Consider the following 66,558-nt stretch of genomic DNA (forward strand, 5'->3'; position numbering starts at 1 on the left):
CTTTTAGTGTGGATATACTTTTGTACCTGTTTCCTCCAGCATCTTCACAAGGTCCTTTGCTGTTGTTCTGGGATTGATTTGCACTTTTCACACCAAAGTACGTTCATCTCTAGGAGACAGAACGAGTCTCCTTCCTGAGTGGTATGACGCCTGTGTGGTCCAATGGTGTTAATACTTGCATACTATTGCTTGTACAGATGAACGTTGTGCCTTCAGGCGCTTGGGAATTGCTCCCAAGGATGAACCAGACTTGTGAAGGTCTACAATTGTTTTTCTGAGGTCTTGGCCAATTTCTTTGAATTTTCCCATGATGTCAAGCAAAGAGACACTGAGTTTGAAAGGTACGCCTTGAAATACATCCACAGGTACACCTCCATTTGACTTAAATTATGTCAATTAGCCTAACAGAAGCTTCTAAAGCCATGACATAATTTTCTGGAATTTTCCAAGCTGTTTTTAAAGGCACAGTCAACTTAGTGTATATACACTTCTGACCCACTGGAATTGTGATACAGTGAATTATAAGTGAAATAATCTGTCTGTAAACAATTGTTGGAAAAATGACTTGTGTCATGCACAAAGTAGATATCCTAACCAACTTGCCAAAACTATAGTTTGATAACAAGACATTTGTGGAGTGGTTGAAAAACTAGTTTTAATGACTCCAACCTAAGTGTATGTAAACTTACGACTTCAACTGTATTTGCATGTGATGCAGTTCGCAGGTTTGAAGTTTATTGAGATGAATCTTGTCACGGAGGCCGAGCTGAGCGCTTTCCGCTAGATGGGCCAGCCGCAAAGTCAAATTGGCTATATCGTAAAATGTTTTATAAAAACAAATTTAAGGTTATGGTTAGGCATACGGTTAGCAGTGTGGTTAATATTAGGGAGGCTTAAAGTCAGATTTTATAACTTTGTGTGGCTAAGGCAGCTAGTGACCACTCTGCAGAACTGCCTCCAGGACAACATTCATCCCATTCCCAATAAATGCCAAACTGCACGTGGTTTTCAAAAAACTGTGTCTAAACTTCCTCAAGCATTTCATTGTGGGTCACTGTCATCTTGCCCCTTCTCGAGTGGCAGATATATTAAGCCCAGTAAACTTGCCCTTGGCCCTGAATATGTGGGCCACAAGCCTCTCAACAATGATTGAAGTCGTCTCATTCAATGCTGTGTTTCCAAGAACCCTTTCTCGTTTCTCCACAGATCTGTAAGCAAAGCACAGACAAACATAATACATATTCCTTGAGGTTCAGCAAACATACAGATGTCAATACCACATTTGGAGTGTATAAAATGTATGAGCTATATAATCTATGTTATTGTGCAAAATCATTTGATGCATACTTGAAAATAGTGCTGAGGTTCTCCATCTTAAACTGCTCATTGACAACTTCCATCCAGCATCTTGCACCATCCACATCGACTACAGACGGAACATAAGACAGAACTGTACAAACAATACGATTCATGAAGAATCTGAGTTCATTACATTTGTTTAAAATAAAATGGACATTTGATGCAAAATCAGGAAATGAAAGTGATAAAACTATAACATAATAATCAAGTTCATACAATTTAACTTCTTAAGTAAGCCGGTTAACTCATATTTGTAAGCTAACCTGAGTGTAGTTGGAGAACGAATAGTTTTTTCCTTCGTTCATAGCGAGATCTCTTGTGAGCAGAACCATGATGTTGAAAAACCTGGACTTCATCCTGTGTGGGTAAAAGTCAAACATGAGGTGCAAAGACATCCCCTACACCATTATTCTGACTATTTATCTGATGTCACGTATTGGTTGATTCAATCTTCCAGGTGTTGCAATGCCCAAATATTCTAACTCAACTTCACACTGTCTCTGTATTGCACCAATAGAGTAGCTAATGTGTTAAGGACCTATACTTGAAACAGGGAAAATGGTCAGTCACAAAATGTTTGTTTGCCTTTAATTCAGAAACAATCCATTTTAATAAAACCAAATTCAATTTCATCACCTACATCTTTCATGTGACCTTACATTAAAGGACCCTAAAGCACAGTAAGAGGAAATGCTGCTATAATTTTGTAAATAACCCATCTTCTCACTTACCAGTCACCACTGAATACTGGTTGTAAATACTAAAATTGAATCAAGTTTATGCAATTATGATTATTGTAGCAATACATCTTTGGGTGTAGTAATAACCATGTGTCTCAAAGTCAAAGTAGAACTTACCTATCAACCTGGGAAGTCAAGGTTCAGGGTAAAAGTCTTGACGACAGCACTCAAAGAAGAGAGGAGCATTCTAAGGAAGTGATGTGTGAGCAAATAGAATCACAAAGGAAGTAGATACAGTATATGACAGATACTGTGTTACACAGTTTGTCTGTGTTGTTTCAACTTATACCCCTTCTGTACACTTACTTGAGCATTGACATTCTTTCATCACTATCATGTGGTCTATGACAAACAAACTTAAATGCCAAACAAACTTAAACAGAGGTTGTTTGTTCTAGCTGCTGGGTTATAGCACTATTATAGGAGGTCTGTCATAATAGTAGACACTGCCCTAGAGAAGGTGTTTTCTTTGGACTAAGATTCCACAGCCAGTAATGATTAGAGGACTCTGGCTGGTTAAACCACTGGGGAGATATTATATTTTTCCAAGAAAAATCCTCTTTCCCCTTCCCCTTTCACTTTATTGAGGCTCAATACAAAATCCTGTAATGCGTTTTGGTTCGCATTGGTCATTGCATAAGGCTTTGGCTGACTTGCAAGTGTGAATGCTCACTTAGGAGCCGCAGGAAGAAAAACAAACATTTTCTGATGATTCATTTGATCATCGCTATCATCACCATCACAACCACAGAGTCTTCATTGTACACTGGTAACCGACCTCTCCAATGAATCACAGTCTACCAATGACACAAGACAGCCATGCCGATGATACCGAGCCATCGTTCATGGCTACTACAGGTCACTTCTGACTGAGAGTCAATGCCAGTAGAGGGCGCCCAGAGATAACCAAATCTCTCTCAACTCTACTGAAGCCGTTTCAAGGTAAAATTACATGGCCCGTATTTACCAAGTGTCTCAGAGTAGGAGTGCTGATCTAGCATCAGGTGGTCTCTGTCCATAATAATCTAATTCATTATGATATAAAAGGCAAAACTGAACCTCTATATCAGCACTTCTACTCTGAGAGGCTTAATAAATACGGGCCCTATTAGTGACAGAAACACAGGTCCTAATCCTACCCAGTAGTCATACATACCCAGTGTACAGCTGTGGCCATTCATTCTACATACATTCCAGCCACATCTTTGTTTTGTCACTTAGTCCACTCTGGACACTGCTTTATCAATCAGCATGTTTAGCGGCTGGCTGGACACATGGGACGGGAGGCCACATTCTCAGGTGGTGGTGCACATGCACACCGCAGACACAGAGGTCCTTGCTCTGCTCATGTTTAAAATGACTAACCTACTATGTTATTGCAAGCAATAACATATGTAGCTACATCAGTAGCGTACAGGGGCCCCTGCAAGGTATACTTTTTTTTTTTTGGGGGGGGGGGGGGGGTCTTCCTACAATTCTACACATTTTGCCATGGGGTAAAGAGAAAAATGTACAGTTTAATAGCTAATCTCATGCTATTTTACACATTTTACAATGAGGTTGAGAGAATTTAGCTCATTTCCTGTAATTATACACATATTTCCATGGGGCAGAGAGAATGCAGGATGTGTGGTATGCCAGTGAGCTACATCCCGTGCATCAAATGTGATGACACTGCCTGTGTACTCTGTGGTGAGACTGAGGCAATATCCAATAAAGGTGAACTTCCTGTTATTAGGTGAGGATATAACCAGAATGTGCCTCCTTTGCTGGAAAGCACCCTTACTCGTGGAGATGAGGTATTGGGCTGCTAACTGAGGTATGAATCCACTTTCTTTGGAGAGGACTGCTCCATTGACCCTACAGACATGTCTGTCCCCAGCTGCCATTAGGCAGGAGTAAGGACAGGACATAGGTTAGTCAAAGGAGTTGGCTGAATGTTCCAGAACTAATAAGAGGCCTGCTATACACATACCTGTCTCTGTCCAGAGACTGCTAGTCCCTTCCTGAGAAATTCAATTTTGGTATAGACTATGAATAATATATTTAATAATAGAGGGACTCCAAAAAATCATAATGTAGGCCTACTAAGGCGTCCGTCATCTCGTTCACCATGACACTTCTGTCAATGGTCAATTAGCCTAGAGAGGTGAATTGAAGTTTTAAAGCTACTTGGCAGTAGGCCTACAGTATAATCATGTTTAGGGCTAGACTATTTGTTATTTCCAACCATGAAGATGAATGAATTCTGCCAGTGACAATATATATAAAAAAAAAAACGTTTTGTGAAACCTCTAAAAACGTAAATGCCATCAAAATACTAATCCGTAACATATACGAGCTCGATAGTGTCCAAGGGGGTGGGGGGCTACATCCGCTAACGGGGTGGGGGGCTACATCCGATAGCTGGAGAAACGACTTTGACCGCGACGCACAAGGTACAAAGTCACTGGTGAAGCAGCCAGTCCAGCTTTGAGCTGCCCCGCTCTATAAATCGCACTTAAACCCACCCTGGCGGTGGACTGAGTCCAGGAAAACTGGAAGAAAATTTTGGATTTTAACGGGCAGAGAACCATCATATTAAATCGTCACAAGACTCGCCGCAATTCAGCGCTAGATTTGCACGAGTGTTGGACAGCTGCAGCCGACCAACTTCTTTGTCAGGTTCCGTAAATAATGGTCAACAAACTTGGACCCGATATTTAACCTTCAACCGTCTTCCGTTGCTCTGGGCTCATCTGCACATTTGCAAGATGAATTCGTTTATTCTGTCAACATTAAGCGTGTTATACACAGCAGTTCAGTAAATGACTTTGTGAGCTGGCTTCTGTGCAGTGACACCAACATGTCACTTACCATAAAGCTAGTTGTTAGGAAATTAGTTTCTATCCGCACGTCCTGATATGGAATTGTGAGTAAAATTGGGACACGCCCGCAAGCAATAATAGGCTACCCAAGCTTTTTAGAAATCCTGGCAAGAGTGCAATACTTCTCTGGTCCCCCTCCTGGGATTGTGGTCTGTTCAAACAGAACTGTTGAGAAGACTTGTAGTGTGGCAATCAAAAAGGACAACCTTTCGAGCAGCTGCAACATCTCTGGCAACTCGAGTGAACCTTGTTTTCTGGAAGCGATACTGTCTGGAGTTGATGAATGTCACTGTCCGTATTGGTGTCCTCGCCATAGCGGATGTAATATTTGTTCCTCTTAAAATTTACAGTATTTCAGAGGGACTCCTTGGAAGGTGACCAACATAAACTATTCTTAACAACTTGAAGCGCGTTTTTGTACCCAGTGGCACAGTGGACACTTGGACAAGGTATCAATTTCCTTGTCCGGGGTTTATGCAAGCCAAGAGTAGGCTATGGCATCTTCATGGGAAAACTGGATTTGGCTACTATGGAGACGGACTTTAGTTCCCTCTCTCCTCGTGCTTTGGGTCACCTGTCTCGGGACACACGGAGGAGAGGATGGAGCTTTTAATGCAGAGGTAATTGGATCATCTTCCCTGAAACTGTTAATGTTCAGAAAGTTCCCTGTGTTACAACAATGCTGTAGTGTTTATACAAAAACTAGTTTTTAAAGCTCTCACCAAATCCCAGTTAACTTTTGCTGACATTGCTATTTGACTGCCCATCTTTCAATAGAGATGGCCGGGAATAACCTTGACAACCTTGCGCTCAAAATAACAATTGGTCCAAAATAACAATTAGGTGTTATTTTCTGCAAGAAAACCTAAATATATGTTTGGTCAAGTTTGTTCCAGTCTTGAAACAAAAAAGTCAGATCACTATTATAAATGTTGCTTATTCATGAGACATTCATGATTGCAAATTGGGCACTTTTGCACACACATTTTGAACTTAATGACCCAGCTCATTCTGTCTGAGGAACTCAATCCAACACACCAAGCTGCATATCCTGCTCATGACTAGCTGTTCCAATATGAACAGGACGATCCCTTGTGCGCCGCCAACAGGGTCCTCCTGGGTTGGAATCTCTCCCCAAAAAGGCCATGCTGCTAGCCAAACTACACAAATCTTACTCATTCACTGACACACTGACACACTCTTGCAGTCAGCACCATATGTGGAAAGCTGCTGTTCTTAGAGGAGATCTGGGTCAGGTTAAGTAATCCCACTGTTATAACCACATTCTGTAAGCACATATCCATAGTATTGGTCCAGCACTTTACCTTCCTACAGGTAGGGTTGTTTTGCTTTCTTGAAATACTACAACAGTACCTGAAAAGATATCTGCATCACTGACTGAGCCATGCTCATCTCACTAGTTGCCCCCTGCTTTGGACATAAAGTATGAATCAACTGAATGATTAAATGTTGGGGGGGAATAGGCAAATGCTTTCACGGTTCATTTCCAGACCGTCACTCTTTCTGTCTTCAGCAACAGGTAGTGCTGATTCCCAACCTGCTCCAGATAGGTGAGAGTGAGCTGAGATGTAGGCTAATGTTTGGGGCGGAGAGCTTAGCAATTAACATGTGTGCCAGGGGGAATCAAATGTACCAACAAGTGTGTAGAGAAGAATAAACCCCTCTAGTTTTCCTTTACAACACACCAACGGAATGTGGAGGGCCAGTTTCAATCCAGCGCAACAGTGTTGAATGTTTGTAATACCCTTTCTCCTTTGTTATTGTATAGGTCTGTGTTTTTGTGGACTTTGTCCCAGCTGCACCCACTTAACCATGCTGTGTTGACTTTAGTGCTTAGCCTCTCCCGTCAGGTCGAGGCTTAATGAAGGGGTCAGTTATGCACTCGTTGTTTCTTCCTCTCTCACGGGCCACTGCAGTTGAGGTCGGTTGTTGACTAATAAAAATGTTAAGCCACTTTGAAGTCATAGTAGTAAAACGAACCCACGTGAGGCAGTCTGAACTACCACAATCTGCCTGGATTCTTTGCCATCACATGTGCATACACGTTTCTCACACCTGTGGGGCCTGTGGCAGATTTGACAGTTATACCGTAGCACCTTTGTGCTAGCTGGAAGGTTCCGGTGCTGTGAGAGATCAGGAATTGTTCTCCTGCATCATCATGGATGGGAAATGCAGTTTTTCTTTTTTTCAGACAGGCCAGATGAGGTCTACTTTTTATTGCCCCAACTTTCACAATGGATTTACCACTGCCAAATACATATTTTAAAAAAATTAAATGAATGTGATTTTATGTGACACTAGACTCTCAGAGCCCTGGTAACCATGCCGATGGTGTTCTCACATGAAATGATGTGGCTGCCACCAGACCAGTGTGGCCGTGTTGTGGTGGTGCAGTGTGGGACTGGGTAAGTCTCTGGGGTGTTAGGGTGTGTGTGGTGAGGCCACTGTGGTCCACAGCCTCTCATTGTTGGCCTGGCTCTCAGTAGAACATACAGCTGGTGTGAGAAACGGAGATGCGCTGTTATAACAAGGTATATTACCAATATTATAATGTAATAATAGCATTATAATACTATAATATGGAATATTTAGGAGAGACAATGTAAATGTAAGACAAACCCATAAAGATGTATAGAACATTCTTGTCACATAATACATCATTCACTAATGAATGTAGTACAGACTCTTAGATTGAAACACTGTGCTGAAGAAAATCGAATATTGTCATTAGTCAATATGGGTCGGGCCAATGCGTGCCACTGCATTCTTACCTGAGTTTCGGTTGAGTGCACTCTGAGTGAGGCAGATTGGTGACTAACTCGACTGAAGGATTACAATGAGGAATGAGGCTCATACACAAGTTGTTACTGCTGACCTGGCAGCCATTGTTTACCAGACATAAAGACCTGGGGGCCTTTCTTGTCCCAACGAGCCACATCCTGGCTGAGTATTAGCATTGTAGTGTTTAGGTGGTAATGGGGTCTTTAATTGTAGTCAGGGAGACCTGTTGTCTGAGGGATTGTTTGAAGAAGAAAAAAATCTGGGGCGGGGTGGAGACTGACGAGAACAGACAGCCTGTTAGTCAAAGCCTATCTGCCAACGTCTGTCCTCAAGGTGTGGGTTGGTGTTCACCTGAGAATTTCAAGCTTTGTGTGTGTCTTCGCTAAACTGTTACACTTAGCCTACAGCTGATATTCTCTCTTCATTCAATTCAATATAAAGGGATTCATCGGCATGCAGGAATAATATGCATATGAGCTCAGCTGAGATCTGTCTTGAATGGATTCCCTCCTTTTGCATTTTTACTGAACTTTCTCACTGACGCTATGGTCATCAGCTCCCTCCCTGAGCCTACAGCTTGACCTATCAGAAGAGGCTGGACTCCTACACTGTCTGATGAACAGACATGGAGTGGGAGTGTTTGAGAGCAATAAATGATAGAGAGAGGGAGAGAAAGAAAGCGTGAACTAGGTGGCTTGCTCAGCTGTACTGCATGTGATGGGTAAGTATGACAGCTGTTTTCCAAATGAGACACAAACAGAGGAGAGACATTTAGGCCTGCAGGACTCCCAGGCAGCTGAGGAGCAACAATGAGAGCTCTTGTCTGGAGAGGACTGTTTCAGAGTGAAAAGAGGGAGCGAGAGGGAGAAAGAGAGACCAGCATAGAGAAGAGGTGGAGAGGGGCTAGGGTTTATTAAATCTGCAGAACACAGGAGGCCGACTATATTGCTTCCTGAAACCCTATCTTTATCCCCAGTTTAACCCTTAACGTTGGCAGAGCCAGCCTCACTCTATTTCTGCTTATCCATGGAATCTGAAGCATGCCTACTCTCTGTATTCCAACCAGTTCCTTTGTGTTCCCTTGAGGTTGCCCGTCGCCATGGGTAAAAGCAAGCTTTCATCGCCATGGCGAGTGGTAATGAGTAGCGATGAGAACGGGAAATGCCATTAACCTCTAATGGTGACTGTCTTCCCTCCGGATCTCTCTCTCAGTTTTTTCTCTCTCTGGATCTCTGTCTCTCTCTCTTTCTTTCTCTCTCTCTCTCTCTCTCTCTCTGTTTCCATCTCTCTCTCTCTCTCTCTCTCTCTCTCTCTCTCTCTCTCTCTCTCTCTCTCTCTCTCTTTCTCTCTACTTTCTCTGTCTCTCTCTCTGTCTGTTTCCATCTCTGTTTCGCTCTCTCTCAGAAGACACTCCCTTACAGAGGAGGACAGTGCCGGTGTGTGTTTTTTTATTTCCTCCCCTTGTCTCTCTCTCCTTCATTTTTACTCTCTCTCTCTGCTGGAGGTTAGGACCAGAAGATGGCAGGCGACCAAGTCCAGGGAATAAAAGCATTCTCCATTTGTTAGTGTCTTGGCTGACATTGTGTGGGACACAGACATACACACACACACACAACCACACACACAGAGTGAGGCTCGTTTTACAATTCCTTGTGAATTGCTGGATTCAGGGCGCCTTTTGGAGCTGAAGGAGCTGCTGACAGGGTGGCTGATTGGACTGAAGGAAGTCCAGCACTTCACTCCCCCCTGGAACCATAGCCGTGCTTTGTATTCATTACAGATGATTCTTAAAGGGTAGGGTACAAAGCATTTTACTTTTTAAAAGGGTTCTTTCATATATCTATAATGTGGTGTAGCCTATTTCTCTGGTTCCAACGCCCTTCAATAAATACTGTCCAGAACTATGCCAGAGAGAATAGAAACCTGGTTGTTGTGTATTTTACAAGTTTGGATAATATATTTTCCGTCTTGTATGAACACACCCCTTCACCTCCTACAACCTCCAGAACCCCGGACTCAGATTGTGGGAATGTCTGTGTCCCACAGATAAGGGCTTATCTGGTAGATAAGGTGGATCCCACCTTAACCAACTGTAAACCAGCCATTCTCCGCTTCCACCCATATCCAATGAAAATATAGGGAAAGTATCTGCCTGAATTTGTATGAAAGAGAGAGAGAGAGAAATATAGAATGAGGGAAGCAAAAAAAGAGCCAGCCAGTAGGGGGTTGAGAATGTGACAGGAAAGAGAGAGGAAGTTGATATGAGAGAGAGAATGAAGGGGAAGAAAGTAGGAGAGGCTGGAGAGAGTGTCTCTCTTCAAGGCTCTTTGTCAGCCGTGTTTCCAGAAGCAGCAACAGCAGCATGGGATCTGGGGGCTCCAGTTGGTGCCCTGGAGAAAGAGGGGTTTACATTCAGCCTGTGCCCAGAAACAGGGCCGGCTATTCAGTCCTGGTCCACAGCAGAGGGAGGGGACCACAAAGGCCAGTGTCTTCTATAAGCAGGGGGGTTGGAAGGGGGAGGTCATGCCAGCCAGAAACCAGAGGGAGCCCCAGCTACCCAGGCCTGGTTCTTAGCTAGAAGTGAAGTGGGCATTATAGCACTCCTCCCCCTCCTCTCTGCTCACTTCTCCCCCTCCTCTCTGCTCACCCCGGTAATTCATAAATTTACTGCTCTGGGAGGAGGTGTGTCTTTCAGAGTTTCTCAAGATGTCCATGGTTGCTTGTGTGACAGGGTCAGAGATTGTTACTATTCTTGTGTAAATCACGTGGCCGCTTCGCACACGCAGTCTCACAAGGCAGGCGTACAAATATCAGAGGAGTGACATCAACAAAAGTGTGGCCATTCACACATCTCCCTCCATGTGGCTTCTGATTTTTTACTAACAGATGGAAGTGGTGCGGAATGAGTCACGGCAGAGAGATAAAACATCTCACTGGTTGTTCAATGGCTCTTTTGAAGATCAGGAAATGTATGCCACGTGTTGCCTGTGTCTCTTTTTCCTCACTGGTTCATGCACTGGGATTTATCATCTCTCGGACACAAACTGCTGTCAACGAAATGGTGTCCTAGCACAGCTGTTTTTAATCAAACTCAGAGATGCATAAAGTTAACCCGCTGTGTTAACCCTGCTCTCAATCACTAGCCCTGTTATTGCCTCCACATTGGTTACAGCAGGCAGGGCAGGGCGATGATTCAGCAACCACAGTATAGGGTTAATTGTGCTTATTACAGTATATGTGTGGGGGGCCTTCTTATGTAATTAGCACTAATTACATATTTAAAGATCAGTAGCCTCCTATACAGTAGCGTGGGCTTCAGAGAAAAGCCTACCCTGCCTCCCCTTATCCTTTAGCCTCTCAGGCATATCCCATCCGCTGAGGGTTTTGAGGGGTGGTCGTTTTGGTGCGCCTGGTTAGTTCCTTATCGCTCTCTTTCACGATGGTTTAGCTGATAGAGTTCCTCACCCACCCTGTTGAGTGTCTCCATCTGTGGATATATCTGCCGTGACGCTCTGGCACAGCCTGTGGTGGTATTATATATCCCTTTAGCAGGTGGAACGGTCAATCTGAAGTCTGTGATTGTATCAGGTTTCTCCCTTCATGTCTTCCTCCCCCACATGGCAGTTACGCTGTTCTGTATGCCTATTAAGCTGCGTTTAGACAGGCAGCCCAATTCAGATCTTTTTTTCCCCACTAATTGTCATTTTGACGAATCAGATCAGCTCTGAAAAACATCTGATGTGATTGGTCATAAGACCAATTAGAATTGGGCTGCATGTGTAAACGAGTCCTTAGCAGTGTACACTCTGTATAGTGTTAAGTTTCTCTCTCTCTCTCCCCCCCCCCCTCTCTCTCAGTCATGGCTGCGGATGTATGGCTACTTACCTCAGGCCAGCAGACAGATGTCCACCATGCGGTCAGCTCACACCCTTTCCAATGCCGTCAGCGACATGCAGCGTTTCTACGGCCTGCAGGTCACCGGCACGATGGACCACGGCACGGTGACGTATGTCACACTTCCTTCCCTGTTGTGCTCTGTCGTTACTCCCATTGCTGCCATCCTAATGGTCCCGAACCAGACCCCTCTCTCTCTGATGCCTATGGGGTCCAATCATGTCAATGGATTTATTTCCTAGTTTGTAATGGATCTGTGCAGTATGAGGGAGACGGAAGGATTTGAGCTTTGGAGTGATAAGTTAATAGGAGTGTGAGGTGGTCTGGTCTGGGGTGTAAATAGCAAAACCCCAACAGGGAGCAATGTCTGCCTATCTTTAGGGGCGGCCTATCTTGAACCCACAGATCAGTTACTGCACATAAAACGCATGAACTTTTCAATGGTACAGCACCTGGGCTGGTATCACGGGCAGTGTATCTCATAAAACCTCAGTGTGACACTGTATAGAGGAGTGGGGAGTGTAACCCTGACGTCCTCCCCTAGAGCCATGCGGAGGCCGCGCTGTGGTGTCCCAGACAAGTTTGGGGGTCAGATCAAGACCAACGTTCGGCGGAAACGTTATGCACTCACTGGCCACAAATGGAACAAGAGCCACCTCACCTACAGGTAAATAACAGGATTTACTTCATCTTGGTCAATCTTAATCTATAACCAAATTCCAAATGAGTTTTCATTTGGATTCCTCCTCTTCCCTTGCAGTATACAGAACTACACACCAAAAATCGGGGAGTACAACTCGTATGAGGCCATCCGTAGGGCCTTCAAGGTGTGGCAGAAGGTGACCCCGCTGACCTTCGATGAGATCCCCTACCAGGAGATCAAATATGGCCGCAGGAAGGAGCCTGACATCATGATCTTCTTTGCCTCGGGTTTCCATGGAGACAGCTCACCCTTCGATGGCGAGGGCGGGTTCCTGGCCCACGCCTACTTCCCTGGTCCTGGTATGGGTGGTGATACTCACTTTGACTCTGACGAGCCGTGGACCATCGGCAATGGGAACTTGCAAGGTAGGTGATGGATGTGGATGGACACCAGTCTCTTGAGCTCTACACCAGAACCATTACATCTTGTACATTCTTCTGAATTAAACGCAGCGTCCCTGCTTTCCTCTCTCCTCACCTACTTCAGCTGGTCTTTTCCTACCTTCCACTTGTTCAACCATAGTTGCCATGACAAACCACATCATCACTCATTTGTTGACATTTTTTGCAGTTTTACTCCGCCGTTACCTCCATTAAACTTCAAAGTTAGATGGATGACGTCATACTGCTCTTACAGCTCCCACCGGCTTCCAAAGCCGTGTTTTAAGGAATGGTAGTATTCTTTTTTTCTAAATCCGACCTTTTTTATACTTTCAATCATTAACCAAACTGGTGTTTTGCCCAGAGGGATCTTGGTGAGTGACGGAGGGTTTTTCCTGCCTTGTGGAGGTGAACGTTGTCATTTCCTGAGCCAGTCAGAGCAGAGGCAGATGGCAGATGATTGGTAATGCTTGGTGAGGTCAGGAGAGTAGGAGGTGTTACTCAACAGATCACAGAGAAGTCTAAATGCCACAGCGAGGGTGTTGAGGTAATTCCACAGCGGGAGACCGGTTTTTAAGTTGACCCTGTCTTTAACACTGTTGCATCCTCATGTAGCCTGGTTCTTTTAAACTCTCTGACACATTACTTTTAACGGCCTTTTAAACCACGACAATTCTAAAAGTAAAGGTCAACTAAGAGTTCGTGGCACATTAAGGACATTGTTGGCAAAGATTAAACACACTTGACAAGTGTTGTGGTTATTACACACTGATAGCTAACAAAGCTGCAAGTCTATTCATTAGGCTCATAGACAGGGTTATGTGCTGCTGTGTTCATTTTAGTGAGGAGGAAGAGAGATAAGTTTGCTCTTCTTTGAGCCACATGGGTGTCAGGGTTACCTTACAGAGCCTTCTTTCTTCCTCTCTCTCTCTCTCGCTCTCTCTCTCTCTCTCCCTTTCTTTCATGAATGTGCTGATTCCCCACTAAGTCACAGATTGTGGTTGGAGGAAAAGTTGGAAAAGGGGGTTGGGGGGGGGGGGGGGGGGGGGGGGGGGGGGGTGAGAGCATGAAGCTGACAAAAGGAGGAATGCTGAACATCTCAACTTCCTCAGATGACAGAAGCTATGACATAATGTAGTACCACACGATGCTGTCTGTCAGTATAATAGAGCGATCCCTACAGTCACCTCACCAACCACCCTCAGCCTTCATTTCAGACAAGATGGTCCACAGATCATGTCAAAGGTCAAACTGGAAAGGAATAATGTGTCATTCGCTGGGAAAGTACTATGCTAAAACTTAGAACCAACTTCAAAGGGGAACCTATAGGTTACAGTAGGTCAATTCAATTGAAGGCAATTTTTGTGTGAGTGTCCACAGGATGTTCTTTGTGGAGGGCGGTTGAAGTGGCGGTCACTATGTCTCTGTTGCAGTGACAATGCGTCACTGTCAGTCTGTCTGGTACAACGGCAGGCTTTGATTGGGGTAGGAGGAGTGCGTGTCTTGATACTTATCAGAAGACATTAGACGTTAGATCAACCACTTTATCTTCAGAGAGCACCATTAAAAACCCTCAACAAGCACATTTTTGTCCATTGACTTCATAACCCCAATGGGAGGATCTTACTGTCTGAACATGTGGACTACTGCCCCACCACCATGTAGTCTCAGTTAGAATGAGGTAACTGCGTTCCTCACTTGGCCAGCGCTTGGGACCAATAACCAGGATCAAAATGGGAAAACCCCTTGACTTCCCCAGGTCCAGCTCCAAACCAACCCCAGGTCCAGCTCCAACCCAACCCCAGGTCCAACCCCAGGCCCAGCTTCAATCCAAGTCCCAGCTCCAACCCCAGCCCCACCTCCAACCCCAGCCCCACCTCCAAACCAAGGCCCAGCTTCAATCCAAGTCCCACCTCCAACCCCAGCCCCAACCCCAGCCCCACCTCCAACCCAAGGCCCAGCTTCAATCCAAGTTCCACCTCCAACTCCAGCCTCATCTCCAACCCCAGCCCCACCTCCAACCCCAGGTCCAGCTCCAACCCAACCCCAGCTCCAACCCTCCCCCAGCTCCAACCCTAGCGCTAGCTCCAACCTAAGCTCAAGCCCCAACCCAACGCCAGGTCCAGCTCCAACCCAACCCCAGGTCCAGCTCCAACCCAACCCCAGGTCCAGCTCCAACCCAACCCCAGGTCCAGCTCCAACCCTCCCCCATCTCCAACCCTAGCACCAGCTCCAACATAAGCTCAAGCCCCAGGCCCAGCTCCAACCCCTCCCCAGCTCCAACCCTCCCCAGCTCCAACCTAAGCTCAAGGCCCAACCCCAGGCCCAGCTCCAACCCATTCCCAGCTCCAACCCACCCAGCTCCAACCCTACCCCAGCTCCAACACTAGCGCCAGCTCCAACCTAAGCTCAAGCCCCAACCCCAGGTCGAGCTCCAACCTAAGCTCAAGCCCCAACCCCAGGTCCAGCTCCATCCCAACCCCAGGTCCAGCTCCAACCCAACCCCAGGTCCAACCCCAGGTCCAGCTCCAACCCAACCCCAGGTCCAGCTCCAACCCTCCCCCATCTCCAACCCTAGCACCAGCTCCAACCTACGCTCAAGCCCCAACCCCAGGCCCAGCTCCAACCCAACCCCAGCTCCAACCCACCCAGCTCCAACCCTCCCCCAGCTCCAACCCTAGCGCTAGCTCCAACCTAAGCTCAAGCCCCAACCCAACCCCAGGTCCAGCTCCAACCCAACCCCAGGTCCAACCCCAGGTCCAGCTCCAACCCAACCCCAGGTCCAACCCCGGGTCCAGCTCTAACCCAACCCCAGGTCCAGCTCCAACCCAACCCCAGGTCCAACCCCAAGTCCAGCTCCAACCCCAGGTCCAGCTCCAACCCCAGGTCCAACCCAGGTCCAGCTCCAACCTAAGCTCAAACCCCAGGTCCAGCTCCAACCCCAGGTCCAGCTCCAACCCAACCCCAGGTCCAGCTCCAACCCCAGGTCCAGCTCCAACCCAACCCCAGGTCCAGCTCCAACCTAAGCTCAAGCCCCAACCCAACCCCAGGTCCAGCTCCAACCCAACCCCAGGTCCAACCCCAGGTCCAGCTCCAACCCAACCCCAGGTCCAACCCCGGGTCCAGCTCTAACCCAACCCCAGGTCCAGCTCCAACCCAACCCCAGGTCCAACCCCAAGTCCAGCTCCAACCCCAGGTCCAGCTCCAACCCCAGGTCCAACCCAGGTCCAGCTCCAACCTAAGCTCAAACCCCAGGTCCAGCTCCAACCCCAGGTCCAGCTCCAACCCAACCCCAGGTCCAGCTCCAACCCCAGGTCCAGCTCCAACCCAACCCCAGGTCCAGCTCCAACCTAAGCTCAAGCCCCATCCCAACCCCAGCCCTGAGCTTTCTATTTTAGACGCATTCTTTTGGAAGCCATGTACAGTACATGTCTGTCTTTCATTCAGTTACATAAGTCTACACTACTAACTTGTCCTGTTTCCAGTGCCTTTTGTAGCATTAATTAATGAAGTGTTCTGGCTCCTGAACCAACACACGGTTAGTTAGAGGATGAATAAAGACACATTGTGTGAGATGCTGCCTGAATGGCCTGTTCCACTCGTTGTCTGCCATTCCCCCCTTGAGGAAACCGTCTAACTCCGTTAACACGTCCTGCTTGTGATCACAGCTCAAGTGTCAGTGGTGTTACACAAAGGGACTTCTCACTTTATTCACTCACTGTCTATTTTAGGTTTAGTCGTGACGAGGTGTATACTTCTTAAGTGCTTTGAGTATGATAATGACTATCCTCCTCTCTCTCTCTCTCTCGCTCTGTCTCTTTCTATATTCTATATCACTCTCTCTTCTCTCTCAGGTAATGATCTGTTCCTTGTTGCTGTACATGAGCTGGGCCATGCCCTGGGCCTGGAACACTCCAACAACCCAATGGCCATCATGGCTCCTTTCTACCAGTGGATGGAAACGGACGACTTTCAACTGCCCGAGGATGACCTCAGAGGAATACAACAGATATATGGTGAGTTGGCCCTCCATAACAAAACTGCTGGTGTATGGACCTGAACATGTTGACTGGAAGAGCTTTGTTTTTCAGTGTTTTAGTCTGTTTGGGCACTGCAGTATAACTGTATAAGAGTGGGGGGGTTCCAGCCCAGGGCACCCCTGTGATTAGAACCCTGATTTGAGTTGGAGTAGTCGGAGGTCTATGTTTCCACTCTACATTCCTCCTGGAAAATCAGCCTACTGACTCACATATCCACTTATCTAGCTTGGGCAAAGCCAGGACACAGCTACCAATTATGAGATCAGTTGGAGGACAAATCTCTGAGCCCTTGATTTCCTTTTAATATTTTTGAGTGGAGAGTATCCTCTAACTGCTTTTCTTTAATGCGTTTATCACTTTATTTTCTGCAGGTCAGCCAGACGGTACACCCACCCAGGCTCTACCCACGGTCACTCCTCGCCGGCCAGCCCAGCCAGACCCCAAACCTCCCAACTCTCCACCCAACTCTCCCCCCAAGTCACCCCCCAACTCTCCACCCAACTCTCCCCCCAAGTCACCCCCCAACTCTCCACCCAACTCTCCCCCCAAGTCACCACCCAACTCTCCTCCCAACACTCCGCCCAGATCTCCCCCTAACTCTCCCCCCAACGCCCCACCCCGAAAGCCAGATAATCCCCACACGACTGAACGCCCGGACCACTACGGCCCAAACATCTGTGAAGGAAACTTCGACGCGGTCACCATGCTCAGGGGAGAGATGTTTGTGTTCAAGGTGAGGACCTCAGACTGCCCCCACACACACATGAAATGAGTTGATTCAGTCTCAGTGCTGCTGCTAGGGACTGATGCTCTTGGATGGCTGCATGACCTACCTACTGTCACTAGCTGGCTTCCACCCGGTTACTCTGCCATGCACCTTATAGGCTGCTGCCCTATGTACATACTGAAGTCTTGGGATACGGGTCACTTTAATAATGATTGCATACTGTTTAATCCACTTCATATGTATATACTGTATTCTAGTCAAGGCCTATACTATTTAACTATAGATGTACATATACTATTCTTCAGATATACTACATATTCTATCCATATATTGTCTATATGATCTATATACCCCGTCACATATATATACAGTATATATATATTTATACTCCAGACTCCGACATCGCTCGTCCTAATATTTCTATATTTCTTAATTCCATTCTTTAACTTTTTAGATTTGTGTGTATTATTGTGTATTGTTGGGTATTACTGCACTGTTGGAGCTAGGCACACAAGAATTTCGCTACAGCCGCAATAGCATCTGCTAAATATGTGACCAATAAAATGTGATTAGATTTGATCTAGTAGGTCATTTGATCAAAGGCTGCTCGTATTGCAGCCAGTGAGCGTGATAACCATGATGCTGTCTGTCTGTGCCTCTCACTAGTGCAGTAAAAGCTGCTATCCCCAGGTTAGGAGCATCTGGAGAGCCTTATGGGAAGGTGGATCAGGGCCTGGGTTCAATTGGGCCCTAAGCAAGCTGTAAAACCCCAGAGCCGTTCTATTTTATGACCTGGAGCCCCGTAAAGAGGAGAGGAGCAGCCCTCTCTAGGTCTCAGATGTGCCTGAACAACTGCAGGACCAACCAGTCCAGGGCTGTGGAGATGGCTCTCGTTTGAACCATTTGTTAGGCCATTTGCCAACAGCTGGAGAGAATTTCACTGTTTATGCTTCAGTTGAGGTGGTCAACACTTCTCTTTCGTATGAAAAGAGCCGGTGCTTGACTTGGGCAGGAGCTCGCCTGAGTTGAGTACCGGCACCTAAAATGTTCTACTGCTTGAGTTCCTGCACTACTTATAGAATATTAGCTCAAAAGTACTGTGGAGCTCCTGCACTACTTATAGAATATTAGCTCAAAGTACTGTGGAGCTCCTGCACTACTTATAGAATATTAGCTCAAAAGTACTGTGGAGCTCCTGTTCCTCTTATAGAATATTAGCTCAAAAGTACTGTGGAGCTCCTGCACCTACATGTAAATATAAACAATACCCAAAATGAGCACCTATTTCAGTCCAAGTCAAGCACTCTCACTCTACTGAACTTGGAGTTGGATGTCTCTTTTTCCCATAAACTGCCATTTGCCCTGAATTCAGTTATCTGTCTCTCACCAACGGTCTCTGTGGGAGAGGGCGGAGGGGGTGTACGCTACAGGCAGCATAGAGTTGAAGGGGTGTGACGAAAAGAGTCATCTTTGACTGCTGTGCTCTTTTGTCATCGGGCTTTATTTGAAGTACACATGCATTAGATTACGATCGACTGTAACGTCACAAAGCCATCTCCTGCTAATGCCCTCAGCCTATTTTAGGAAAGGTACCATCAAGCCCAGACTGTCTCTGACATTGAGCAGTGTTCATAGTAAATAATATCTGGTCAGTTCTCTTTTCTCTTGTCCGCCAGTGAGGCTCCACAGTCAGTACATTTGACTAGTGGGGGTGGGCTTTTTTCAGAATCGTAATTACACTTCTGTTATCCTCTTCTCTTCCTGCCTCTCCATGTTCACAGAAGATTGGAGTAGATTGGATGCAGGGCAGGTCTGCTTTAAATTATGTTCTGTTCACTAAAAGGCTGCGCTCCCCGCTTCAAGGACAAAGACAAGAGCTGCTGCCACGAAGATGCAACTCTTAGCTTTTACCATTAATGCTGACAGCCAATGCTATTAACTTACCACTAATGAATGAGCGTGCAGATCTGTGAGGTCATTTTTGGAAAGCACTCCTAGGCCTACACTGAGAGGGCGATTTCCCTCTTGTACCGTTTCAGACATGTTTTGTGCTGACTTAAAACAAACAGAGCAGTTCGACCAGTTTAACTACTTTATATAAGTCCTACTCGTAAAACGCTCCTCATGCAACATGCAGCAAGCCCAAACCAGTTCCCACAGTAATTGGACATGCGATCTGCTCAGTGCTGTGGTCGTGGGTATTAATAGCCTTCAAGCATTAGTTATTTCATTGTCCGTTCTGGCAGGCTTGTCATGTAGTGCAGGCATTCGGATGCGCTTGGGATCCCGACCACCCAGCAGCAGGCTTCTCCTGAACCCCAAACGCTGCTGGAACAGAGCCTGTGTTGAAGTCGGAGAGAGAGAGAGTTAGAAGCTGTTTCCCTCACCTTTTAAATGGAACTTGAATGTGCCCTCTCTTTCTATAGACGGGACCCTACCCTCTCTTTTAGACACCGCAGAGTGTGCCGTGGTGGTGAAATGAAAAGGGGGGGAGTGTGTGGCGTGGAGAAGGGTAGGGGGGTTAGTGGATGTAGAGGAGGGGGGCTGGGTGTTAGAACAGACGGTTTCATTTTAGAGGCCCTTGGCTGCGTTCCTGCGTCTGGTTTAGATATTAGACATGTCTGAAGTCATCTCAAGGTCTGGGCCTGAGCCAAAGAGATGGAGGGAATGTGATGGTCAAGCTCGGACGCCCACCGCACCATGTGACTAGGGACTTACTGAGGACACTGAGTGAGAGAGAGAGAGAGAGAGAGAGAGAGAGAGAGAGAGAGAGCGTGTGTGCGGGGATGTTTATGTAGTGTATGCGTACGTTATTGAAGTATTTCTCCTATTGATTGATCCAAACTGTTGAACGTAACTGTGAAGACTTCCTCCTCCAGGCAATGTGCTGAACAGGCTCTGATAGAGAGGGGATGTTCAGGAACTACCAGGCACGTGGCCCATCATGTTTGGCACTCTCTGTTCCTCTCTCCCATACGGCTCTACAATTTATGGATTGCATGATGGTACTAAACTGCTGAAACTCAGTGCTGTGTCCATATCTGGCATGCAGGCAGCAGCTCCCAGCTAGGTCTGGAGCTCCAGAGAGCCATGTCACAGGCAGGGTCACAGGTTAGAGGTCATGCTGAGCATTAGAGCTCCAGTGGATGTGCCATCTAACGGCGCGCCCCGCTCTTTTTCTGACAGGGTCGCTGGTTCTGGAGGGTGCGGAGGAACAGGGTGCTGGACAACTACCCAATGCCCATTGGTCACTTCTGGAGGGGACTGCCTGGGGACATCGATGCAGCCTACGAGAGACACGATGGGAAATTTGTCTTCTTTAAAGGTTTTTGTTCTCTCCTAATCGTTGTACCTCACGTGCACGCACACGTAAGACTATAGGCTAGCGCACGCACACATGCACACGCAGTTAGTCATTGTTGTTTTTGAAATGAGGGTTAAATAGAAGAGAAATAGTTCAACTCAGAGGACCGAAACTGTGTTTGTTTATGTGTTGAAGTAGCAGCAATCACAAAACAACTGAACGCTTTGGTTACACTGTAATGAAGCAATGTTGCTGATACTAAAATAGATTCACAAACATTGTTTCAGTCCTCTGTGTGTGTAGTGCGTGTATTTTCTTTTCGCGCCAGTGTGCCTTGGAGCCGAAACCTAAAGCTGTTAGTATTTTCCACATTACAATTTAATTACAGTTGAGTAGTGAGTAAACATAGCTAATTCCACATTAACACTTATTTTTGCAGACAATAAGTGTTCCTTGATCTCCACATTCACTTCAGCTTGTAGCCCCAAACGTATTGTAACCCCGGATAGTATATTATGGACAAACGGTCTTTGATAGAAGAGATGATGTTTCTGTCGAAATGGAAAAGATAATGACATCGTTAAGTTAAAATGGGAGGACTGGAGATCCCTAGAGTTTTGTGCTAAAATGCAATCGGATTGGGCTAGACAGGAGATCTCCATGGTGGCAGTGAATGCTCATTGGCTCGAGCTGTAATCCTCCCCAGACCTCCTCATTCGGTCACAACTACCTCTTTCCTCCCTGCACCGTTGCCATAGAAACCATCCCATGCCCACTAACATTTAGGTTTTTCACTTTAATTTTGGATCATTTTCCCTCATTATATTGACATAAAAAGAGCTTTCGCTGCTATAAGGCTTTCTCCCAGAACTCATTGCAGCTTTCTATTGATTCTCCCACCCCACCTCCTCCCCAATTGATAAACCACACATAATAATATCCTTAGGAGAAGCAACACAATATGTTTCGTCAGTAGAGGTTATTATAGATCCCGCTGGCATCTCTTTGTTCCATGGGTTTTGTAACCAGAAACAGTGAAAGACAGATGGAGGTAGTGAAAACCGCTTTTTGGGGATACATTTGAGGCTGTAGTTCTTTAAGACAGCTGGCTCGCCCTAAAGAAAGTCTCCAGGGCAAGTGATGTCATTGGCAAGGCCTTCTGAAATTTGGATGACAGCCATAGGAAAGAAACTAAGGGACAAAAAAGTTGGCCTGCCACATCTGGCAGATGTGAGTGAGAGAGTTGCATCAGCCGTTTGTTTCCAGATGCTGACTGCAAAGGTTTTTGTTTTCAATGAAAAGCTGGGCCAGGAGAACAGAAAGCAGGGCATGCAGATGGTGCCTCTGTGTCTAACATACTGTAAAACAATCAAAAACGACTCGCCATGTCCTCAACATTTCCACTCGAACCACTTCAAATGCATTATATCTAACCAAAGCTGCGCATAAACGCAATTTCACTCTCTATAATGTCTGTTATTGGCGCATGCTAGCCAGCGAATAAACAAGACTGTAATGTAACGGCAGGTTAACAGTTTCCATAGCGATCTCCAGGTTGATGAGTGGCAGTTGTTGGAAAGGGAAAGTCCCTATGCATTGCTCCACAAAGGACCGTTAACCACGAATGCCTTTCTCCTTCCCTCCTGAATTATTATGTCCCACCCAATATCTGTCCTCCCTTTTCTGTCATCTCCTTGATGTATGTTCCCCCACATCACTGTACTTCTCCTCTCCTCCCCCTCCTCTCCTCCACCTGTAGGGAATAAGTACTGGCTGTTCAGGGAGGCTAACCTGGAGCCTGGTTACCCCCAGGAGCTGACAGACTACGGCAGGGACATCCCCTATGACAAGATAGAGACAGCCATCTGGTGGGAACCATCAGGTTTCACATACTTCTTCAAAGGAGACTGGTAAGGAAGGGACTCTCCCAAGTTATCTGTTAATTGTTGCCCTTTTCCACGTTGACAGATGGGAGTTTCCATCATGTGTTTACTACTGTAAATGGTCTTCTATTGTTTTGGCTTTGGAATATGTTTTTGCACAATTACGATTGTATGATCTCTTGGCATGTAAGGATGTGGCGTCATCTCTTTTGTGCTGACTGCTTTGGCTTAGAAGACACATACACTCTGAGTTCTATTTGAATGCCTGATTTAACATAAGCGCTGAATAGGGGTTTGACATACTGTTATTCTCTCCCTCTCGTCTCTAGGTACTGGCGCTTTAATGAACAGTCCCGTGCAGTCGACAAGGACTACCCCAAGCCAATCAGTGTGTGGGGCTCTGCGGTCCCGTCCTCTCCCAAGGGGGCTTTCCTCAGCGATGATGGAGGTGAGAGAGGCGAGAGGGTGGCCAGGAAAATGCCAGTAATGAACACTCTGAACAAAGGAGAAGGGTGGGTCTGGTCAATAAGTGAGAGAGAGGGGGCTTAGTGTAGGCAATATGAGCTGAGTAGGGACAAAAGTGACATCTTGAAAGGATGAAGAAAAAGACAACGTTTTTTTGGCTGTCTTTCTTTCCCCCAGAACTGTACTCTATTTACTGTCTCACTCAATGCCGTGGATAAGTATTTGATTATCATAACAGCGTATTTAGTACTTAACATCTTGCCCCTGTCTTCCCCTCACAGCTTATACATATTTCTACAAGGGATCCAAATACTGGAAGTTTGACAACCACCGGATGAAGAGTGAGCCGGGCTACCCTAAATCCATCCTGAGGGACTTCATGGGCTGCAGTGTGGACCTGGACCCAGACAGAGACGGGGACACCGACGCAGGCCGCAAGGTCCCCGATGTGGATCGCCCGCCCTTCAACCCTGATGCAGGCCGGGACAAAGACAAGGAGAAGGACAAGGAGCGGGACAAGGATCGAGACCGCACCAACGATGTAGACTATAAGGACGAGAGAGAAGAGGAGACCAACGAGGTGGACGTGGTGCTGAAGATCGACGAGAGCGAGACGCGCACTATGAACATCATCATGGTGACAGTACCCCTGGTCCTGGTGCTGTGCATCCTGGGACTGATCTACGCCATCATCAACACACTGAAGAGGAAAGGAGCTCCCAAACTGCTGGTCCACTGCAAACGCTCCATGCAGGACTGGGTGTGACCTCTGACCCACTTAATAACCCCCCCACCTGAATCCTATCCTCGTTCCTCCATCTTCTCATCCAAAACAGAGACATAAGAAGTAGAGACATAAGTGCAAATACGTACACACATATGCATACACACACTCACACACACACAGCAAACATAAACACATACTCCTAACTCGTCCCCCTCCCATGGTGCTCTCCCCAATGAGTTGTCTGTAGTCTATTTATATCAGAACGTTTGCACATTGTTTTTTGTTTTTGTTTGGTTCATATTGTGTGTGAGTCTCTTTTTTTTCTGAACCAGGAAGTGTCTGCATTATTCTCTCTCTCTCCGCCCCGTTACAGGGGGTTTCTCTGAGAAAACTTCCATCTGGTTCTTGGATTAGCCTTTGAAAGGGAAACAGAGACAAAACAGAGCGATAGAGAGAGACGGCAGCGCAGAATGAAGGGAGTGAAGGAGGTTTGATTCTGTGAAAAGCAGAGAGACCCCCCTCTTCCACTCCTCCTCCCTCCCTCCCATCTCCTCCCTCACTCAGGACTCCTTCAGCTGAAGCAGGCCTACTGCAGGTCAGGTATCAACAGGAGAGAGAACAGTGTAAACAGTGTCACTTTTTTAACTGCAACTCACCCAATGTTTTTTATCACTACACCTTCCATGTTGAACAGCCACTAACTGAACTTTTGGTTTTCTCATCTGTTTTTAATTCAAGGGCACCATGGATGATATTGGAAATGTTGTCCATACTTTGTAGACAACTTTCACAAACGTTTGGGTTATTCAACCAAACATGGTCCCGTGGTGCCTCTTTCATTTCGAACCTTGTTTCGGTCCTATTAAACCGTGGCAATGAGAGTTTGAGTTGTTATGATAGGGAAGGGTTTGTAAAGAAAGTCGCTTCTTTCCCAAAAAATGTAAGACAAAGGCAATTCACTGTGAAATGACTTTGTGTGGGACTTGGGGGAGCAGTTGAGGTACTGAGGAAGGAGAGAGACGGGGTATTGAATGAATATCCACTGGGCAAAATCTGGTTGAATCAATGTTGTTTCCACGTCATTTCAATGTGATGATGTTGAATCAATGTGGGAAACTGATTGGATTTGCAAAAAGTTATCAACGTAAGGGAATCTAATTTTCTAATTTTCCCACCAAACTTTTAACCTAAATCCAATCCAGCTAGCACATTGGGAACGAAGCCATACGTTTTTTAAACGTTCTGAGAATGGAAGTGAACATTTAGCCTGTTCTGGGAACGTTCATTTTTAGGTTGCTGGGAGGTTGCGAGAACATTTTACGATGGTTCCCTGAAAGTTTTCCTGTGAGGTTTTGTTCATGTTCTGAGAATGGAAATTATAGGTTATTTGAAGGTAATTAAATAAACTTCTGGGAATAATACTTTTAATACCACTGCTAGCTTAGGTTAACTGTTTTGAACTCCAAGCACAGATAGGACACATGTTAATTCATCTTCTTATGATTAGGAACTTATGATCTTCTGCTCTCTATCCATGGAATTAGTCCATTGATGCTGAGAACGGAGTGTATATGTTTTTAAATAACATTCTTAGAACGTTCTTTGAACGTTACTTATGTTTTATTGTGGTTTTTATGGAACCTTTTCTTAATGTTTCTGAGAACATGACTTTAAATAGAACCATGAGAAAATCTGTAGAAAAAGTCCTTCAGAAGTACCGAAATTCTCACAGAAGAACTTTGTTTCGTAACGTTCTCTGATCGTTCTGAGAACATGGCTTTAAATAGAACCACGAGGAAACCTATAGGTAATGTTATGATGCAGTACTGAAATTCCAACCTAAGAAACATGGTTCTCAGAACGTTGTGTGCTAGCTGGGTACCCTGCACCATTCCCAGAACATTGTGAGAAGGTTTTATGCAAAAATAACCATAGGACAACCACGCTCTCACCAAGCTCTAAGAAACATATGGTTCTCAGAACATTATGTGCTAGCTGGGAATGGCATGCTGAAATGTTTTGTTGATTTCATGTTGAATTGAAGTTAGTTGACAACTCAACCAAAATTAAATCAAAACTAGAGTTTGAAATAACGTCTGTGCATAAGAGATTGACTAATGCTTTTAATCTGAGAAATATTTGGAACAAATGATACTTCAGCCTCCACTGAAATGTATTAATACATATAATTCAAGTAATGTACCACACAATGAGCCCTCTCTCTGTAATACCCTCTCCCCTAGATTTAAATAGATTGGAGGGCCTCTCTCGCTCTCTCTCTCTCTCGCTGAGCTTGTTCTAGAGAGTTAGTCCTCTGAACATACAGCTAATCCTCTCATTTAAAAACAGCAGGTGTTTTAAAATATCGTTCAACCACAGCCTCGAGTCTTAAGCCTTCTCTGTACCAAAGCAGGCTTCTTTTCATTTTCTGAGAGGTCCAAACAGAGAGACAGACTTTACCAGAGAGGGAGAAGGGGGACAAGAGAGGGCGTGAGAGGCTAGAGATCTACTAAAGGAGTTCAAACACAGAAACCTTATCTGTTAAGTATTTGGGAAGGCTTACGGTCTGTTCCTGGATTGTGTTACCCAGATGTTGGTGATTGTCGGAAGGGGTTGGGAAGGCTGCAGGGCAGGCGGAGTGAGAGACCAGAGGTCCCTTCCTACAGCTGAGTAGGGCAGTAGGGGGAGTGAGGGAGAGGAGCTCACTGGGGACCCTTATTGGCACTGTGTCATACTGTATGACCCACATTCACTAGCTCCAGAGAAGGAACTGTGGAGTCTATTCTGATACCAAAGGGAAATAGTAGCATGCAGTGTATGTGACTTCTTTATTTCTCACATTGTTATGTATTCCCTATGCTCTTCTCTTCGACCACTAAGGCCCATGTACAGTACACATATGTCAAGTAGATTTGCTAGCAGCCCTCTAAAGATACTGAGAAAGGTGTTGCTGTAAAGTAGAGATGGGTCATTTTATACTCATATACCTGACAGGTTTCACTGTTTACCATCTGTCAAACAGTAGTTATGATGTGATGAGCATGTCTGTCTGAGGCATTGACGGAGGTAGGTGGGCGGGGGTGTACAGAGGATGCCGCGAGATGCTCCCATAATACCACTGAGATGGCGGATGGCCAGTTAAAAGGGCTATTATAAATATTCTTGACAGCGGAGAGGAATCACAGTCATGAGACGTCCTGCATGTGTCAGTGATGGATCACGCTCGATGGGGTTGCTAGGAGACCAACTCCGTCCCATTGCCCTCTCATTGTGCTGCGAGGTTGAGAGAGGAGTTAATCAGAGGTAAAAGCCTTCCCTCTCTCTTCAACCCCCTGCCTCCCCCACCCGTCCCCATCCACCCACCCATTCTGTCCAAATCAATGGGAACTCACCATCAGCAGGCCTAGAAGGTATCTGGACACACTCAAAAAATGCTCACTCATTGTCTGAGACACAGTCCATGCCTTACTCGCTCTCTCTTTATCTGGGATAGCTCGTATCTTCGTGCCTGTATGGAGTAGACTATCTCTGCGAGTTCCAGGCCGTAGTGGCCTATGTGGCTGTTTGTGTTCCTAGTATGTCTATCTCTTAGTGTAGATTTATTTTACAACTGTTTCCCGGTGTGTCTGAGATGTCTCCCCAATAAGACACTGTAGTCCCCAACGATGCCTGCCTAAGAACTAGCTCGAGCAGATGCAACAGAAATGTGGGAAATGTCACAAAGGATATGCCTGCTTGAAGTAAACTAGAGCCTTTAAAAGAGCACTCTGGGATTGAGTCCAAGACTGCTTAGTTTTGTTTAACTTTTTTTTTCTCATGCAATGCAAAATACAGCAATGAAAAATACAGTTATGAAATATTATGTCAGGGAATGATTGAGGTATCAACACTCTGTGTGTATGTGTTTTGTGTGAGTATGTATATTTTCGAGTGCTATTACTCTGTAGTCTCCTTATAGCCTTATAGTAATAACTTCTTCCTCTCGCTCTCTCTCTGTTGAACACCACTCTACTCTTCTGTGCTGGTCTGGTCCTCTCTGAAGCCTGTCTAGGCCCAGCCTTGGCCCCAGGGGGACTGTAACAATGGGCTCTCTCACAAAGTGCAGCATTGTCCTCCATGCTGTCATTGCTCCAGCCCAGAAGGAAGGCAGGCTGAGCCCTAGGCCAGGATCGGGAAGCTTCCTTTCTTCCTTCCTTCCTTCCTCCCACAATCCCACTCTCTCCCAACCCCACAGCTCTGTCATGGCCAGGGAGGGAGCAGAGCAGCCAAGGCAGTCTGATGTTTTATATCCAAGATAGAGAGGAACACAGCAGACTATGTTCATTCTATATATTCCATTAGTTGTTGTTTGTGGCCAGTGCATTTCACAGGCATCCTGTACAGTTGCTTCATATCATGTCTAACAGTTAACCACTAGCTTGACAAAATTGTTTTGTTATTCATTGCAAACAACAACCACACAGGATGCCAAACGGATCTTTATAGGGAGAAAGAGAGATATGTTAGAAAGTTGACATGGAAGACATGTCAACAGAAAGGGGTTCAGTTTGATCCTTGCTTTCAATTTCTCAGTCCTCTGTTAGATGTTTGTCAGATCCAGAGGTTGGTGGGAAGATGATCGATGCGCTTTGACTGAGTCTCGATGCCTCAGCTCCAGACACACTCAGTGGGTGTGCATCCCTATCCCAGAGCGCATCTCACCTTACTCACTCAGCTGAGCCTGATCAACTGAAACCACATGCTATTAACTCTCAACTGACATACGGTAGACTGCTCCTCCCAGATCCTTGGAAAACCAGGCAACTAAAAGCCTACCAGCCTATGGCAGCGCAGCGTTACATCTCGCAAATGTTTTAAAAACGTTACAGAAATGTTGTGTGAAAGTTACTACCCAGGCAATGCTTCAGTGAGCTAGTTTTTGTTCCAAACCTCACCAGGCCTATTAACATTGATGGGATGGAAATAAAACAGTTCATTTGTCTGTATGATTATCATGATTATTTGTAATATTCATTTAGAATTTTTCTTTGAACTCCGTATGATTCTTTTTGTACTTTTAATAACATTCCGTATGTGTTTTTATTTTATTTTGCTGTAGAAAGTGAAGATTTTATACATTTGTGTTGTGTGTTCACCTCTTGTTGAGTGTGTTGACTATCCATGCTGGACATGTACACAATAAAATGCTCTAAAAACAAAGAAGTCTACTAGTCGAAAGCGATCCTACATTTTCTGAACTATCCCAATGACCTACTCATGATGCGACTTTGTGTTTGATGCTTGGCACTGCACCAATACAGAAGCTGTGTGGGACCATTATTTATTTTGTCCACTATAATGTATGATTCCCAATTGAGGACTTCAGTAAACAAACAAACTGTATCCTGACAATGGTCCCACCCCTTCTTCAAACTCTCCCTGATCTAAGATCACAGTCTGTGGCCAGGGCCACATTTCCGCTTTCTCAAGAACCATGGACCATGGGAAACTGGGAGGGAGATTTGGCAGCAACAGCCCAAATACTACAGAGATGAGAGGAAGCAAGTACAGTAGTTTGGTCAGGGCAGGTGCCCTTCGATACAGTAGTAACCTACAGTTGAAGTCGGAAGTTTACATACACTTGGGTTGGAGTCATTAAAACTTGTTTTTTAACCACTCAACACATTTCTTGTTAGCAAACTATAGTTTTGGCAAGTCGGTTAGGGTATCTACTTTGTGCATGACACAAGTAATTCTTCCAACAAGTATTTTTCCAACTGTCTGTTTACAGACAGATTATTTCACTTATAATTCACTGTGTCACAATTCCAGTGGGTCAGACGTTGACATACATTAAGTTGACTGTGCCTCTAAACAGCTTGGAAAATTCCAGAAAATTATGTCATAGCTTTAGAAGCTTCTGATAGGCTAATTGACATAATTTGAGTCAGTTGGAGGTGTACCTGTGGATGTATTTCAAGGCCTACCTTCAAACTCAGTACCTCTTTGCTTGACATCATGGGAAAATTAAAATAAATCAGCCAAGACCTCAGAAAAACAATTGTAGACCTCCACAAGTCTGGTTCATCCTTGGGAGCAATTTCCAAATGCTTGAAGGTACCACGTTCATCTGTACAAACAATAGTACGTCCTGACCTTAGTTCCTTTGTTATGTTTCTTGTTTAGGTTGGTCACACAATACCCCATAACGTCAAAGTGGAATGAGGTTTTTTAGAAATGTTTAGAAATGAATCAAACCTGAAAAGCTGAAATGTCAATAAGTATTCAACCCCTTTGTTATGGCAATCCTAAATAGGCTCAGGAGTAGAAATGTGCTTAACAAGTCACATAAGTTGCATGGACAGATTGTGTGCATTAATAGTGTTTAAAATATTTTTTTAATAGCTACCTCATCCCTGTACCCCACACATACTATTATCTTAAGGTCCCTCAGTCGAGTAGTGAATTTAAAACAGATTCAACCACAAAGACTAGAGAGGTTTTTCTAAGCCTTGCAAAGAAGGGCACATACAGTATTTGTACTGTAGATTGTTAAACAAAGCAGACATTGAATATCAGGTGTCCTTTCTAACTCAGTTGCCAGAATCTGCTCAGAGATATCACCATGTGGCCAATGGTGACTTTTAATCAGTGACAAAGTTGAATGGCTGTGATAGGAGAAAACTGAGGATGACTCAACATTGTAGTTACTCCACAATACTAACCTAATTTACAGAGTGAAGTGAAGGAAACCTGTACAAAATAAAATAAATATTCCATGCATCCTGTTTGCAAAAAGACACTAAAGAAATATTCACTTTTTATCCTGAATACAAAGTGTTGTGTTTGGAGCAAATCCAATACAACACATTACTGAGTATCCCTCTCCATATTTTCAAGCAAAGTGGTGGCTGCATCATGTTATGGGTATGCTAGTAATTGTTAAGGGCTTGCGAGTTTTTTAGGGTATGCTAGTCATTTTTTAGGGTATGCTAGTCATTTTTTAGGGTATGCTAGTCATTTTTTAGGGTATGCTAGTCATTTTTTAGGGTATGCTAGTCATTTTTTAGGGTATGCTAGTCATTTTTTAGGGTATGCTAGTCATTTTTTAGGGTATGCTAGGGTATGCTAGTAATTGTTAAGGGCTTGGGAGTTTTTAGGATAACAAATAAACATAATGGAGCTAAGCACAGGCAAAATCCTTGAGGAAAACCTGATTCAGTCTGCTTTCCACCTTACACTGGGAGGTGAATTCACCTTTCGGCAGGACAATGGCCTAAAACACAATGTAATGAATACTCAGGGAGAAAAAGGTGTAGATTCACGCGCAGAGCGCGGCAGGTGTATATTTTGCCTTCACAGAAGGCAGGAATCGTGGTCACAGGCAGGCAATGGTCATACACAGGTAGGCAAACAGGCAGGTGAATCAAAACTAGGACTGAAGGATATAACCGGTTGTCACAAACAAGCTAGGAAAAGGCTTAGTAGAGTCAAAAGGAGCAATACCTCACAAAGGCACAAACAGAATGAACTGAACTAAATAAGGAGCTGATGAGACCAGGTGGGTAACTAACACAGGTGAAATCAATGAACAACAATGAAAGACAGGGCTACTTTTTTCACCTTCATTTAACCAGGTCGGAAAGTTGAGAACAAGTTCTCATTTACAATTGCGACCTGGCCAAGATAAAGCAAAGCAGTTCGACACAACACAGAGTTACAAATGGAGTAAAACAAACATACAGTCAATAATACAGTAGAAAAATACGTCTATTTTAAGTCTATCTAGTCTACAATGTGAGAAAATGAGATGAAATAAGGGACGTTCAAAAACACTAAGAAACAGAATACAAGGTTGACTAAGAAAATAAATACTGAACCTTACACACAAGGCCAAATCTACAGTACACTGAAATTGCTTACCAAGAAGACAGTAAGTGTTCCTGAATGGCCCAGTTGCAGTTTTACTTTTATCGGCATGAACATCGATGGCAAGACTTGAAAATGGTTGCCTAGCAATGATCAACAACCAATTTGACAGAGCTCGAAAGATTTTGAAAACAATAATGGTTCAAATATTGAACAATCCAGGTGTGCAAAGCTCTTAGAGACTTACCCGGAACAACGCACAGCTGTAGTCGCTGCAAAAGGTGTTTCTAACATCTATTGACTCGGGGTGTGAATACTTACACAACCATTCAAAAGTTTGGGGTCACTTAGAAATGTCCTTATTTTTTAAAGAAAGACAATTTTTCTGTCCATTAAAGTAACATAATTGCAAAAGGGTTTTCTAATGATCAATTATCCTTTTAAAATGATAAACTTGGATTAGCTAATACAACGTGCCATTGGAACACAGGAGTGATGGTTGCTGATAATGGGCCTCTGTACGCCTATGTAGATATTCCATTAAAAATCTGCCGTTTCCAACTACAATAGTCATCTACAACATTAACAATGTCTACACTGTATTTCTGAAAAATGTGCTTTTCTTTCAAAAACAATGACATTTCTAAGTGACCCCAAACTTTTGAACGGTGGTGTATGTAAATGAGATATTTCTGTATTTCATTTTCAATAAATTGGCAAAATATTGTGTGTATATGGGTGACAAAAATATGTATTTAATCCATTTTTAATTCAGGCTGTGGAACAAAATGTAGAATAAGTCTGGGGTATGACTACTTTTTGAAGGCACTGTAAATGCAAGCTCTCATCTGAACATTAATAAACAGGCCATTTTAATTACACGCGACAGGGCAAGATAACGAACCATAGTGGTACCATCGCAAAATGGCTACATATTTTGCCCTGATGCGATTAGACCTCTTTGTAGCCATTTTGCAACGGCTCCACTAATGCATTTCTCGTAGGCCTTGTCAGGGCTTTGAACCTGCTGAGCTCTAATCATTTCCCGACCTCTACCTAGAATTGAGCACCTGGCCTAGGCCTTGTTAAATTAGCTCACTTATACTGGCTGCTCCCCTGAGCAGTGGACTAATTATTACCAGAAATACCTAACCACAGCTAAACAAACCTTGTTATTAACCTCACATACACACCTGTTAGGCCTACATATTGCACAAACCCACCTGTTACTGTACTACTGTACCTACCATATCTAAAAATTGTAAGTTCATACGTAATATTCTGAAAAAAGTAGCTAATGGTGTGTCCTTACCCTGTCCCCTTAACCACCCTTTCTATTTCTTCATGTCTGTCTTTGTCCAACCGTATGGAAGCCCTTTCCTGCACAAAGAACATCAAATTTGACTACTAATGAGACAGTAAGTCATAATTATGAGATAGAAAGTCATTACTATGAGACAGAAAGTCATATCTTTTAGAAATCTAGTCATAATAATGAGATCCCAAGCCATAATTATTAGATGGCAAGTCAGATACATTTAGGCAATCTGTATCACATAAATCATACGTTGTGTGTGTGTGTGTGTGTGTGTGTGTGTGTGTGTGTGTGTGTGTGTGTGTGTGTGTGTGTGTGTGTGTGTGTGTGTGTGTGTGTGTGTGTGTGTGTGTGTGTGTGTGTGTGAGAGAGAGAGAGAGAGAGAGCGAGAGAGAGAGTTTGTGGTGATATTGTTCCATATGAATGGATTGGAGAGTTTTGTTGATGTGAGTTGGTGCCTGTTTTATAACATCTGGTTGACATCCGATTTAATATCTGGTTGACATCCGATTTAATATCTGGTTGACATCCGATTTAATGAATTGATTCATTCAATTCAATTCGTTAAAGGGGCAATCTGGGATTGGTACATCCTGTCACGACTCAGTGAATCCCAGATTACCCCTTTAAAAAGCGTCGACCTGCAGGGCTACTCAATGTCCATGATCCAGACTTACAATCCCATTATAATGACTTACTAATTCATTTGGATTATTACATAAATATGACTTACTATCTCATAACTCCTAGTCAGAACTTGGGGTGTGGCGGGAATGGGCCGGCCCTCTTAGTGTTAAAAAGTGAGGTAATGGTGTAATGTGCAGAACATCTGCTGTAGCATGATATGTTTGGGCACTTGGCAAAAACAAAGTAAAGGGAGAAATGCCTCAATTTGTAGCAGGACCAACCCATTACTCATAAACTACACATGCGTATGGAGTGTGTGTTAGACTTTGAGCAAACAGAATGCACATATGGAATGGGAACATTAGATGTGTTTCGATCAGTTTGTGGCCTAAACGACAGCTCAAAACACTTTCTCTGGAGTCCTATTTGCTTATGTCTAGATTGCTTAATGAAATGGGTACATCGAGGGAAATTCACTTTGTTTAATGTACTGAAATTTGTGTCCCTCTTGGATTTTAGGCATCGTGGCTTTGCAAGCTGTGACATCTGGCCCATGCTTGCTCATGATTAGACTCCACCTGCTTTAGGGCAGAGAGGTAACCTTGTAAACAGTCTGAGTCTCAGTGGAGCACCAGCTCTGTTTCTGGCCCGCAGCAAAAACAGCCACCTCACCGCCACGCTTACTCAAGTCCCGCTGGCTCAAACCACACATTCGGGCATGCAGGCCGGCACGCACAGAAGAGAAGGACACTAGAAGGGTTCAAGGGAGGATGATGGATGTTGATTATAGTCATGATGGTCAACAGTGATCCTCAGTACATCTGTAGCATATTCCTCATCAGAGAATTATTGTTCCCCACGCTTGCGTCTTCGTATACAGTCCAGGGTCAGAGGAAGTGGCTCCGTTAGGGTCACATGATCTATCCGGGTCACTCTTTTTCCCGAGAGAAAGTTCTGTCCTTGTTGCCATGGCAACAGGGTCCTGTGGACCCTGAGTTCTGACTCTAGTTCCCGCAACCCCCCCCCCCCCAGCTGTTGTGACATTTGAGTGTGGAGGACTCAAGAGAGACACGGACCTCACAACTGTATTGGAAGTACACAGATAGCGACTGTAGCATGTTTCATATTACACAAATTGTCTGTCCCTAATATTACCACAATATACCACATTTTTATGAAGTTCCAGATTAACTGGAAGGCCGCACGAACGTTGTCATCTGTCAGAGTAATTTACTGTTTACGCCGTTTAAAGTACAAAGGGCTCCAGATGAGGAAATAAATGGTAGACCTGATATGCGTGTTTTATGATGCAGGCCCCCCTCTCCTCTGTATAGTAAAACCCTGTGGAACCCTGTTTAACCGGAGGTTTATGTTTAGGAGAGAGGAGGTAAGTCTTCCCTCTCAGAACTCCATGTCACATTAAACACAAGCCTCACAACCCTACCCCAGGGATCAGCCTGGAACACAGAGGGCAACGACCAAGCGTCTATTAAACACACCCTCTGATAGTGGAACCTGTAACAAATCAAAAATCAAAAATCAAATCAAATTTATTTGTCACATACACATGGTTAGCAGATGTTAATGCGAGTGTAGCGAAATGCTTGTGCTTCTAGTTCCGACAATGCAGTAATAACGAACAAGTAATCTAACTAACAATTTTAAAAAAACTACTGTCTTATACACAGTGTAAGGGGATAAAGAATATGTACATAAGGATATATGAATGAGTGATGGTACAGAGCAGCATAGGCAAGATACAGTAGATGATATCGAGTACAGTATATACATATGAGATGAGTATGTAAACCAAGTGGCATAGTTAAAGTGGCTAGTGATACAGTGCCTTGCGAAAGTATTCGGCCCCCTTGAACTTTGCGACCTTTTGCCACATTTCAGGCTTCAAACATAAAGATATAAAACTGTATTTTTTTGTGAAGAATCAACAACAAGTGGGACACAATCATGAAGTGGAACGACATTTATTGGATATTTCAAACTTCTTTAACAAATCAAAAACTGAAAAATTGGGTGTGCAAAAGTATTCAGCCCCTTTACTTTCAGTGCAGCAAACTCTCTCCAGAAGTTCAGTGAGGATCTCTGAATGATCCAATGTTGACCTAAATGACTAATGATGATAAATACAATCCACCTGTGTGTAATCAAGTCTCCGTATAAATGCACCTGCACTGTGATAGTCTCAGAGGTCCGTTAAAAGCACAGAGAGCATCATGAAGAACAAGGAACACACCAGGCAGGTCCGAGATACTGTTGTGAAGAAGTTTAAAGCCGGATTTGGATACAAAAAGATTTCCCAAGCTTTAAACATCCCAAGGAGCACTGTGCAAGCGATAATATTGAAATGGAAGGAGTATCAGACCACTGCAAATCTACCACGACCTGTGGTCCCTCTAAACTTTCAGTTCATACAAGGAGAAGACTGATCAGAGATGCAGCCACGAGGCCCATGATCACTCTGGATGAACTGCAGAGATCTACAGCTGAGGTGGGAGACTCTGTCCATAGAACAACAATCAGTCGTATATTGCACAAATCTGGCCTTTATGGAAGAGTGGCAAGAAGAAAGCCATTTCTTAAAGATATCCATAAAAAGTGTTGTTTAAAGTTTGCCACAAGCCACCTGGGAGACACACCAAACATGTGGAAGAAGGTGCACTGGTCAGATGAAACCAAAATGTAACTTTTTTGCAACAATGCAAAACGTTATGTTTGGCGTAAAAGCAACACATGGTTAAAATTGATGGGAAGATGGATGGAGCCAAATACAGGACCATTCTGGAAGAAAACCTGATGGAGTCTGCAAGAGACCTGAGACTGGGACGGAGATTTGTCTTCCAACAAGACAATGATCCAAAACATAAAGCAAAATCTACAATGGAATGGTTCAAAAATAAACATATCCAGGTGTTAGAATGGCCAAGTAAAAGTCCAGACCTGAATCCAATCGAGAATCTGTGGAAAGAACTGAAAACTGCTGTTCACAAATGCTCTCCATCCAACCTCACTGAGCTCGAGCTGTTTTGCAAGGAGGAATGGGAAAAAAAATCAGTCTCTCGATGTGCAAAACTGATAGAGACATACCCCAAGCGACTTACAGCTGTAATCGCAGCAAAAGGTGGCACTACAAAGTATTAACTTAAGGGGGCTGAATAATTTTGCACGCCCAATTTTTCAGTTTTTGATTTGTTAAAAAAGTTTGAAATATCCAATAAATGTCGTTCCACTTCATGATTGTGTCCCACTTGTTGTTGATTCTTCACAAAAAAATACAGTTTTATATCTTTATGTTTGAAGCCTGAAATGTGGCAAAAGGTCGCAAAGTTCAAGGGGGCCGAATACTTTCGCAAGGCACTGTACATGTATTACATAAGGATGCAGTCGATGATATAGAGTACAGAGTAACACTGTGTGTGTGTGTGTGTGTGTGTGTGTGTGTGTGCGTGTGTGTGCGTGCGTGCGTGTGTGGTTATGTGCATGCTTGTGTAGTTATGTGCATGGGGGTGTGTGTTTAGTTATTGTGCACCTATGTGTGTGATGCACCCACTAAGCCTGTATATAGAACAGGTGTATGTTGGACCCCTGAGTGAATGAGTGAGCAGAACCAGACCGTGGTCTGACTGATGCTAAACCCATTACGGTAATGAGGAGGAAAGGCTATGAAATGACATGGTGTAATTGGGTTAAAGAGGAGAGCATCATGAGGGAATCTTACTGCTGACGTCATATGGTGGCAAGCACACGGCCTCTCCATAAAGAAGCTATCACAATATGCGTGTGACTGGGTCAGGGAAGTAATGTAGCATTTAGTGTTGTGAAGATTGCTTGGTGACCCGTCAAAACAACGGCCGAGCCACAAAATACCATTGGGTTTAGTAAAATGGGCATTTGTGGTGAAAATAATCCATTTGTTTTGTAGTTCATCTCGGCAACTGATGTTTTTCAATGCCTCAGCATAGGGGGCCATGGCAACAGATTCCACACTTGCTCACATGCCATTCACCATGTCCATGACAAAAGCCTTTATCAAATCAAATCATTTTTGGGGGGTCAGATGTTATTGTGAGTGTAGCGAAATGCTTGTGCTTCTAGATCTGACAGTGCAGCAATATCTAACAAGTAATATCTAACAATTTCACCACAAATACCTAATAGACACAAATCTAAGTAAAGGAATGGAATTAAGAATATATAAATATATGGATGAGCAATGTCAGAGTGGCATAGACTATGATAGAGTAGATAGTATAGAATACAGTATATACATATGAGATGAGTAATGCAGGATATGTAAACATTATTAAAGTGACATTATTAAAGTGACTAGTGTCCCATTTATTAAAGTGGCCAATGATTTCAAGTCTGTGTATGTAGGCAGCAACCTCTCTGTGCTAGCGATGGCTATTTAACAGTCTGATGGCCATGATATGAAAGCTGTTTTTCAGTCTCGGTCCTAGCTTTGATGCACCTGTACTGACCTCACTTTCTGGATGATAGCGGGGTGAACAGGCAGTGGCTCGGGTGGTTGTTGACCTTGATGATCTTTTTGGCCTTCCTGTGACATCAGGTGCTGTATGTGTCCTGGAGGGTAGATAGTTTGCCCCCAGTGATGTGTTGTGCAGACCACACCACCCTCTGGAGAGCCCTGCGGTTGTGGGCGGGGCAGTTGCCGTACCAGGCGGTGATATAGCTCGACAGGGTGCTCTTAATTGTGCATCTGTAAAGGTCTGTGAGGGTTTTAGGTGACAAGCCACATTTCTTCAGCCTCCTGAGGTTAAAGAGGCGCTGTTGCGCCTTCTTCACCACACTGTCTGTGTGGGTGGACCATTTGAAAATCAAATCAAACTTTATTTGTCACATGCGCCGAATACAACATGTGTAGACCTTACCGTGAAATGCATATTTACAAGCCCTTAACCAACCGTACAGTTCAAGAAGAGTTGTCACGCCCTGACCTTAGTTATCTATGTTTTTTGTATGATTTTGTTCAGGTCAGGGTGTGACGAGGGTGGGTATGTGTGTTTTTTGTCTTGTCTAGGGGTTTATCTATATCTATGGGTTTTTTGTATGTCTAGGTATTTGTAGGTCTATGGTGGCCTGAATTGGTTCCCAATCAGAGACAGCTGTTTATCGGTGTCTCTGATTGGGGATCCTATTTAGGTTGCCATTGTCCATTTTGGTTTTGTGGGTTATTGTTTATGTGTAGTTGCCTGTCAGCACTCGTGTGATACACTGTAGCGTCACGTTCATTTTGTTAGTTTGTTTTGTGTTATTTCTTCATTTAAAGAGGAATGTGTTCATATCACGCTGCACCTTGAACTCATCGTTTATGACGAGGACCTTGAAACTCTCGACCCGCTCCACTCCAGCCCATTGATGTTAATAAGGGCCTGTTTGGCCCGCCTTTTCCTGTAGTCCACAATCAGCTCCTTTGTCTTGCTCACATTGAGGGAGAGGCTGTTGTCCTGGCACCACACTGCTAGGTCTCTGACCTCCTCCCTATAGGCTGTCCCATTGTTGTCGGGGATCAGGCCGACCGCTGTTGTGTCGTCAGCAAACTTAATGATGGTGTTGGAGTCGTGTTTGGCCACGCAGTCGTGGGTGAACAGGGAGAACATTTCAGTTTGCCGGTGATATGTACGCCGAGGAACTGACACGGACAAACTTTACTGCTGTAAACTCTCCCTTTATCTGTCTTTGTTTCTCTCTGTCTCTTCGTCTATCTGTTTTGTCTCTCGCTTTCTCTCTCTCTCTCCATCTCCCTCTCCCACTCTCTCTCTCCAAGAGATGAAGCAGAAAACAACAGACAGCATCCAAAGCAAATAACTTCGATAGGTGTGTGTTTGCTTTCCCCTCCATGTGTGTGTGTGGGACTAGACCTGTTTGTTCATAGCGAGTCATTCAACAGACTCAGCAGCAGCACACTGTTTGTTCAGTGCCCTGAGAGGAGATTAGTCAGACATTCCCTGCCCATGATGTCTAGGGATCCTGCTGCAGCTGCTTGGGCACCAGCTCCGGAGACCCCCACCAGGGCAGCCAGGCAGCATCTGGAGGGCACACTGCCCAGAGAGAGGCTGTGTTTGTGGGTCGCCTAAGAGGGGTGAGCCCTGAGAAGGTGGTGGTCTGTAGATGGAGTCATGTTTTCCCCCCAGATGAGGTAGAGTGCAGAAGGCCTCTTATAAAGCAGAGAGAGATGCACATGCTAAACGGAGACTAAAGTTAAGTCAAATTATATTTGTCACATGCTCCGAATATAACGGGTGTGGTAGACCTTACAGTGAAATGCTTACTTTACAAGCCCTTAACCATCAATGCAGTTTTAAGAAAATACCAAAAAAAGTAAGAGATAAGAATAACAAATAATTAAAGAGCAGCAGTAAATAACAATAGCGGGGCTATATACAGAGGGTACCGGTACAGAGTCAATGTGCGGGGGCACCGGTGTCGAGGTAACTGAGGTAATAGGTACATGTAGGTAGAGGTTATTAAAGTGACTAGGCATAGATAATAACAAAGAGTAGCAGCAGCGTAGAAGACGGGGGGGCGGAGGCGGCAATGCAAATAGTCTGGGTAGCCATTTGATTAGATGTTCAGGAGTCTTATGGCTTGGGGGTAGAAGCTGCTTAGAAGCCTCTTGGACCTAGACTTGGCACTCCGGTACTGCTTGCCGTGCGGTAGCAGAGAGAACCGTCTATGGACTGGGGTGGCTTGCGGTCAGAGGCCGAGCAGTTGCCATACCAGGCAGTGACACAACCCATCAGGATGCTCCGATGATGCAGCTATAAAACCTTTTGAGGATCTGAGGACCCATGCCAAATCTTTTCAGTCTCCTAAGGGGGAATAGGTTTTGTTGTGCCCTCTTCACGACTGTCTTGGTGTGCTTGGACCATGTTAGTTTGTTGGTGATGTGGACACCAAGGAACTTGAAGCTCTCAACCTGCTCCACTACATCCCCGTCGATGAGAATGGGGGCATGCTCGGTCCTCCTTTTCCTGTAGTCCACAATCATCTCCTTTGTCTTGATCACGCTGAGGGAGAAGTTGTTGTCCTTGCGCCACACGGTCAGGCCTCTGACCTCCTCCCTATAGGCTGTCTCATCGTTGTCGGTGATCAGGCTTACCACTGTTGTGTCACTTCCCAGGCTTTGTTTACAATGGCTGCACGCTCACAGCAATGAAGGCAATTGAGGTTTCAGCCCTGTCAGGGGCTTTTCAATGCCTGCCACCCTATCATTTCATGTCAGCATCTATTTCTCTCTTTATCTCCTCAGTGTTCCTCCCTATCTCTGTGTTCCTCTCTATCTCCTCAGTGTTCCTCCCTATCTCTCAGTGTTCCTCCCTATCTCTCAGTGTTCCTCTCTATCTCCTCAGTGTTCCTCTCTATCTCCTCAGTGTTCCTCTCTATCTCCTCAGTGTTCCTCTCTATCTCCTCAGTGTTCCTCTCTATCTCTGTGTTCCTCCCTATCTCCTCAGTGTTCCTCCCTATCTCCTCAGTGTTCCTCCCTATCTCCTCAGTGTTCCTCCCTATCTCCTCAGTGTTCCTCCCTATCTCCTCAGTGTTCCTCCCTATCTCTCCCCGCCGTATGTTTTTCTGTCGTGCTCTTTCACTCCCTCCCTCTACATTGCATCTCATCTGTTCCTTTAGAGCCCCTGATCTGATACCTGATCATTCTATGACCCGGGACAGTATTGGACACACATGTCCCTGCCTTCAACCAGCTGGCCCTTTTAAATGGTGACATTACTGCAGTAAGGCAGTAAAGGACTGCAGCTGAGGGCCACCATACACCCTCAGAAGAATCCAGTCCCCTCAGATCTGAACCAGGTGTGACACTGTAAAATGTATTGTGAAGGAGACGTACCACAGATGGAGAGAAGGAGGAAGTGTAATATAGAGAATATCCCTCTTTTCCTCAAATGCCTGTCATTTTATTTATGTCATGCAGATGCTTGCATTGTCACTCCTCCCATCCCTTCCTCGCCTTGGTTTTAATAAGTACTTTTTTATCACATGGCCGTTCCAGAATAAAGGAGCCTTTGCAGGGTGAGAGAGTCTGGTCCAGTTCTCGCCTCAACATGCATTCCTGCCCACATTCCATACCAGGGCACTTGTTAATTGAATAGTTTCATTGTGCTCTGACTGTGCCATGGGATCTGTATCTGGAAGGTAGGACAGTTACTTTGTCTGAGTTAGCGGGGATTCCATCTGCGGAACGTGTAATACGGACAGAACGTAGATAAACTAAGGCAATGTGTAATTATTATTGACTGGACAATATCTCTATTGACTGGCATCATAGAGAATTAGCAGGATGGATTAGCTGTGTATAAACAAGTATCCAAGTCTGTTCCCCACAAGAAAAGACGAGTCAGAGTATCTCTAGCAGCAGCACTCCTCAAAAAGCACTATATCAGCAGAGACACAGAGGGGATTAGAGGGAGGGAGAGAGAGAGAGGTTGGATGAAAGGACTTCTGAAGGCCAGATAAGCCAGACAAATGACAGAGTTGCACCATGTCTCCCCTATAGGCCTGCATTGGAAGGGAGGAAGACTGATTGAGTTCATAGAACTACTATATCTACTTCAGCAGGGTGGTACTGAGAACCTCACGGGAACGGTGGTTGAAGTGAGAGCAACACTGTGTGAATCAGTGAGTGAGTGAGGGAATCTGCACAATAATGTTTCACACACAGTGTTGTTGCTAGAATGGAACTGATGGACAAACAGGGCACAAGACGGAGAGAGAGAAAATGAGAGAATGCATGCTTGAGGACAGTTAAAAAACATTCCTCTGGGAGAGCATGGTGCCGTCTTTGGCACCCCTCTGCCAGACACTCTCCTGTCTGATTCCCCTGCCTTGTGAGCTGGCATGGTATGTGTTGATTGTGTTGTTGTGTGCCACTCTGGAATGCAAACAGATAGCTATCTCTCCCCATCCCTCCCCCTACCCGCCACAGGAGGCAGCCTGGGTATTTATTCTATCCACTCTTGTCATGCACACTTTGAGCTAGATGGAGATAAAAACCCATTCATGCATACAACCCACCGTGCACTGCATTCTCCGCTAATGACAGGCTAGTTTGGGCTAGGCGTGTTTCCTTGAAATATCAGGGACACACAACCATGTTCTGTCTGTGTGTACTGGACATGCCCTGTTGGGGGGCTCTCTGAGGGCATTCTGAGTCTCTTTCTGCCCTAACAGGACTATCTAACCTATGTGTCACCATGACAGTGAGAGCAGACCTACAGATACAGGAGCTCTACTTTGGCAGGATGACTGGTGCCCTGTTCAGTGTCAGATAGGACAGAAGCCCTGGTACTGACCTCTGACAACCTAAAGGTGTTGGGCGCTCTGGCCCCATGGACTGGACCACACAGAGACCCCCCACATCCCTTATATCTGTGTGTTGGTGGACTTTCCCTCTCACTGGAACAGGGATATGGATCATACCTTTGGAATGGGAACTCCCAGGCACCCCTCTGTCTCTCTGCTCTATATCATAGTCCAGGAGACAAGCCATGGATTCCTCACTAAGGCTTTCTAAGACAAGTTCTGGGAAACACTCTGGAGATCCCGTCAGGAGACTGTCTCTGAGTTAAAAGGGCAATCTGCAGTTCAAACAACAACAAAGCAGACACCCCGCCACTGTTTTTGTTAAACATTCTACCACAGCGACCATGTTATTTTTGTGAAGCCAATTTGATTCGGAGTTCAGATAGAAATAGTTTGTATGTAAAAACTACTTCGAAGATGAATACTTAAGGTTTTTCCCGAAATCACTTCACTTGCGCAAAAGAAAGAAGCCTGCGCTTCTAACTCTGATTAAGGTGCTTATACAGTATGTGCTAATATTTCAGAATATTGCTCAGAACACCAAGTGTTTTAAATCGGCTTGTACGTCCTTTATGACCGTACACCGGTTAAGATAAACAGATGAAGGTGTTTAAATTAATCATTCTCTACTCTGCCGTTTAATATTCAATTATTAGTATGCATGTAAATGTACTCACTGAGGGTGAAACTTGTTACTATGACCTCATGAAGTCACACCTCCAGCTGGAAGTTGACTCTGCATCTGTGTCTTTAAATCATCTAGTGCATTAAAAACTTGGAACTGTCACCCAAAGTCCCAGACTGTCACCTGACCACCCAACTGACCTGGAGCCCCACACGCATGCATACGTACACACACACACACACACGCACACACACACACACGCACGCACGCACGCACGCACGCACGCACGCACAGACCTGGTCTTCGTCACTGTGCCTCTCCCAGGATGACCACACACCCAGTTTAAGACCAGGGTCAGGTTGCAAGACAGACAGAGATACCCCTTTACCCCCTTTTCCCCAGAATGTCTGGTCAGTCATTCATCCCAGAGATATGTCAACAGGTGCTCACATCAAAAAGCTCTTCATAATAGCCTCCGTCCATCATGTTTGATGTAAAAATGTAACCCGTAGCTGCTGGCTTTGACAATTTCTCCCCTCTCGTATATGCTCTGCTATCTGTGTCGTTTGGCCAGAGTAAAGATATGGTGGGAGTGAGGCTGATACTCTGTCAGAGCCCCTGGTCTGTCTATGTGTCTTCTAAACCCGCCTAACCTCCAGGTCACCCTGTGTCTGTCTGTCTGCTGCTTCATGTTCACAAAGAAGTAGACGCAGCACTCTCACAGCTGCCATGCCTCTACAATCAGCCCCAACCCCCCTCCACCTCCGGCAGATCTGCCTCCCTGACCCAAAGGAATTGGCCACATCTGCCATGACCTCAACCTGTGGCAGTAGACATAGAGCTTTTAATAAAGACACACTACCCCCCGCCAGCCAGCGTCTCTCTAATGCTCCACAGATACGCAGAGCAGTGATCAGACACACACACGTTCCTCATATCCGCCTGTTAAAGCCAGACACCCCCTCTCCACCTCACCCTGCCGCCAGCACCCCTGTCTACACTGTGTTCTCCTATAAAACTGTCAAGCGTGCGCTGAACCAGCAGAGCCAGACAATGCGATACTCCCAGCGTAGGAGACTTTCAAAAACCTTGGGGAGACAGTGAGGACAGGTATGCACACACAAGTACACACGCATAGGTATACGGATAAACACACACACGCACACGGCAGGGACACATGGAGGAGGAATAGACTACAGTAACCCCTCCATTAGGTGCCTTGTTAACTCCGGGTAATTTGGTATAATTTAGCACTAGCTGCTGGCTCCTCTCTGGGTGGGGGAGTGTTTCAGTCCCGCTGACCGCTGGCTCCATCAAGTTCAAACTCCCACGTAATGTGAGTCCACCAGAAGTTCAGCCAACACGACTGGCACAGTGCATTGTGGGAGCTGGGCCAGAACGTCTTCTCTCAGTCCTAATATCAGTTAATATGAATCCATGTGCGGTTACTGCATATAAATGCATACACTAATGCAGAATCAAATATAAACATTTGCTGCATGGGAAAACTTCTTCTTTACGGAACCATTCTCCCTATCCCATAACATCTGAGAGTAGAGTACATTGTATGACTGTGGGAACTTGGGGATAGAGATGTGGTTGAAAGGGTACATGGCTGTGGGCCTACAGTATGTGGATAAAATAGTCTTCCTGTCTCTAAGCCTCTGTCTCCTACATCCACCAGGCAAGGTCTCTAATGATTGGCTGGCCAGTGATCCCGATAGTGGTCTATAACGCATGAGGTCATTTACATCTGCCAAAGAGAGCAAGGTATTGACCTGTACTGCTCTTTTATATACTGTGAAAAGGGAAAACCAGACAGAGTTAGGTCACCCCCAAATGCAGCAGGACTTTCCCCCCCAGCCTCTCTGGGATCTCGGCACCATTGTTTGGTGTCCCCGGTGCAGGTTAGTGTTAGTGTTTTTGGCAGGTTATTACTTTAACCTATGATATCATCCACCTCATTGAGGGGCAAGGGCTCGTGGGGGAAGTTGAAGTGAATACATCTCCAAAACAGGACCGTGCTAGAAGACTAGGCACCAAAAAATGACCTCAATGGACCAGCACAGCAAATAATGACGCCATTCCATGGCACCAACAGGTCCCATGGCAGTGGTGCTACATCATGCAACTAGAACTACATCATATCCCAGCCAAATGTACGCTATCTGAGAGCTGTGCCCATGCACATGTAACAGTACTCTTCCTGCGCTGTAGTACATCGACACAGACTCCTACTTGTAGCACCAGTCATAGATTTTGTACTGTATATACAGTATGTGGTCGTGGTGGAGTAGGGGCCTGAGGGCACCCAGTCTGTGAATGTACTGTATATACAGTATGTGGTCGTGGTGGAGTAGGGGCCTGAGGGCACCCAGTCTGTGAATGTACTGTATATACAGTATGTGGTCGTGGTGGAGTAGGGGCCTGAGGGCACCCAGTCTGTGAATGTACTGTATATACAGTATGTGGTCGTGGTGGAGTAGGGGCCTGAGGGCACCCAGTCTGTGAATGTACTGTATATACAGTATGTGGTCGTGGTGGAGTAGGGGCCTGAGGGCACCCAGTCTGTGAATGTACTGTATATACAGTATGTGGTCGTGGTGGAGTAGGGGCCTGAGGGCACCCAGTCTGTGAATGTACTGTAATGTTTTTAAAATGGTAAAAACTGCTTTCATTTTGCTGGACACCAGGAAGACTAATAGGGATCCATACTAAATACAAAATAGATGTTTCTGAACAGCACATCACGTCATGCAATGCACGGTTCACCATCCAACTCTGCACTCATGCACGCTGGTTTGGTGCTTGTTCACTGGGGCAACGTAGTTACCAAAATTATACAAGAAGTACAATACATAATATAATATTTTTAACAAAATTGCAAGTCATGCATTGCACGGCTTACCATCAAACTCCGCACTCACGCACTGTACAAATTATACAAAACTCCCCCACCAGACACAGTAAGTTGCTAGCTAGCATTAGCTGGAATTCTCTACAACAAAATGCACAACAAATATGCAAAAAAAACGCTGTGTCTTATGTGTGATGTTCTAATAACATTTACAAATGCATTTATATAAATTGTACATTCAAATCATCACTTGGGAGTATAAAAATCACATTTGATGTACAGTACAGTGCTTTGCACCAACAATTTACCACTAGTTTGGTGCTTGTTCACTGGGACGATTCTAACTTAAAAATCCCCCCTCGTAAGCAAGCCACGCAAATCCAGCCAATAAGATGCCATGTTGAGTAGATGAAGGCAAGACAAAACTAAAACCAAAAACCCATTGGCTTAACAATAAAGTGGCAAGGAGAATCATCAATATAACCCTTTTACACATAGTCAGAGTTCACGGAGACCAGGGACAGAGTGGGAGGGGGGAGGGGGGGCAGTAACGTCAGAGGTGAGGGATCACTGGAACACATGCACACACACTACGCACCAGCACACATCTGGTTATAGTGGAAACGGAGCAGAGGATGCTGACTAAACTGAACTCCATTGTACTCATCAAACTCAACCTCATCATCAATGTTGCTATGATAGTTGTCATTATTATAATTTGACCACAATACACTGAGGATTGGGCATTACGTCTCCAGGAACAGAAGAGCTCTGGGTAACAGACAGTCTATGACTGAAATACTGGCAGTTCTGATGCTTCTCTCTGTCATCTGTGAGCTGTCTTCCTCTTTCGAGACCCCCCCCCACCCAGCGTGGCTTATGCTTCCTGCAGGTATTCTCAATCCCCCCCTTAGATCCAGCAATCTGGAGGAGATGACGAGAAGCAAAAGACATTCATATTCTTTTTCAAATCCCCAATTATGTAAATTACAGCATACAAAAAATCTGCACAAAGCTGGCTCTCTAAACATGTCTTTGATTGCAGTGGCTAAAGTCTGTTGTTGTCTCCAGTAAACAAATGAGGTCAGCAATTACGCCTGTTAGGGGGCCTACGCTGGGGAAAATTCATTTATACAGCTGCCATCTGTACTGCTAGTACAGAATCAGTAGAGTTCAGATGAAGGTCAAGTCGAGGCTAGCATTCTCCCTTCATCTAGTGTAAATTAATACTTTTGTATGTAATAGTAATAGCTCCTCTTGAGTCACTTTGATGGGAATTGATCAATGCAGTGGTGGCAGTTATTGCCCAGTGAACCCCCATTATTGTTTATGACCTTGTGTTTCAAGATAATGGGCATTTCCCGATACTGATCCATAAGTAGACGGGGTCCTGTGACAATATACCCGTCACTAGACTAGCGGGGCTCTGATTTTATCTGGATTTCACTGGCGTCACACTGACCCACTCCAATGACATAAGGAGACAGACTGTAGTGGAATTGATGTAATGCTCTTATATGTGGTCTGACTGTGCACACTAGGCTGAACACATATTGCACAGTATGTGGCATGGACAGCTTAACCACTGAAAACAACAGGGTAGCCTCAGACTGGCGCGGTGTGTTTGCTTGCGTAGGGGGTCAATTGCAGAGGAACAGAATTACATAGATCTTAATGGGAATGGGAGACGGCATGGTAAAAAATAACATGATTATGGAACAGCAATCAAATGTAAGGACGGTTCCGCCACCTACGAAATCCACATCTAAGGCAGGTATGCGTGTTGTTGATTGGAGCTTTGATGCACCTCAGTGGAAAGGGGAGTGAATGTGGTGAGTCTTGTCTTTCTACTATGAGGGCGTCGCTGACTTAGCTCGCTAGTAATTGATTGGGTGGGAGGATTGGTTTGGAGGGATTAAAGTGTGGTTCAAATCAGTGGAGTTTGTCTCTATGTGGAGGCGGGTGGGTTTCTATCCCCACACCACAATGACCACTCTTGTCCCTCTCAGACAGCACCAGGCCAAAGAGCACCAGACGTGATTGACAAAAGTAAAAATGGATAGAGGGGGGCAGGAGGTTGACACGTCCAGTCCCTGGGGCTGTTTGTAAATACAGTCATCTGAGTGCCAAGGCACGAGCATGACATCACTCAATGTCAACGATCCAATGAGAGAGAGAGATGATTGGGATGAATTTCCTATGGGATTTTATTTCGCGCTGTTTGACTGGTAGGGCCATGTGCTGGAATCTGCCTTGTCATGAGCGTATGGTCTCTCAATGACCTTTCAGATTGTGCATTGTGAATTTGATCTGCTGGAATCCATGTTGGTCTTGATGACAGTTAGGATTTTAGTCTATTCTATATAAAATCATATCTTTGATACACACAAAATCCCTTTCCCTAATGACGTTCCAACTCATATCTCACCCAATGCCAAGCAACTCATCATTGCAGTTCAGGGATCAACAGTTCATACCACTCAGTCCTTATGAGTTCAGATAATGTGTAAATGAAACAATATGCTCAGCTCAAATCCACAAATTCTCAATATTATAATGTTATAAAACCTGCCACTTTTTCCCCTATGATACATTTTCTCTGCAAAGTCCTTTTAGCAAAATACTTTTCTTGGTACTGATGCACAAAGACACAAACCACCATGCATAATTCCAATGTGTATAATTCATTTGGTCAAAGGTCATGCCTATTCATCATAATTCAGGGTCCATGCCTCACTGATGCTGGTTGGACCGCCTTGGCCTTTGGAAATCTGTAATCCCCCTGTACATTTACTGAACACAAATATAAATGCAATATGCAAAGTGTTGGTCCCATGTTTCATGAGCTGAAATAAAAGATCCAAGAAATGTTCTATACTCACAACAACAAGAATTATCTCAAATTCTGTGCAGAAAGTGTTTACATCCCTGTTAGTGAGCATTTCTTCTTTGACAAGATAATCCATCCACCTGACAGGTGTGGCATATCAAGGAGCTGATTAAACATCATGATCATTACACAGGTGCACCTTGTGCTGGGGACAATAAAAGTTTTGTCACTACACAATGCCACAGATGTCTCAGGTTTTGTGTGCAATTGGCATGCTGATTGCAGGAATGTCCACCAGAGCTTTTGCCAGAGAATTTCATGTTCATTTCTCTACCATATCTTCAACGTACATCCAACCGACCTCACACTCGCAGACCAGCCACCCGGAATGTTCACCTGCGGGATCGTCTGAGACCATCCACCCGGACAGCTGATGAAACAATCAGTTTTCACAAGAGAAGAATTTCGGGACAGACAGACAGACAGAGAGAGAGAGAGAGAGAGAGAGAGAGAGAGAGAGAGAGAGATTTGGTTGCATTAACTTTCACTTAGCTGGAGAATGGAGCTAGCTAGTTTAGCCTTTTCAAACACCCGTCTCGAACAGAGAGGGATTCTATGTTAGCTAAATGGCTATGGCTATCCAAAACTGGAACTCTTCCAAGTCAAAGTAAGCTTTTGTTAAATTAATTTATTGCCTCCGTGTCCTGCTGGTGTAACTGCTGAACTGCTTTCTGACTGTACACTGTACTGCATGATTGTAGCGGGTTTACTAAGGCATTCGTTTTAGTAACTAGTTATGTTGACATTGATGTGACAACAATGTAGGCTGTGTGTAAGTTTTTTTTTTTAAAGAAAAAAAAAGTTGCCTGGTCACAGACAGCTGATGGGTTGTGACCTGAAGTCCACAAGAGAAACAAAAAGAGGAGAAGAGGAGAGCACGTGATCAGGATTGTATTCATTCTACCAATTCTGTTGAAAACATTTCTTAAACGGAAGCAAACGGAACGAAACTGGGAAAACATACCTGAATTTGTCTAATAGAAACTCTCATTTGCGAGTGTTGGACTAATGATTACACCCTAGTTCATGTAGTTGCAGGCAAGAGTATTGAATGTTGAATGTATCACTGTCTGTCACCTTGATTGCTCTAATCTAATTCCCACATTTTTAATGGGTTAGGGTTAGGGTGGTTGGTCTAGATCCGGGGCTGGCAGGGAGACAGAGCTACTGCACACCAAGGGCACCTGGAACAATGAACTTCCTGTCTGTTAAAGAATGGACACTTGTTTCATGCTCTGAATAAGGATATCAAAAAGGGAGAGAGGGAGAGAGAGAGAGAGAGAGAGGAAGGGCTACGTCCCAATTGAGAAATCCACATTTCCTGAAGGAAGAGATTCAGGTGATATCACTTCCTGTTTCCGTTTCCGCTGTGTACGTGCAGTGAGTTCAGCACCATGGAAAGGATGGGTTATATTCTGGAGGTGGGCCGTGAAATGCTTTTTTTGTAATATACTTAGTCACATCCCTCTTTCGCCCCTTTCTCACACCTTAAAGATCAAGTGGTGCATGCTTAATGTTCTTACAGAGCTAATATCCAGTAAAGACCCACACCCACGTACACCCAAAGAGCCACCTTTGCCGAGAATGTCTGTCATCAAAGGGCCAGGATGGCCCAAAATGACCAGTAATAAATGTTGCATTAACCCTTGAACTGAGACACAACATGCACTTTTGTCATTTTTAGATCAATCAGTCTGTTACCCTCCCCCCGAAATCAGCCTCAAAGAAATCTGTGGGGGAAACGTTGCTTTTGATAGGATCACATTTGACCCAAGACCTTTAGGCAGTAAAGGTTTGCACGTGAGGCCTAACACTCAGACTCCACTCCACAGTTAGAGCTATGAGGTCATGGCCAATGTAACAGAGTTTGATACTTAATGTCAAAGCTGTTTCTGATATGGCCTTCAAAGAGAAGCCAGTACTCAGAGATCTCTATCCCTAATGCTGCCATAAAAAGACAGCAGGACCTGGAGAGAGGAGAGGGAGGAGAGGGGAGGTGAGGGAGGTGAGGGGGGAGAGGGGAGGTGAGGGAGGGAGGAGAGGGGAGGTGAGGGAGGGGGGAGGGGAGGAGAGGGGAGGAGAGGGAGGGGAGGTGAGGGAGGAGAGGGGTGGTGAGGGAGGAGAGGGGAGGTGAGGGAGGTGAGGGGGGAGAGGGGAGGTGAGGGAGGGAGGAGAGGGGATGTGGGGGAGGGGGGAGGGGAGGAGAGGGGAGGAGAGGGAGGGGAGGTGAGGGAGGAGAGGGGAGGTGAGGGAGGAGAGGGGAGGTGAGGGAGGAGAGGGGAGGAGAGGGGAGGAGAGGGGAGGTGAGGGAGGAGAGGGGAGGGGAGGTGAGTCCCACCTGGAGTTTGATTATTTCCCCTGAGCCCTGTGACCGTCTGTCTGTCCTGCTCCCCTGCTATTTACACAGTGTGGTTACTGGTTCCCTGTGTGTCCCCAGCTGTGTTTACTCTCCAGTACACTCAGCACCAGGGACAGTGTGACCCTGAGGGGGACAGGTTCCTGGCTCCACCATTGTGTACAGAATGGATACCGTTAAAACAGAAAGATTAAAAATGTGGGAATTAGATTAGGGAAGGAAATCTCTTTAAAGTGTTTTCCACATAAATTATACTGATGGGTAAAAAAAAGAGTTCACATTAACAAACCTGTGAATGAGGCAAGCGATGACCACTTTAGGCCCAGGTTTAATCTCGCTGGTGCCGTGAGAGGATAGGGTCTATTCTGTGCTGGAGTGTGTGAGTCTGTGGGCAACATGTGAGAGACGATACTGTATGAGTGAACAGTAGCAGTAGTAGCAGTGAGGCATACTAGTTAGAATTCCAGGTTTGTTACAGTCTGCAGGTTAACTCAAATCAAAGTTTATTTGTAACGTGCACCAAATACAACAAACTTACAGTAAAATGCTTACTGACAGGCCCTAACCAACAGTGAAATGCTTACTGACAGGCCCTAACCAACAGTGAAATGCTTACTGACAGGCCCTAACCAACAGTGAAATGTTTACTGACAGGCCCTAACCAACAGTGAAATGCTTACTGACAGGCCCTAACCAACAGTGAAATGCTTACTGGCAGGCCCTAACCAACAGTGAAATGCTTACTGACAGGCCCTAACCAACAGTGAAATGCTTACTGACAGGCCCTAACCAACAGTGAAATGTTTACTGACAGGCCCTAACCAACAGTGAAATGCTTACTGACAGGCCCTAACCAACAGTGAAATGTTTACTGGCAGGCCCTAACTAACAGTGAAATGCTTACTGATAGGCCCTAACCAACAGTAAAATGCTTACTGACAGGCCCTAACCAACAGTGAAATGCTTACTGACAGGCCCTAACCAACAGTGAAATGCTTACTGACAGGCCCTAACCAACAGTGAAATGCTTACTGACAGGCCCTAACCAACAGTGAAATGCTTACTGGCAGGCCCTAACCAACAGTGAAATGCTTACTGGCAGGCCCTAACCAACAGTGAAATGCTTACTGGCAGGCCCTAACCAACAGTGAAATGCTTACTGACAGGCCCTAACCAACAGTGAAATGCTTACTGACAGGCCCTAACCAACAGTGAAATGCTTACTGACAGGCCCTAACCAACAGTGAAATGTTTACTGACAGGCCCTAACCAACAGTGAAATGTTTACTGACAGGCCCTAACCAACAGTGAAATGCTTACAGGCAGGCCCTAACCAACAGTGAAATGCTTACTGACAGGCCCTAACCAACAGTAAAATGCTTACTGACAGGCCCTAACCAACAGTGAAATGCTTACTGACAGGCCCTAACCAACAGTGCTATGCTTACTTACAGGCCCTAACCAACAGTGAAATGCTTATTGACAGGCCCTAACCAACAGTGAAATGCTTACTGACAGGCCCTAACCAACAGTGAAATGCTTACTGACAGGCCCTAACCAACAGTGAAATGCTTACTGACAGGCCCTAACCAACAGTGAAATGCTTACTGACAGGCCCTAACCAACAGTGAAATGCTTACTGACAGGCCCTAACCAACAGTGAAATGTTTACTGACAGGCCCTAACCAACAGTGAAATGCTTACTGACAGGCCCTAACCAACAGTGAAATGCTTACTGACAGGCCCTAACCAACAGTGAAATGTTTACTGACAGGCCCTAACCAACAGTGAAATGTTTACTGACAGGCCCTAACCAACAGTGAAATGCTTACAGGCAGGCCCTAACCAACAGTGAAATGCTTACTGACAGGCCCTAACCAACAGTAAAATGCTTACTGACAGGCCCTAACCAACAGTGAAATGCTTACTGACAGGCCCTAACCAACAGTGAAATGCTTACTGACAGGCCCTAACCAACAGTGAAATGTTTACTGACAGGCCCTAACCAACAGTGAAATGCTTACTGACAGGCCCTAACCAACAGTGAAATGCTTACTGACAGGCCCTAACCAACAGTGAAATGCTTACTGATAGGCCCTAACCAACAGTGAAATGCTTACTGACAGGCCCTAACCAACAGTGAAATGCTTACTGACAGGCCCTAACCAACAGTGAAATGCTTACTGACAGGCCCTAACCAACAGTGAAATGCTTACTGACAGGCCCTAAGCAACAGTGAAATGCTTACTGACAGGCCCTAACCAACAGTGAAATGCTTACTGACAGGCCCTAACCAACAGTGAAATGCTTACTGACAGGCCCTAACCAACAGTGAAATGCTTACTGGCAGGCCCTAACCAACAGTGAAATGCTTACTGGCAGGCCCTAACCAACAGTGAAATGCTTACTGGCAGGCCCTAACCAACAGTGAAATGCTTACTGACAGGCCCTAACCAACAGTGAAATGCTTACTGACAGGCCCTAACCAACAGTGAAATGCTTACTGACAGGCCCTAACCAACAGTGAAATGTTTACTGACAGGCCCTAACCAACAGTGAAATGTTTACTGACAGGCCCTAACCAACAGTGAAATGCTTACAGGCAGGCCCTAACCAACAGTGAAATGCTTACTGACAGGCCCTAACCAACAGTAAAATGCTTACTGACAGGCCCTAACCAACAGTGAAATGCTTACTGACAGGCCCTAACCAACAGTGCTATGCTTACTTACAGGCCCTAACCAACAGTGAAATGCTTATTGACAGGCCCTAACCAACAGTGAAATGCTTACTGACAGGCCCTAACCAACAGTGAAATGCTTACTGACAGGCCCTAACCAACAGTGAAATGTTTACTGACAGGCCCTAACCAACAGTGAAATGCTTACTGACAGGCCCTAACCAACAGTGAAATGTTTACTGACAGGCCCTAACCAACAGTGCGATTATTAAGTAAAAAATAGATGTTAGGTGAACAATAGATAAGCAAAGAAATAAAAACAACAGTAAAAAGACAGTGAAAAATAACAGTAAAGAGGCTATATACATTAGTGAGGCTATATACAGTAGTGAGGCTATATACAGTAGTGAGGCTATATACAGGCACCGGTTAGTCGGGCTAATTGAGTTAGTATGTACATGTAGATATGGTTAAAGTGACTATGCATATATGATGAACAGAGAGTAGCAGTAGCGTAAAAGAGGGGTTGGCGGGTGGTGGGTGGCGGGACACAATGCAGATAGCCCGGTTAGCCAATGTGCGGGGCACTGGTTAGTCAGGCTATTTGAGCCAGTACGTGAATGTATAGTTTAAGTGACTATGCATATATGATAACAGCGTTAAAGAGGGGTTGGGGGGGGCACACAATGCAAATAGTCCGAGTAGCCATTTGATTACCTGTTCAGGAGTCTTATGGCTTGGAGGTAAAAGCTGTTGCGAAGCCTTTTTTTCCTAGACTTGGCACTCCGGTACCGCTTGCCATGCAGTAGCAGAGAGAAAAGTCTATGACTGGGGTGGCTGGGGTCTTTGACAATTTTTAGGGTCTTCCTCTGACACCGCCTGGTTTAGAGGTCTTGGATGGCAGGCAGCTTAGCCCCAATTAATTCCACTGTGTCACCCTCTGTCACCACACTGATAATGATACATTCCAGGGAAACACTGTCTTGTCTCTGTTACCTCTCTCTCCTGCCCCCCTTTCTGTCTATCTCTCTCTCTCTTTCTCTCACTCGCAAGGTCACTAACCCCCTTGTTTATTTCCAAAGTGCTAATTATTTCCACCATTATCCTGGCTGGACATCCCTTTTCAAGCACGCATCTTGGGTACCTGGAAATAAACTAATAATGAACCCCCCATCCCAGCCTCTAAGTGCTCCTTTTCTTCTGTTTTTACTCCTCAAACATATAAACACACACTTGCTGCCAACCGTACAGCGTAAAAGGACATGGCCAATTTAGAAATTCCTGCTGGCGTGTAACACGCTGTCACTCCCTAATGTAGTGACAAATACTGCCCCCCCCCCCACTCCACTCCAATCCCATCTCCTCTGTACTGCCTGTCTATTTATGAGGCCTTGTCTTTTGCTGCCGATAGAGGATCATAACTCCCCCCGGCTCCCTCTGCAAATGAGGTAAGAGCCGTAATGTGATTGAGTAGGACTCTCTCACAGAATAGGGCAGAGAGAGAGAGAGCCTGGGACTGAGTGAGCATCCAGAGAGAGAGAGACAGAGAGCCCTACAGGCTAATTTAATAAACAAAAACATCAGCCTAATGGAACCTGGGCCTGTAGGACTCACGAACCACCCACCCTCCTTCCTCCTCCCACTCTCCTCCACTCCACTCCACTTCCGCGGCGTGGGAACCCATTGGCATTCGTCAAGATGCGCTCAGATGTCCAACACGTGCCAGATGAGAGACGGAGAGAGGGAGGAGGAGAAATAGGGGGAATGTGGACGACAGAGACATTGGGGGGGATGAAAGACAGAGGAGGAGAGGGGCACAGAAGCCGAGTCTAGTAATAAAGGATAATAGGATTTAGAGGACAATAGGCTATAATACAGAAAGGGTTGGGGGACTCAAGGGGACTCAACAATGCAGCACCGTGCCTTTCATGAAAGTCAGAACTTCTACAAAGGATGATCCTCTCATGGTCAGGTACCCATTTCAGCAGGTCCACAGTCTTTGCATTAATAGAAGTACCTTCAAAGAAAAGTGAGAGGGGAACTTTCTACACAGTGAGGTTTGTGTATTTTAGTGTCTCCTTTGTTATCTGCGCTTTATTTCCACTTGCTTAACCAAGTGAGGAAATTTGGACCGGCGTCAAGAAGTCAGAAGAGGACGTGTCCCTGAGCAGTTCAACCTTTCCTCTTCTCTCTCTATCCAAACTTCCTCCAATCTCGCTCACACTGTGAGAATGACTGTCCTCTATGTATTCCTCCTTCCCAAAATGCACTTTTATCTCTTCATTTATTTCCTTCCCGCCTGCCTTGCTTGCTATCTATCGCTATCTTTCCCCCTGGGGGGTGTACAGAGAACACAGTTTATGGACGGTGTTATGAATGTGATAATTTCATGTTCGTGGGCACGCTGAGAACTGCAATGATACAGAACATTACACTTTGATTGACGGGTGGGCTCATTGTTTAGAGTGGTCTGTGTTACATGACGGACACAGGATGAGATGAGTGATGGAATTGATTGGTCAGAGGGTTGCTGCATCATTGTGAACAGGAAGTAGGTGCGAGGCGCTCCATTAATGCTCTGCTCTACTCTGGACGTGTGTGTCTGCATGCCTGGCCCTGGGCGGAGGGGCCACTCACTTTCCTACGGGATCGGGAAAGGAGGAAGAGGTTAATCTCTTCACTTTTGCATGGGATATTTTTTTTTCCTTCGTGCTTTTCTTGGCTTGGAGCTGTAAAGGCAGATAAGCATGCATGGTTGGTCCAGAGCCTACAGAAGAAGAGGCAGGGGACTGACATTAACAACGAGGATAGAGCGGCAGTAAGGGATTTTCCGAAAAGTTGAGTTAGAAAAGTTTAGGCCGTCCCATGTTCTCCCCCAGAGAAGACAGAGTACGAGAGAAAGGCTAAACAGAGCTATATAAAAGCAGAACATTGAATTAAGCACATCATAAAACGCAATGATGAGGGATCATGGGTAAAGCTAATGGTTTGGCTTCGCTGAGTGGAGAGACTGAGAGAGTGACGGCAGTGGAGATTCCCTCCAGCCACACACCCACAGCCACACCCTGCTGCTGTGTTCCATGACCCTCACAGGGATCCACACTACAATACACTACAGAAGAGTCCAGTCCAAACACCAGGAGACAGAGGTCTGGGGTGGAACACATCGCTATGGTAATCCCAGCCTCTGAGGCGTAACACCCCTTAATGCTAAACTAGGCAGTGTGTGATGTGTTTCCATGGCTGTCCCCATCATCGCAGCTCTGAGATGGGCCCATGCAGAGCTAATTATGGCACAGTCTTGTTTGTTAGGCAGAGGGTGGCCCTGGTAACAAACCATACTGTAGCTCTCTCCATGCATCAGGAATTCCACCGAGCTAGCAGCCAAGTTATATAAAAAGGGATTCAGAAACACAGTGGGCAAACACTCATGTACTTATAGATGTTATTGGGGGATAATGTTGCTCGGCCAAGCACCTGCATATAGTAACAAACACATATGTCAATGCCACACTAGCATCTAGTATTACTGCTTTGAAATAATTATCTCTTTAATACTATACAAAGATAGACAACATCTCTCACAGACCAGTAATGCTGCCTGTCAAATGAAGAGATAGAAAGAGAGGGGGGGGGGGGGTGTTTAAGTCTTGGAGAAAGCAAGTGTATAACAAGAAAATACCCTCACATCAGTTCACTGTGCCTTGAAGCAGAGGTTCCCACAATGTTTAGAGCTCCTGCAGCTCATAGAGTCAGTCAGTTAATCTAATACCCAGTGAGGACTCTGCCTAGTCTGGCTGTGAGCCGCAGCCAGCAGCATCTCTGGCTTGTGATTGGATAAGAAGAGGTTCTGGACTCAGTCAGGCCGCCAGGCTCTCCTTCTATTTTACTGTCAGCAGTTCACTTTTCCTATACAGTGCATTCGGAAAGAATTCAGACCCGTTCACTTTTTCCAAATGTTACGTTAAAGCATTGTTATAAAATTGATTAAATAAAGCATGTTCCTCATCAATCTACACATAATACTCCATAATGAAAAAGCAAAAACAAGTTTTTTGAAATTTTAGCAAATGTATTCAAAATAAAAAACAGAAATATCTTATTTACATAAGTATTCAGACCCTTTGCTATGAGACTTGAAATTAAGCTCAGGTGCATCCTGTTTCCATTGATCATCCTTGAGATGTTTCTACAACTTAAATGGAGTCCAGCTCTGGTAAATTCAATTGATTGGATATGACTTGGAAAGGCACACACCTGTCTATATAAGGTCCCACAGTTGACAGTACATGTCGGAGCAAAAACCAAGAGATGAGGTCGAAGGAGTTGTCCATAGAGCTCCGAGACAGGATTGTGTCGAGGCACAGATCTGGAGAAGGGTACCAAAAATGAATGTGGCATTGAAGGTCCCCAAGAACACAGTGGCCACCATCATTCTTAAATGGAAGAAGTTTGGAACCACCAAGACTCATCCTAGAGCTGCCTGCTCGGCCAAACTGAGCAATCGGGGGAGAAGGGCTTTAGTCACAGAGGTGACCAAAAACCCAATGGTCACTCTGACAGAGCTCCAGAGTTCCTTTGTGGAGCTGTGAGTACCTTCCAGAAGGACAACCATCTCTGCAGCACCAGATGGAAGCCACTGCTCAGTAAAAGGCTCATGACAGCCCGCTTGGAGTTTGCCAAAAGGCAACTAAAGTACTCTCAGACCATGAGAAACAAGATTCTCTGGTCTGATGAAACCAGGACTGAACTCTTTGACCTGACAGCCAAGCGTCAAGTCTGGAGCAAACCAGGCCCTGCTCATCTCCTGGCCAATACCATCCCTAAGGTGAAGCATGGTGGTGGCAGCATCATGCTGTGGGGATGTTTTTCAGCGGCATGGACTGGGAGACTAGTAAGGCCCTGAAAATAGCTGTGCAGCGACGCTCCCCATCCAACTTGACAGAGATTGAGAGGATCTGTAGAGAAGAATGGGCTAAATTCCCCAAATACAGGTGTGTCAAGCTTGTAGCGTCATACCCAAGAAGACTCAAGGCTGTAATCGCAACCAAAGTGGCTTCAACAAAGTACCTGGTAAAGGGTCTGAATACTTAGGTAAATGTGATATTAAAAAAAGAAAAATAAGGGGAAAAAAACAATTTAATCAATTTTAGAATAAGGCTGTAATGTAACAAAATGTGGAAAAAGTCAAATGGCCTGAATACTTTCTGAATGTACTGTACACGCACACTTTCACACACACTTATCCACACACATGGTCCATGCAGTGTGTATAGTATCCAGCCTCACAGCAGGGCACCAGGAGAAGCTTGGACAGAGAATGTGTGGCCGTGAAATTACCCAGAATACTGTCAGCCATCCGTTAAAAGAGAGGCCCAGAGAGCACTCTCTGAGGCACTTAGAAAAACACACATAAACCCACACATCCATGCACGTTCCACCAATTAGGTGCCTTTTGAGTAGTGCAACTTGGTGATTTAAATACATTCATCAAGTGTAACTTGGTGAATGTATTTCACCAAGTTTTAACATTCTGTCATAAAGAGCACATGTACAACTTAATAAAATACATGTTTTCCCATCTCAAGAGGTACAAAAAAAATACTATAGTAAATGCCTAATACAGTGGGGCAAAAAAGTATTTAGTCAGCCACCAATTGTGCAAGTTCTCCCACTTAAAAAGATGAGAGAGGCCTGTAATTTTCATCATAGGTACACTTCAACTATGACAGACAAAATGAGAAAAAAAATCCAGAAAATCACATTGTAGGATTTTTAATTAATTAATTTGCAAATTATGGTGGAAAATAAGTATTTGGTCAATAACAAAAGTTTTTCTCAATACTTTGTTATATACCCTTTGTTGGCAATGACAGAGGTCAAACGTTTTTTGTAAGTTTTCACAAGGTTTTCACACACTGTTGCTGGTATTTTGGCCAATTCCTCCATGCAGATCTCATCTAGAGCAGTGATGTTTTGGGGCTGTTGCTGGGCAACACGGACTTTCAACACTAGGATTTGACATTTCTTTTGAAAAAGAAATGGGGTAAAAATGAATCGTTTCACCATGTTAAAATGAGAGTTCAGTTCACGTAACAGGGTTTTCCTTAAAATAAGGGCCATTTTTATCTTAAAATGAATCACTAATCACATTAAATAAATAATAATCTTCAAAAATGGCTTTATCAAAGCAACTAAATGACAAGGGTGATGAAAATGAGGATAGATGTTGGGGTTAAGTGGGTTAAAGTGTTCCTTGAAGTCAAACAGGATGCATAGAGGGACAGAATTTAGCCACTTTAGCAAGTCTTTGTTGATATTAAACATCTGCTTTAATGAATTTTCAATGTGGTCTATATTAAAGGGCACTTCATTTAATATCCAGTAACACACTTTTAAAATTCTATATGTGTGCAACATTTCTACTTAAAATATCAAAGGGACGCAAAAGGCACTTATTTTCAAAAGGCACACACACATAAACACACATAAACACTCACGCACACGCACACGCACACGCACACACACACACACACACACACACACACATCCCGTTCTTAATGCTGGTCTCATTAGGGATAGCTTTGCTTGGCTTGTCTCTCTGATGGACTTCAGACCCATCAATTATCCTTATTGGATTTGCCTCATCACAGAACTGATATCCTTATCTGAAGAACAACAAGCCTTTATTATCATTGTCAGAGCGTTGTTTCACCCCCGTTTGGTCAACATCAACTCTCTGATCTACAATTCATGGCTAAATCAGAAACATATTTTGTTAGAAATCCGCCAAATTCAATTTGACACACTAAGCAGGAAAGCTGAAGGCAGATGAATCCACCCTGTTACTGAGGCTTAATAATATATATTGGATATATAGGATATATTGCGGATCTATACAGTACCACATGCATGCAAAGCCAAAGCACACAAAATGCTGTCATAAAATGTCTGGATGCAGCTTAGTCCATGAGTCAGATGTACCATGTACAGGATAGGATGGCGTAGGACTGTAGAACAATAGAGTAGAGTGGCCCACAGAGAGGGAGAGATGGGGGGGGGGATGGGTTTATGTGCGTTTTGGGACCTTTCACAGGAAAGCCCTGTCTGTGTCTCTGTCTGGGAGACGAGAGAGCAGCCGGGCACAGGCCTCAGAGTGGGACCTCTGGCACGAAGCCAAGGTGGAGGAAACGGGGGGAGAGGTCTTTCCAGGCACATACAGTTGAAGTCGGAAGTTTACATACACTTAGGTTGGAGTCATTAAAACTCGTTTTTCAACCACTCCACAAATGTCGTAAACAAACTATAGTTTTGGCAAGTAGGTTAGGACATCTATTTTGTGCATGACACAAGTCATTTTTCCAACAATTCTTTACAGACAGATTATTTCACTTATAATTCACTGTATCACAATTCTAGTGGGTCAGAAGTTTACATACACTAAGTTGACTGTGCCTCTAAACAGCTTGGAAAGTTCCAGAAAATTATGTCATGGCTTTAGAAGCTTCTGATAGGCTAATTGACATAATTTGAGTCAATTTGAGGTGTACCTGGGGATGTATTTCAAGGCCTACCTTCAAACTCAGTACCTCTTTGCTTGACATCATGGGAACATCAAAATAAATCAGCCAAGACCTCAGAAAAACAATTGTAGACCTCCACAAGTCTGGTTCATCCTTGGGAGCAATTTCCAAATGCTTGAAGGTACCACATTCATCTGTATAAACAATGGTACGGTAGTCCTATATCAACATAACCTGAAAGGCCACTCAGCAAGGAAGAAGCCACTGCTCCAAAACCATCATAAAAAAAGCCAGACAATGGTTTGCAACTGCACATGGTGACAAAGATCATACCTTTTGGAGAAATGTCCTCTGGTCTGATGTAACAAAATATAACTGTTTGACCATAATGACCATTGTTATGTTTGGAGGAAAAAGGGGGAGGGTTGCAAGCCGAAGAACACCATCCCAACCGTGAAGCACGGGGGTGGCAGCATCATGTTGTGGGGGTGCTTTGCTGCAGGAGGGACTGGTGCACTTCACAAAATAGATGCATCATGAGGAAGGAAAATGATGTGGATATATTGAAGCAACATCTCAAGACATCAGGCAGGAAGTTAAAGCTTGGTCGCAAATGGGTCTTCCAAATGGACAATGACCCCAAGCATACTTTCAAAGTAGTGGCAAAATGGCTTAAGGACAACAAAGTCAAGGTATTGGAGTGGCCATCACAAAGCCCTGACTTCAACCTTATAGAAAATATGTGGCCAAAAATGAAAAAGAGTGTGCGAGCAAGGAGGCCTACAAACCTGACTCAGTTACACCAGTTCTGTCAGGAGGAATGGGCCAAAATTCACCCAACTTATTGTGAGAAGCTTGTGGAAGGCTACCCGAAACATTTCACCCAAGTTAAACAATTTAAAGGCAATGCTACCAAATACTAATTGAGTGTATGTAAACTTCTGACCCACTGGGAATGTGATGAAAGAAATAAAATCTGAAATAAATCACTCTCTCTACTATTATTCTGACATTTCACATTCTTAAAATAAAGTGGTGATTCTAACTGACCTAAAACAGGGAATTTTTACTAGGATTAAATGTCAGGAATTGTGAAAAACTGAGTTTAAATGTAATTTGGCTAAGGTGTATGTGAACTACGGACTTCAACTGTATCTTGACCACTAAGAGTCTGCTACTGGGGTGGGTGACTTGGATGTTGTGTGTTCAGTATTTCAGTGTTTTGTGTTTGTGTGTGTGATTGTACATTGTCTGAATGTTTTTCACCCTGTATGTGTGTGCTTAAAGGGGTAAGTAGGGTGCTTTTGACTGGAGTGTATTCAAAGCTCCAGTTGCTTTGGTATCAGTCACAACCCCAATGACATTCAGTACGGCTAAAAACAGCTCCCGTATAAAGTGAATATATCACATGTCACATTGACTGATGATATTTAAGAATGGGCTTTGCTCTGCCTAGAATGCCAACCGCCTTGCCCACCGGGTCTAAATTACACGTACAGATTTTGTCCCTGATAGATTGATGGGCAGTCGTGGCATCACTAGCCAGAAGGAAGTCTTTTTTAAGTCTGACAATTAGTAAATATTTGATAGAGTCCCTGTTGTATGTGTCCTTCAAAGTATCCTCTAACATGGTAGGGTGAGTAATCAGAAAACCAATATATATTTTAGTGCACACATAGCAGGACACTCCTTCTCTACTCCCTCAATCTTTTCCCTCATCCTTCTGCCTTGTTGTTTTCTCCCCCTAAAATTATATCAATCAGTTTTAGATAGTTTACTCTTTTTTCATTCAGCACATTTTTCCCCCCATTTTTCTCTGTCAACCACGTTGCGTAAAAGCAGCTTTCCCCGTTCGACCTGGGAAACATTCACATCACAGCTTAGTCAGAAGTGGGTCACATCAGCACTGGGAAGGGGAACATAGGTAAACAATCAATGGACCTTTTCCTGGAGATCACAAATACACCAAAAAACTCTGCATGTCATTGAAAGCTTACAAAGCAGCACTGCTACGGCCGATGCCCAAAGGAAGCAGGAACTGCTGCTGCTGATGACATTAGTAATAGCATTGTGTGTGCGTGTGTGTTTTAGGTGTGTGTGTTTGGGGGGAGTGGGTTGGCATCAGGGTTAGCTGTGTTATGCCCTAGTAATGGGCTTTTAGCATGTGAGCTGCAATGGTTTGGATAAAACAACTGGGACGTAGCAGCGGGGGGACGAGCGTGACGGAGCGAGCAACATATGTGATTGTTCTAATGACCTTAGATGGAAATATGTTATATTAACATTATCTCAGCTCGCTGGTCACCATAGCATCTCCCACCTGTAGCACACGCTCCAGCAGGTATATCTCTCTAGTCACCCCCAAAACCATTTCTTTCTTTGGCCGCCTCTCCTTCCAGTTCTCTGCTGCCAATGACTGGAACGAACTACAAAAATCTCTGAAACTGGAAACACTCATCTACCTCACTAGCTTTAAGCACCAACTGTCAGAGCAGCTCACAGATTACTGCACCTGTACATAGCCCACCTATAATTTAGCCCAAACAACTACCTCTTTCCCAACTGTATTTAATTTTAATTTATTTATTTATTTAGCTCCTTTGCACCCCATTATTTTTATTTCTACTTTGCACATTCTTCCATTGCAAAACTACCATTCCAGTATTTTACTTGCTATATTGTATTTACTTTGCCATCATGGCCTTTTTTTGCCTTTACCTCCCTTCTCACCTCATTTGCTCACATTGTATATAGACTTGTTTATACTGTATTATTGACTGTATGTTTGTTTTTACTCCATGTGTAACTCTGTGTCGTTGTATCTGTCGAACTGCTTTGCTTTATCTTGGCCAGGTCGCAATTGTAAATGAGAACTTGTTCTCAACTTGCCTACCTGGTTAAATAAAATAAATAAAATAAATAAATGGAAATATGTCACATTTTGTGGCATGCTGACAATTGGACATGCTGATGATGATTCAGCAGTCTGTGTGAGTGAGCGTTGAACCTCTTCCCTTACCAGTAAAACAGCACAATGATGAACACCATGTCAACATAAGTCAAATAATGCTGACGAGGCAGAATCTCTCACATCCGGCTCAGGCTCCACCACATCTCATAATAAATAGATGGAGAAGAAGAGAAACTGTAGGGGACTGACAGAGAATGGAAAATAATGAGGTTTAGAGTAAGGGAGCCTGGATGAGAAAGAGTGGGAGACAAACAGAAGGTAGAGAGCTGAAGAAAGAGAGGGGTAGAAATAGATGGATGATAGAGTATAAAAGAGTGAGCGACCGGCTAGGTTGGTTGGGAGGTTACATGGTTATGGAGTCTCTGTGGATCAGTTTTAGACTCTTTAAGTAGATATATCCACTCTAAATTCACATATGTTTGCTTTTTATTTCCAGCACTGATTCTGGCATGGGTTATCTGGCTCTACATCAAGCCTGAAACGGTCACGCAAAGGTCACTATCCATAATATGGCAAGTCAAGAGGTTTTCTAAACCTAAGCCGTCATAATCTGTGTATAGTGTGTAGTATAATCGTCTGTATTCATTTCATGCGTGACTGAGTCTAATGGAAGAATGATCACCCACAATGATTTATTAAAGACAGGCCATTAAAGTTGTGCGCTCTGAGAAGCACTTTACTCTGTGGCTTGTTCGATAATGAGATCCGGTACAGACCAGACCATTTAACCACTGGAATGGGCTGAGCACTGCATGCGGTTCACTGGCCAGGTCTCTCTGCCCTGGGTATGGCTCAGTCCTGTCTGCCAGGGAGAACTGGATGACGGGGTGACCTTGCTGCCTGGTCTCTGCCAAGTTTGGAGATGGGTCCGTGGGCTGTATTACCACCCAGCCCCCCTGGACAACTGGCCACTGCCTCCACACCTGCCCCACCCTTTCACACCCATTCCAGGCCAAACGTCCGCTAGACTCCTAGATAACCAAACGTGTCGACCTCCTCCCACAGGAAACTCCCCCGCCTGTTCCCTGCTGGGTGGAGAGTTATTCGTTACGGGGTTAATGCTGCTGGACCTAGGGAGAGAATGGAGAAAAAACATCTGAGATATAAATGAAGTATAGTAGCATTGCATGTGAATGCAACACATGCTGACCACAAGAATGCCAAGTAAGCCTCCCATGGAAGAAACCCATCCCTTGCACCCTCCATCAGAATTTAATGGACTATTTCAGACTGCAGGCCTCCCCAGAGAGGGATTTGGGTAAGGTCAGGGTCAGGGTGTGTGCGTGCGTGCATACGTACATGAACATGCTTGTGTATACTGGTGTCTGCATACTGTCAGGGTGGGAATGTCCAGGGAGAAATACATTTATAATCAAATCAAACTTTATTTGTCACATGCACCGATTACAACAAGTGTAGACTTTACCGTAAAATGCTTACTTACAAGCCCTTAACCAACAGTGCGGTTCAGGAAGCGTTTGCCACTCCTGTTGGATTTCTTCATAATAGTAGAGATTCAGGAAATCTGTCCAGCTGATTATGTTTTTCCACAGTAATGTCCTGCCTATAACTCCCAGACCACATGGGAAAGTTCTAATTACAGTACAGCATGTATAGTTCTACG

General features: G+C 44.8%; 1 protein-coding gene and 1 long non-coding RNA gene across 2 annotated transcripts; one reads left to right on the forward strand and one right to left on the reverse strand.

Moving 5' to 3' along the window:
• Nucleotides 1-632: 632 nt before the first annotated feature.
• On the reverse strand, nucleotides 633-3,526 carry LOC109895013 (uncharacterized). The gene is made up of 3 exons (XR_002255921.2): nucleotides 1,623-3,526; nucleotides 1,348-1,426; nucleotides 633-1,208 (listed from the first exon to the last, which is right to left on the reverse strand). It is a non-coding gene; the product is annotated as an uncharacterized LOC109895013 (long non-coding RNA).
• A 1,004-nt stretch (nucleotides 3,527-4,530) lies between these two features.
• LOC109895471 (matrix metalloproteinase-15-like) lies at nucleotides 4,531-29,090 on the forward strand. Its single transcript, XM_031830771.1, has 10 exons — nucleotides 4,531-5,586; nucleotides 11,626-11,774; nucleotides 12,207-12,329; nucleotides 12,423-12,730; nucleotides 16,600-16,761; nucleotides 17,157-17,518; nucleotides 20,699-20,837; nucleotides 22,576-22,726; nucleotides 23,029-23,147; nucleotides 23,446-29,090. The coding sequence occupies exons 1-10, from the start codon at nucleotides 5,461-5,463 to the stop codon at nucleotides 23,928-23,930; spliced, it is 2,124 nt and encodes a 707-aa protein (XP_031686631.1). The 5' UTR covers nucleotides 4,531-5,460; the 3' UTR covers nucleotides 23,931-29,090.
• Nucleotides 29,091-66,558: the final 37,468 nt, after the last annotated feature.

The sequence above is a fragment of the Oncorhynchus kisutch genome, linkage group LG8 (genome assembly GCF_002021735.2).
Source record: "Oncorhynchus kisutch isolate 150728-3 linkage group LG8, Okis_V2, whole genome shotgun sequence".
In the NCBI taxonomy this organism is placed as follows: domain Eukaryota; kingdom Metazoa; phylum Chordata; class Actinopteri; order Salmoniformes; family Salmonidae; genus Oncorhynchus; species Oncorhynchus kisutch.

Coding starts and splice junctions, on each gene's coding strand:
- LOC109895471 (XM_031830771.1), top strand. CDS start 5,461: ATGGCATCTTCATGGGAAAACTGGATTTGGCTACTATGGAGACGGACT. Junction 12,330..12,422: donor AAGAGCCACCTCACCTACAG/GTAAATAACAGG, acceptor CTTCCCTTGCAG/TATACAGAACTACACACCAA. Junction 12,731..16,599: donor CGGCAATGGGAACTTGCAAG/GTAGGTGATGGA, acceptor CTTCTCTCTCAG/GTAATGATCTGTTCCTTGTT.